The sequence below is a fragment of the Meriones unguiculatus genome, chromosome 1 (genome assembly GCF_030254825.1).
Source record: "Meriones unguiculatus strain TT.TT164.6M chromosome 1, Bangor_MerUng_6.1, whole genome shotgun sequence".
Taxonomy (NCBI): domain Eukaryota; kingdom Metazoa; phylum Chordata; class Mammalia; order Rodentia; family Muridae; genus Meriones; species Meriones unguiculatus.
Window position 1 is genome coordinate 37,462,608 of NC_083349.1, and position 63,927 is coordinate 37,526,534.

Below are 63,927 nucleotides of genomic sequence, written 5' to 3' on the forward strand. Positions count from 1 at the left end.
ACAAACTTTACCATGATTGCTTATTTCTTTTTCTTTCCCTTTCTCCTCATACCAACAATATCTGACACTGCCAAGATTGTCAACTATTTCTGTGCTACCAAGATCCTTTTACTCACTAAAACAGTACTTAACAACTGGTTGCCCTGTCACCACCTGTCCCTTTGTTTACCAGAGTGGGTTAACAGCTGGATAGTGACTTACATGGAAGACAATAGTCAGCTCACAGAAGCACACCTCAGGAAGAGCCTGCTGCCTGGAACATATTGGTAACAGAGGAAAACACCAGTGCAACTGTCCCACAACCTAGTCTCTCCTCAACACTGCAAACATTTTCACTGAAAGAAGAGAAACAAGCCAAATTAAAATAACAACAACAATAAAACTGAAGCAACAATCTTACCCTAGATAGGCAGATCCCAATTCAAAGTCAACAAAAAGTACTAAGACATTTTTCCCTCAAAAAATTATCAGTCACATAATAATGCCCCTAACAAAACATCTTAGATGAAATGAGATCAAAGAATTCAAAAGAAGGGTTGTAAATATTGTCAAAATTTCTGCTATACTCAGAGCTCAATGCCATGTCAGCCATGATCACAGACTCTTGTACCTGCAATAGATAGGAACCAATACAGAGATTCACAGCCAGACAATAAGCAGAGAGTAAGAGACCTTGGAACACTCAGCCATAAATGGAATGTCTCTATCAAATCTTCCCGTACTCCCAATCAGGGCTTAGGGTACTCTGTGATAGAGAAAAGGGAAAGAGTGTAAGAGTCAGAGGAGATGGAGAATATCAAGGAAACATGGCCCTCTAAATCAGCAGGGTCAATGCACATATGAACTCCAAGAGACTGAGGCAGCATGCACAGGCCCTTCAAAGATCTGTACCGGATGGGTTTCTACAGCTAAAAGAAGTAGACACATACTCCCATCCTTACCCAGAAGCTATCTCCAACTAATAACTGCCTGTAATGAAAATTTAGCATTTTCCAGGGGAGTCTCACCAGGGAAACAAACTACTCTTAAGGGAAATCTCCGTGCCCAGCAGTAAATGGTAACAGATGATGAGCTCGGTTAACATCTTTGTAGGTCCCTTGTCTCAGAATGTTGTGTCAGGTTTTTTGTTTGTTGGTTCGTTTGTGTGTGTGTGTGTGTTTTTTTTTTACATAGTATTTTTATTTTATGTATTTTGGTGATATAGATTATGGCTTCTAGTTTACTGTGATCTCTGAGTGAGCAAATGAGTGGGTCTCTGCATCTATATTTGTTACTTACACTCTTTCTTGGGCTCCTTGCCTTTTGTTTATTTTGTTCCATCTGAATGTGCTAGCTTTTGGTTTATCTTGTTATATTTCATCTTAGTATTATCCTTTAGAAGCCTGTTTGTTTCACAAAGGGAATGAGAACGAGGTTGGATCTGAATGGGAGGGGAGGAGAGAAGTAACTGGGAAGACTAGAGGGAGGAAAGGTGATAATCAGGATCTATTGTGTGAAAAAACATTCAACAAAAATTAATAAATATTGTAAATAACAAAATCATTAATATTTTAGAGACAACATTGCAAAAGGCTGAATGAAATAAAATAGTCAATTTATTATATGATAAAATTAACTAATATGATAGGTATATTGAAGAAAACCCAAAAATATAAGATGATGAAAATGAACAATACAATAGTTCAAATAAAAAGTTCAGTGGAACTCAGGAATTAAAAACAAGGAAATCATGAAATTTGCAGGCAAATGGTGGGAACTGGAGGAGATCATCCTGAGTGAGGTATCCCAGAAGCAAAAAGACACACCTGGTATATATTCACTTATAATTGGATAATAGACATATAATATAGGATAAACATACTAAAATCTGTACACTTAAAGAAGCTAAGCAAGAAGGAGGACCCTGGGTAAGATGTTCGATCCTCATTCAGAAAGGCAAATGGGATAGACATCAGAAGCAAGAGAAAACAGGGAACATGACAGGAACCTACCACAGAGGGCCTCTGAAAGACTCTACCCAGCAGGGTATCAAAGCAGATGCTGAGACTCATAACCAAACTTTGGGCAGAGTGCAGGGAATCTTATGAAAACAGGGGGAGATAGAAAGACCTGAAGGGAACAGGAGCTCCACAAGGAGAGCAACAGAACTAAAAATATCTGGGCACAGGGGTCTTTTCTGAGCCTGATACTCTAACCAAGGACCATTCATGGACATAACCTAGAACCCCTGAACAGATGTAGCCCATGGCAGTTCAGTGTCCAACTGGGTTCCATAGTAATGGGAACAGGGACTGTCTCTGACATGAACTGATTGTCCTGCTCTTTGATCATTTACCTTAAGTGGGGAGCAGCCTTACCAAGCCACAGAGGAAGACAATGCAGCCACTCCTGATGAGACCTGATAGGCTAAGGTCAGATGAAAGGAGAGGAAGACCACCCCTATCAGTGGACTGGGGGAGGGGCATGGGTGGAAAAAGGGGTGTGAGGTTGAGATTGGGAGGGGAAGAGGGAGGGAGATACAGGGGGATACAAAGTGAATAAACTGTAATTAATAAAAATAAAAAATAAAAGAATCTATAGTGATCATAACATTAAATGGAAAAAAAAAACCTCTCACTACAACCATGACCACTTTCAAAAGTACTAATCAACACAATGTTTAAAGTTCTAGCTACCACAATAAAACAAGAGAAGGAAATAAGGGAACACAAGTAAAAAGAAAAGAAAACAAAGCATCCCTTTTCATAGATGATGTGATTTTATACATGAGAATTCCAAATTCTAGCGGGTAACCCTTAGAGCTGATAAACACTTACCAAAATGGCAGGTTACAAAATTTACATTGCTAAATCGGTTATTTTTATATATACCTAACATGGACATACTGAGAAAGATATATGAGAAACAATTCCATTCTCAATCAAGTCAAATCAAATCAAATACACTGCAATAAGCCTACCCAAGTAAATGAAAGACCTGTAGAATGAATTATTTTTAATTTTTTAAATAAAAATCAAGTTTAATTACACTTCATAGGATCATAATTCTCAAAAATGCTTAGGATCATCTGTCTTTTCATACATCTTTGAAAGAATCTCATCATAAAAATTATACTCACTAACAGACATTAATACATAAATAAGTGGAATACACTGTGATTCATATATATACATTATACCTTGATCACGTCCATCCACCTTTCTAATTTCACTCCCCTTTACTCACTGTTATAATTCCCAGTATCTGCCAGCTTTTTTACTCTCTTATTTTTTGAATGAGTAAGTGTGGGCATAAGGTTATTGTGAAATTCAAATTCTGCTTTCTGTAGGTCTTGAAGTGTTTGAAGACCACCTATTTATCTACCATTACATAGTGCATAATCATATCTATCTCTCTATCTGTCTACCTACCTGCCTACCTACCTATATTGTATTAGAGCAACATTGCTTCTTTATGGCTATGTACTATCTGCTTAACTTTGAAAAAATATACAAAAAAAAAATAAGGCTTATTTCAGTAATTAACTAAGCTAGTATCCAGCAAGAAAAGTAATATTATTTATAGGTAACTATTAATTTGCATCTCCAATATTGCTGAACAATTTGCATTCTTTTTTTTTAATTTGATTACCTTTATTTTTTTTAATTTTTCTTTATTAATTACACTTTACTCACTTTGTATCCCCCCGTGGTTCCCTCCCTCCTCCCATCCCAATCCCTCCCTTCCTCCACCCTCTGCCTGCATGCCACTCCCAAAGTCCACTGAGAGGGGAGGTCTTCTTTTCCTTCCTTCTGATCCTAGTCAATTAGGTCTCATCAGGAGTGGCTGCATTGTCTTCTGTGGCTTGGTAATGCTGCTTCCCCCTCAGGGGGAAGAAATTAAAGAGCAAGCCAATCAGTTCATGTCAGAGACAGTCCCTGTTCCTATTACAATGGAACCCACTTGGATACTGAACTGCCATGGGCTACATCTGTGCAGGGGTCTTAGGTTATTTCCATGCATAGTCCTTGGTTGGAGTATCAGTCTCAAGAAAGACCCCTGTGCTCAGATTTTTTTGGTTCTGATGCTCTCCTTATGGAAAAATGGGGTACAGAGCTAAACAGAGAATTCTCTGCAGAGGAATATCGAATGGCAGAGAAACATTTAAAGAAATGCTCAACCTCATTAGCCATCAGAGAAATGCAAATCAAAACGACCCTAAGATTTCACCTTACACCCGTCAGAATAGCTAAGATCAAAAACTCAAGAGACAACACATGCTGAGAGGTTGTGGAGAAAGGAGAACCCTCCTCCACTGCTGGTGGGAATGTGAATTTCTACAAGCACTCTGGAAAGCAATCTGGCACTTTCTCAGACGACTAGAATGAAATCTTTAAAACACTGAAGAAATAATAGAAGACACCAGAAGATAGAGAGAACGCCCATGATTATGGGTTAGTAGGATTAATAGTGTGGAAATGGCCATCTGAGCAAAAGCAATATGCAGATTCAGTGTAATACCCATCAAAATTCCAAGACAATCCTTCATAGAAATTGAAAAATAAATCCTGAAGTTCACAAAGCCAATTACAGAGCAGTAAAACCACTGGAGGAGTCACTATTTGTGACGTCAAGCTCTACCATAATGCCACAGTAGTAAAACAAGCATGGTACTAGCATAAAAAGATATATACATAGACAAACAAAATATATATATATATGTATGTATATGTATAGTTACAAAATTCTAAATCCAATATGCCCGTACACACATAAAAATGCATGTGAGACTCTTCAAACAAAATTAATCAAAAGGGATGGGAAAGGAAACTACATATTCAAAGGGAAAATCTACCAGGATGATATTTTAATTTCTAACAATCTATAACACCTCCAAAAATGGCAACAATGTTTGTAAAACAAACATTAATACAGCTTAAATCATAAATTAACCTTCACACACTGATAGTGCAAGACTTCATTCAATACCCTACTTGTCAGAAACCCCTGCTACTAATATACATACATAGAATATATATACCATATATATGCTAGTTATGGGGTACCCTCTTCAAATTTTTGATCAAAATTTGAAGAGGGTACCCCTAGGAATCCCCAAACAAGACAAGATAAAGCTGTTGCTCTAGTTGCCCACCAGAACACAATGATATGACTTTACTTCTGAAGACAGCACATCCTTCAGTCATGAGAGGCTGAGGAAATCAAGATGGTACTGACTTAGAAGCCTTCTTTCTGCTTTCTAGCTTTTGAAGAAACACGAGGTGCTCTGGGCATCATGTGGGAGAAATGTCATCAACACTCCTATCTAGCTGTGAACTCGTGAGCTATAGCAACAAGCTCAGAGAACAGAGTATCAAACTTCCTCCAAAGACTTACATCTTTGCACATGAATCAGTGCATGCACTGTCCCCTTTGAAGAAGTTTCTTTTTTAGAGAATGATGATTAATGTAAAGATTCACAACTGGCTAACATGCAGAGAATAAATCTCTGTGGAATGCTTAACTATAAATGGGACTTGTATATGAAAATCCCTCTTTCCAAGGCCCAGGAACATCATGGAAGAGGGGTGAAAATATTATAAGGGCAATACATCAGGGAAGACTGCTATAAAACAGTGCCTTCTGACCATGACAGGTTCACTGTACTCATGAGGTCATGGTGGTTGTGGTTAACAAAAACACAACACCTGGACAAGAAAAAGCCAATCCACATTATAACCTAGATACAGGAGGAGCACACAGGCCACCTTCCCAAGAGAGCTATTAGCAGCTGATGGCTTCTGGGGGAAGAAGAGCCAGTTTTCTCCAGCTGATGGCTCCTGATAGATTACAATGGCCCAGTGAGTGGCTACACATTCATATGCCTGTGGGCAGCATTCACTGGATTCAGTGGGCCACAACAAATTTAAAAGTACATGAAATTGGGAGGAGATCTGATCTGGGAGGAATGAGAGAGGAGAGAGGGGTTGATTACCATAACAGTATACTGGAGATATATATATATATATATATATATATATATATATATATAACATTCTCAAAGAATAAATACATGTTTCAAAAATTCAAGCTGAACAAAATCATGTGAGATGGCCTTTATTAAGCTTTGTGTCCTAATTTACAGCTCAGCATTCCACCTGGCAGGTGGGCATGGCATTCTAGAACACAGTTCAAAGTGTTGGAGGGGACAACCTCGGGGAACAGAGCAGCTCACTCTGCAGTTACTATGCAGCGCCACTGATGGACAGAGTTTAAGTAACTACTGGTCCTCTTACCAAATGAATATTCTAGACAAGTTGCTACAGTGGAAAGCACCTGATTATGACAGAGTTACAGAGAGCTTGCACCTAAATATATCCTTTTAATCTAGGATACAAATTGTTGTCAGATTAAGGTACATGTTTTTTGGTTTTTTTTTTCTTTTGCTTTTTTTATCTGGTGACATTAATACTGATGAATCATCTGTGTTAAGCAATCAACAGAAGAAGAGATTATAGTGGCACACCACTGTGCTCGTAACTCTAGGAGATGTGTAGCCATTGCTGGAGATCTTCCCTTCGCTCTGCTGGCTTTTTATGAGTTCTTCTGAGATATCTTCATTGCGACTGTCTTGAGCTCGGTGTATTCATAAAGACCTTCCTCACCCCTAGAGAAGGAAGAAAAAATTGCCAGTCAGCATGACTGTGCACTGCAGTGTAAGTCAAATATAATCCCTGGCAACATGGTACAAGTTTTTTCTTCCTTATCTGACTAGGGACAATGTAAAATATTTACCGAGTACACAGTACATCCTACAATTGCCAGCTGACCATAAGCTTTATGGCCTAACAAAGTCTGCAATGGAGAAAACTATTCTTGTCTTTTATTTTAAATAACTGCGTATGTGGCTCAGTTTCAGAGAAGATGTCTATTGTATGCATCACACTACTTGACCATATGACTATCACGTAAGTCAACCTGATCAGATTTTATCAGGCCATTAGTGAGGAAGGTGCAGTTCACGTTGCACCATATGGTCTCTGAAGGGCACTGGAATAAACCACCAGCTGCACTGGAGCCTGCGTTCACCCATCTGCATTGTCACAGAAGGGTGAGCAGGGAGAAAACACCCAAGATCCACTTTCCTTCAGGGTGGCCTGTTCTTCTGAAGCTGCAGTTAAAACAGGGTGTTTTGATTCCGAGCCAAACAACCATCTAATCTTTGCTGGTGGAATTTGTTGTTGTTGTTTGGATTTTTTGTTTGTTTGTTTGTTTGGTTGGTTGGTTGGTTAGTTGGTTGGTTGGGTAGGGGGGGTTGTTTTGTCTTGTTTTTGCTTGATTGTTCTGGTTTTGGAGGTCTTTTTTATTTTATTTTTTTCGTATTTACTTTTAAAAAGAAAAGAAACTAAAGATTGGCCTGACTGAGGCTTTTCAGATTTTAGCAGATATTGGTTTTCACTATTATTCAACAACCAAACCTTGGGCAGAGTGCAGGGAATCATACAAAAGAAGGGGTAGTTAGTAAGATCTGGAGAGGACAGGAGCTCCACAAGGACCAAATATATCTGGGCACAGGAGTCCTTTCTGAGACTGATTCTCCAACCAAGGATTATGTATTGATATAACCTAGAACCCCTGCTCAGACCTAGCCCATGGCAGCCCAGTATCCAAGTGGGTACCCTAGTAAGGGGAACAGGGACTATCTCTGACATGAACTCAGTGGCTGGCTCTTTGACCTCCCCCCACACACACTGAGGGAGGAGCAGCTTTGCTAGGCCACAGAAGAGGACATTGCAGCCAGTCCTGATGAAACCTGATAAGCTAGGGTCAAATGGAAGGGGAGGAGGACCTCCCCTATCAGTGGACTTAGAGAGGGGCAGGAAGGAGATAAGGGAGGGAGAATGGGAGGGAGCTATAGCTTGGATATAAAGTAAGTAAACTGTAATTAATATAAAAATTTAAAAAATCCATAATACACTTAGAAATTATTCAAGACAACCTCAAGAGACTAAAAGACGAGTGGAGTCTCTCTGTGGGTACCATGGTAACTTATTAGGCTTTTACCTGAAGCCAGTTTTGGAGATTATGACTTGTTTCCACCCAGTGGATGATATAACAAAGAAGGATTTCACTTAGCTAGCTTTTGCATGGTTTGGATTAGATCAAATCACACATATAAAGGACTCTTCTCAGAATCAATCTATAAACGCATATGCTTGCAAAACATCTGGATTTTGATACTTCTCTGCCAAGCCGCCTCCTGATTCAGTTGGGTATATAAAAGATGTCTTATTCTTCTAAGCAATCAATAATCCCTTTATATTGATTGTTTTGTGTATAATTTGAATTTCTTAAAATACTTCTTGAAAATCTCAACAGCAAGTTTTTCACCATAACTAGAGGGTCTGAGAAAGTTTTCTAAAGCCCATTAAAACGTAGTGTTTTAATAAATAGTTCATGTCAAAGAGGCAGACAAATTAGCACAAAATTTTTACCAAGCTGTTTTCCATTGTATTTAGGGTTACTAAGGTACTGGAAACTCTCAGGAAATAAGCCTACATGAAGGTTCAGGGAAATGTTTGCTAAAATGACTTGACAAATACAATCAAGAAGATAAAAATTAATGTGAGTTCACTAAAAGAGACTCTTTGGGAACCCTGCTTCCAATTTTGTTAATTCTATTTTTCTGTCTTTGAGAATAATCATATGCTAACTTTTGGAGGGAGTCATTAGAGAGACCACCACAGTTATTCTCTGTAGACATTTTGCAGAAAATGCCTTATTTAGCAGATGCACCTTAGGTAGACTTTACCAAAAGCATATAAGTTTGAGGTATGGAAACCTTCATTTATTTAAGAGGTATATTTGAATACCTAGAGTGTTTCAATATTAATTTACATGCATCTCAAGATTATGTGTGCCCCTTTGCCTACTTTCTGAAAATGTTTCCCAAATAGCTTTTATCTCCACATACCATGGGCAATCCTTAGCAGTCAACAACTTATTTACCAAAATAGGGTATATAGCATGGCCCTTTATGGGTTGTAGGAGCTTAGTAAAATATTTTCCATCTACTATTGCTTTTCTGCACTTAGGGATTGCTTTCAAAATTTAAAACACTATTTGGTACTATAAATGGAGTTTACATGGTAATAAAAATGGATCAGTTTCCTGGGAGTGGAAATCCTTTTCACAAAATTATGTATGTATTGTAATATGAAGTTTAACTTACATTTCTCGCCCATTTCCAGACATCTTGAATCCACCGAAGGGGCATTGGATAGTGAGAGACAAATAGCAGTTCACCCTACAACAGAGAAGAGAAGGTTACTATAGGTAACAATTAACTCATGCCATGGTTTCTAAATTGGAAGTTTAAATATTCAGAGATCTCCTTAAGAACTCCTTTGTTTCAGTCTAATATGATCACTGAGATAAAAAGCAATGCTGTGATTTACAATGCAGAAAGCATCCACTTGTATTACCTAGAAATAAAAGATCCAACTATAAGCATGAATAGTTAATTTTTTTTAAAAAGGTTAGTTTGAATCATTACAGAGAGAAGAAGCAATGTACCACAGAAGGAAGTGTCTGAGGCTGGCACTGAAGGGCTTTCTTTAAAGCTCTCTATGCAGGAAATTTTGTGATGATTTTGAAGTTCATACACTGAGCTGTGCAAAATCAACTCTTTTGGTAATTATAATGTGTCAGTGCTTTGTTTGTTTCATTCATTGATCAATACAAGGTTTAAACAGAAGTGATGGAGGGAACTGGGCCTAATGAATCAGTCTGCTAATCAGCTTTTAGAAACACTTTGAAGATGTTTCTACAGAAAAGTACAGTATAAATAGTGAACAGAATTAAAGAGAATCTCAGAAGTAGATCAAGGTAATGGAAGAGTGGTGACTGGAGTAATTCTGCAGGCCATAAACAATCATTTTAATGCTGATTGTGGACAGGATAATGTTTTATGTTTTATAGGGCTGCTGTTAACCTCTGCAGGTGATTTCTAAAAACACATGGTGCACTATAAATTTTTAGGAAATGCAAAATATGAGTATGTGTGAGTTGGTAACACTAAATTTACTAGTACTTTTATCGTAGGGAGTAGTCTGTTGATCATTAGTTGCACTAACTATATGAGAATTTAATTTAATTCCTTTAAGAGATTTGAGGAAAAATACCACTATGGGGAAAAAAAAAAACAAAACAGGATTTTGAGCTCTGGCGCTTAATGCTAATTGGTATTCAAACATTAAACAGTAGTTTTAAAAGGTTCATTGAATAAAAGATCTTATGCCCAGGGTAGATCACAGAGACATATTATGATTGAGAGGTTTGAGTCATAAGCTCATTCCTCATTTAGCTGTTTATATACATTTTTCATGAGCATACACATGCAGGGAAAAAGCAGAGGCTAGAGGTGAAGGTCGAGTTTTTTGGGGGATTTTGTCGCTTCGTTGTTTTCTCTCCACCTTACCTTTTGACACCCTATCTCCCTCTGAGCCTGAAGCTCACCAATCTAGTTAAGTTGCCTGGCCAATAAACTCCAGGGATATGTCTTCCTCTGGCCACAGGGACAGACTCATAAGCACAAGCCACCATATCTGGCTATTGCGCAGAAACTAGAATGGAACTCGGCTTCTTCTGCTGGCATAGCAAGTGCTTTCCTTGCTGACCCATCACCTCAGCCCACATTATATGTACTGAAGTTCTTAGATGATACAGCCTGAGAATTCTGTCTCTGAAATGCAGGGACCACAAGCATCTCAGCTTGGGGTTTTTTTTCAGACTATGGACTATTCACATAGATTTCACTGGTTGAAAAGTCCATATTTGAAAACACAAAATTTGAAATGCTCTAAAATACAAACATTTTTAACAATGTGCTGGCATATTTCAGAGCATTTTGGATCTGGCATTTTAGGGTCAAGGTGGCTATACTCACTCGTACTAACATGGAAAAGCTGAAAAGGTTTTTGTAGAAAGCGTTAAAAGTCTACCTCCTATCATGATCCTGATAAGTTACTTAATCTGAGCAAGCTCCTGACTTTTAATCACAGATAAGGCTTGGGTTAAGAAATCATAGTTGTCAAGTAAGATAAATGATGAATGTAAGAAATACAATGTAACTCTGAGCCAATCAATAGTTGCTAACTGATGACTCTGACTTTGATAAGAGAAAAAGATTTTTCAAGTTATCAAGAGGGTCAAGAACTGCCTGGTTGTGTCTCTTAGGATGTTTTTCTGAGCCTAATTTTCCTTCACTGTGCTAGGAGAGAGAATGAAAAAGAGCTTGTGCTGTTGCCAGGACAGAGGAAAGGGAAGCTTGATGAGAAAGAAGCTGCTGAGGGGAAGTCTATGGAATGGAGCTGCCTGGGAAAAGCAGCACATTGAGAGGCACAGCCTGAGAGTTTGTATTAAAGTTAAATTACAAAAATCAAAGAACAGACTAAATCAAATGCTAGAGAAAAAGCTGGAGACATGGCTTAGCGTTAACGGTACCTGTTGCTCTGATGGAAGACTGGAGTTTGTTCCCAGTCTTGTTGTTTAAAACTGTCTGTGATACCAAGTCAGGCAAATCTGATGCCTCTTCTGGCTTCTGCACGCACCAGAAACTCATATGGTGCATAGGCACACATGCAAGCAATGTAGCCATATACATGAATTCAATTTTTATAAAGAATTGAATAGCACCATGTCTATTCCAGGTTTACGGCTACTGTGGGTCACAGAGTGAGTTCAAAGCCAGATTGAGCAAATAAGTGTGTTCTTCTCTTATGTTAAAAAGCACTAGCAGTGTATCAAAGCAGATGCTGAGACTCATAGCCAAACTTTGGGCAGAGTGCAGGGAATCATGAAAGAAGAGGTAGTTAGTAAGACTGGGAGAGGACAGGAGCTCCACAAGGAGAGCAACAGAACCAAAATATCTGGGCTCAGGGGTATTTTATGAGACTGATACTCCAACCAAGGTCCATTCATGGATATAACCTAGAACCCCTGCTCAGATGTAGCCCATGGCAGCTCAGTGTCCAAGTGGGTACCCTAGTAAAGGGAAGAAGGGGTGTCTCTGACATGAACTCAGCGGCTGGCTCTTTGACCACCCCCTCACCCCACTCCCCCAATGGAGGAGCAGCCTTGCCAGGACACAGAGGAGGACATTGCAGCCAGTCCTGATGAGACCTGATAAGCTAGGGTTGGATGGAAGGGGAGGTAGACCTCCATTATAGGTGGACTTGGAGAGGGGCATGGGAGGAGATGAGGGAGGGAAGGGTTGAGAGGGAATAAGGGAGTGGGCTACAGCTGGGATGCAAAGCGAATAAAATGTAATTAATGTAAAAAATAAAAATTTAATTTAAAAAAAGCAGAAAGCAGACTAGAAAAAAGCTCATGTGCTCAGCTGATGTAAAATCTTAGGTTTGATTTCAAATATGTCAAATTGATAATAGCATAAATCATTTCTATAAGGTATACATTGTCTAATATAAAGTTGACTACAACAATTTTTTCTTTCATCGCACATATTTTATAGAAGAGTGCCAAGTTCCCTGAAATTATCTAATAATACATATATTGAATATGGTCAATATTCTCAATAAATAACTTGAAAAGCTAGATGAGGATAATTTGTTCTTTTTTTATTTATTTACAGAAACTACTTCTCTAACTGGTCAGAAATTTTCTATGAAAATTCAAGTCTGGAGGAGGTCAAGACACCCTACCCATGTGGCCTCTAAAGGAAGGGTACCCCTCCCTTCTGTGTCACTTACCACACAAACCCTGCCTGCAGAGCAGAAGACACAGTGATGGCTCTATCCAGGTCTTTCGTGAAGACTCCTGCTGCTAGGCCGTACGTAGTATTGTTTGCTCTCTTGATCACATCATCTATGGACTTAAACTTCATGATTTGTTGCACTGGTCCAAATATCTACTCAAGAATGGCACAAAAATATGTCAAACAGCATGAACACTATATATGCCTTAAATACACTGCATATGCTTGTCTAGAACCATTCTATATTAGCTAAGGTTCTGTCTGTCATCTAAGACCTACATGTCAGAACCAAAACAGATGGTCATGGCCATTGATTGTGGGAACAGGTTGTATTCATGTGTGACATTCTATGTGAAGCAGATGTCAATTGCAATAGGAGTGTTTGTTCTTACATGCTGTGACAAATCTGCCCAAAATGTAAGGACTGAATATCAGGCACCAAATGGTTTCCCAGTTTCTAGTCTATTTGAGTGGTATAGGGCAGTTAGTGGTCACTCCCTGTAGGCTGGGAGCAGATCCTGAGGTTCTAAAGTCCATTATGAATAACAGGGAAGCATAACATCATGAACATTGTAAGTGAGAAGCAGGTGCAGCAGGACAGCGGTGGGTTTGCTCAGAGTCCCGTCAACTTAGCTGAGACAGTGTAGGCTCCAGACTCCTATTATGAAGCAGCAAATGATATATTCTAGTGAGAATTTTGGAGGAGCACAATAAATGTTACCTTGAGTAGAGATTGTTTTCTACTTTATTATCCTTCCCACCCATTTGAATCAAGGTCTACAAGAAAAATACCTCTAATCAAAGAAGAATTGGCCAATAATTGCAGAAATTCAGATGCAGTTGAGGAGCAGGTTGATACAGACAACCTAAGTATGTGTTGGATGATCCACATATGTATGTATGATTTTTTTTGTTTTCTTTACAGTTATTTCCTCTTCTTGCAAAGCTGACTATTCCCTGTTTCTCTTTCTTTGTTGATATTATGGAAGTAAAGAAAATAACCTCTCAGATCCTCTATCATATCCAGAACATGAGTATGAATTCATTGAATGTGGAAATTATAATTCTTTGTAATTGAGTATCTGTATCTTCTTATTGTGGAGTATCACATAACACTTTCATTGTCCAAGGCCAATGAAAATATCGCTGCATATAATATAAGCTCTAAGACTCATGAGTATATCACTTGCCATTTTAATCATAAACTAGTTCCTCTTAGTTACACATTGACTATCTGGTTACTATCTTTATTGCTATTACTTAGACTGTGCTCCTCAAGACTCACCCTCACTTCCCTTACAAGGCCAGTCCACTCTGTGAGGATATGTTGACTTTTTAACGTCACCTAAAGAAGCTAAGCATCTTACTCTGGGTAAGATGCTCAATCCTCATTCAGAAAGGCAAAGGGGATGGACATCAGAAGAGGGAGAAAACACGGAACAGGACAGGAGACTACCACAAAGGGCCTTTGAAAGACTCCACCCAGCAGGGTATCAAAGCAGATGCTGAGACTCATAGCCAAACTTTGCGCAGAGAGCAGGGAATCTTCTGAAAGAAGGGGGAGACAGAAAGACCTAGAGAGGACAGGAGCTCCACAAGGAGAGCAACAGAACCAAAATATATGGACACAGGGGTCTTTTCTGAGACTGATACTCCAACCAAGGACCATTCAGGGATATAACCTAGAACCCCTGCACAGATGTAGCCCATGGCAGCTCAGTGTCCAAGTGGGTGCCCTAATGAGGAGAACAGGGGCTGTCTCTGACATGAACTGATTGTCCTGCTCTTTGATCACCTCCTCCTGAGGGGGGAGCAGCCTTACCCAGCCACAGAGGAAGACAATGCAGTCACTGCTAATGAGACCTTACAGACTAGGACCTCCCCTATCAGTGGACTAGGGGAGGGGCATGGGTACAGAGGAGGGAGGGAGGTTAGGATTGGGAGGGGAAGAGAGAGGGATTACGACTACAAAGTGAATAAACAGTAATTAATAAAAATAAAATAGATCTTAAAAATAATTTATCATCAATCATTTCAGTCTGTTTGTCAGAAACTTTTTGCAGGTCACTTGGAATGCTTACTATTTAATTTTGATCACCAATAACTTAAGACTTTATCATCAGGTGCTTCCTGGGCGTATCGGAAAAGGAGCTGAGGATTTTAGAGCGACACACAGCTTGCACACAGAGAGAACATGGCAAGCACAGAAACAGAACCATGTGGAAACATTACCTCCTCTTTGGCAATGCGCATCTCATCAGTGACATTGGAGAAGACCGTAGGCTGGACAAAGAAGCCCTTGTTCCCCCAGCGTCCTCCACCACACTCCAGTTTGGCTCCTTCTTTCTTCCCACTCTCGATGAGATTAAGTATTTTATCATGTTGTTCCTTGTCAATCTAGTTGAAAAGAAGCCACAGGGAAAAGAGTGACAATGAAGATAACATGTAAATGAAAGCTTCAAAATGCCAGGATATTCATATTAAATTAATTATTTAAAACAGGTGACAGGCATTCATTTCATTTTTTCAGTATGCTTTCTTTCTCATGAATGTTCCGAAAAGAAACCTTTAAAGTATGTGAGTTTAGCATTACAGTTAGGTAAAAATAGAAATTGGTGACATAAGGATATATGAAGCTTTCATACAAATATTTTTTATTCACTTTGCAAAAATATAATTGTTAATGATTAACACATTGGGGTCTGGAATTTTAGTCCTGAATGAAAAAAAAAAAAGATTAAAATGAGAAAGAGGACTTTGATTTAGATCCAGTGAGTTCATCACTTGCGAAGGAGATGCTCTTGACTCTCAGAGGCCTCTCTTCTTCAGAGGCAGAGTCTGTGCATCCCTAAGTCATGCATGACCTGGCATCCCTTGTTCACCATATTCAACCATAGTTCAGCACAGAAGGTTGCATCCCAGCTGCTAACATGTTCTGCTTCAACTATGTCTAAGCACATGGCAGTTGGCATAAATGGGAAACATTTTAACTAATATTTTCACATAACAAAGGGTGAAAGAAGGTCAGAATTCTGTTTGATAATGTCTGAATAACCGAAATCTCTCCACACTGCATTGGAATGTGGGCTCTTCCTGTTCCTTCAGCTCTCATATAAGGGGGTCAATGATTATCTCTTAGATATCATATAATTGTTGAAAACAGCATATCTAAGGTGTGACTGGGGGAACACTGAATACAAAACAAAACAAAACAAACAAAAAAGCAGAGATTAAAGCACTAAAAAGAGGGTCAGGTTTTTGCCTATTCAACGTGTCTCTTGTCCTGACTTAAAAATGGTATTATTTATATTCTTGGACTCTGCCGATCTCCTCAGTCTTTTGAGCACCAGAAGAGATCCCATGGCTTTCTTAATGCACTTAACTCTGATTCAACATGGAGATAGAGTAAATGCTAGCCACAATCAGTTTTAATTTTAGAAACAGTATGTGATACAATGTTACTATAAAATCTCTTGTGCACATCACTCGAAGAGATATTTCCCAAAGAAAGGCTCTTCATTTCCAGCCTATAATGCAATTCTAGTGGTTGGCTTAAAAATTCTAGGGTCATTGGTATTACTATATATCAGTTAATATAACAGGACTAAGTGGCATTGTGTGGTTTATAAGGTTTCAGATTGACTAGTGATAAGCTTGGCTTTCTTTATCAATTTCTGGCCCTCTTCAATAATTTTTGTTTGTATCAGAGCTATTTATTGTTTCATGGACCACTTTAGAAAATTCTATAAGTCATGATATTGCTGTAATGTTATCAAAATATATCATTTAATTCTTTGAATATGAAATTTTTCTGATTCCTTAGATTTGATGTTTTGAAAATCAGATAAATCCAAGAAACACAAGCATATCTGTGAAAAGCATATATTTAGCAAACATGGTCCAACAAGAGCATTAAGAATAGATATTAAAATACATTAATTCATTAATTCAATTGAAACAACTATAATATAACCTCTACACTGTAGTGTGAGGAACATTATGAATTTTAAGGCAGAAATTTTATAATAGCCATAGAATCAGGATATCTTCTGTGAGAGTGTCTTCTATATATGACAGAGAAGCTGCACCCATGAAATCTCAAAAAAATGTGTTTAACCAACAAAACCAAGAATTCTAGGCCTAGGGGTTTTTTTTGTTTGGTTGGTTTTTGTTTTTTTTTTTTTTTTTTTTCCTAGTAAGGGGAACAGGAGCTGTCTCTGACATGAACTGAGTGGCTGGCTCTTTGATCACCTCCCCCTGAGGGGGAGCAGCCTGACCAGACCACAGAGGAAGACTGTGAAAGACAGTCCTGACAGGGTAGGATAAAATTGAATGGGAGGATGTCCTCCACTATCAGTGGACTGGAGAAATGGCATGGGCTGAGATGAGGGAGGTAGGGAGAGTGAGATTGGGAGAGGATGAGGGTAGGGCTACAGCCGGGATACGAAGTGAATAAATTGTAATAATAAAAAATTATATTTAAAAATGTGTTCACCTAAATAAGACCTACACCATGATAAAAGCAGTTGACAAGCCAACATTGTTGGAAATAAAATTCACAAGACCCTACCACCAGGGGAAGAACTACAGGAAATTAATAGCTGATGACAGAGGAATCATTTTTGCCAGAGAGGAATCACTGATAGATTATCCAGTCTCAAGCAGTAAACCCTCAGCACATATACATAAGGACCATACCAAATTACACTCAGCAGGCTATATTTTACATAATATGTAGACATATGTGCAACAATAATCCACAATAAAGATTCTATTAACATATGAGAAGTGGGGGAGGGAGACAAAAAAGAAGAAGAAGGTGAGAAGAAATTCAAGAATGAATGAGGTACAGTGTATCATATTTAATGTGAAATAATGATGCTCTAAGGTCAATGTCCAGTCCTTAGAGCACAGCTTTCAGGAGCAGCTATACGGAAATTGGGGACATTAAGCAGCTCCTGCCTGTGAGGTTTTCCTGTTCACTGTGGGTTGTACATCAGCATCCCTTCTTCTTCCCACAAGATATATGTGGACCCACCCACCCCACCTTGCTATAACAACTTAACCTGTCTTCAGATAAGGCCAGTGTCCTGTTTTGAAAGGTGGGGTATGCATTGGGTTTAATATCACTGTTTTAGAGCATGATCCAGAGGGAAGAGTGAACCCAGAACCAAAGGTCTAAAATCTTGAACAACAGATCATAACAAAGATTGAATAAAAGCTGTGGAAGAGGAAAAAGGTGACCTTTGGGTGACATAGACAAAGACATTTATAGTTACAGTAGATCTAACTACACAGAAAGATACCTAACCTCTCGGGGAATACCTAGCTTTTCATAAACAAAAGGAATAGTTTGTGAGAAGCCCAGAAACCAAGATCTTCAAGAACAGTTATGACCTAATTACATCAGAAAGGCTCAGAATCCTGCAGAGGATTCAGGAATGGTGGCTGAAGTGAAGGACTGATTGTGAGGGAGAACTGGCAGATCCGTATACAACTTTCAAACTAAAAATTGTCTGTAGAAATTAAAAGTTTTGCCAATTGAAGAATGCACAAAAATTAACAGCATTTTAAATTGTACTTCTTTTGGTGTGTATATGTGTGTGTAGTGTACATGTGGGTTGGCATGTATGTGAGTGCAAGTGGGAACAAAGGCATATGTGTGCACCTGCGTGTAGAAGAAGTGCATAAAGGTGCGTGCGTTTACATGTATTTTCATGTGTGTGGAGGTCAATGGCTTTCAATTTCACCAATGGATGCAGTCTCTGTCATTGAACTCATAGATCCAGTCTAATTAGCCAGCTCATTCTCTTGCCCATGGGGATTACAGGTGGGTCCCTACACACATCCAGCTTTTATGTGGGTGTTCGTTCATGATTCTGGTCCTCATGGCTGTATGACAAATGTTTTATGTCTGGATCCATCTCCCCAGCCCTTTCTTCTGTACTTAATTCCCACATGGCGTCTAGAATGTTTCTGAATTTTTTTTTTTAATGACCAATTAAAAACAGGATGATGTCTTTGCTATTGGAAGTCAGACTCTTTAAATCATCAGTTGAAGATATCAGCTAAGAACGAGCTAAGCTTACTCAATCAAAATTAGGCATACAATGATTGGTTTTCCTTCTGAAGTGCTTGCCTCTTCTCATCTTTACTCACCTGAGGGCCTTGACTTATCCCCGAGTCCAGAGGATTTCCAAGAATGTACTTCTTAGCTCTCTCAACACTCCTTCTCACAAACTCATCATAAATTGACTCCTCAACGAAAAGCCTGGACGCTGCAACACAAATCTGACCCTGGTGGAAGAACACCCCTTGGTGTGCAAACTCAACAGCGCTATCCACTGCAAAGGAAACATTCACAGGAGAGAAGAAATATTTTCTAAAGAAAAACGTACACATATATTTTTCAGATAAAATATAGTCATAGAAAAAAAGTGATAAATCATTTGATCATATGTAGACTCAATATATTCCACCACTGAGAAGTCAGATAATAAATTAGACTTGTTGACCCTTTATTTACCATAGAAATAATAGCAACAAAGGGAATCTGAAAAGACAGTGTCTGCTATGACTTCTGAAGAATGTAGATTTTATAATAAGATTAAATCTCGTTGCAAATAATTCCATAATTACTTCCATTTTTTTTAGTTCTTCAGGTTTTAACTAGGTGACAATAGAAATCTGAACTACCTATATTCTTTAATACTTTCATAACATTATTGAATATTTTGGTCAATAAAAAAGTTGTCCTTCTGAAAACGAAACTCAAATAAACAAAACTCACTACATCAGAACAATTCATCCTCCCAGCCTTACTCTAGAAAAAATATTTCCAAAATCTAACTGAAGCCTAAAAAATAAAAGCATACAAACTCGTCACTTAGTTTAAATGGTTCAATGTGCCTAGATTTTTGTCTTATGATTTTGTTGATTCTAAACAAAAGAAGTGTTTTTAATGTATGTGTCAAGTTTATAAATGAGGACTACATGGTTCATGGCTGTAGAAACTGTGTGTGTATCTGTGAGCTAACTGTAGGTATTGAAAGTAGAGTGGGGAGAATTTACAGAATAACAAACTAGGATTTTGGTAACCAAGCAGTAAACAATATCTCTAGTAAAGGTTACAACAGTGAATTCCATGTACAGCAAGTTCCGAGACATAGAACTATCAAAACACATCGTAGATTCTACATGTAGTCCATATATACAACCTCAAATTGACATTGGGAAGTAGCAATCTATTCCAACCCAGGACAAAATCTTATCTGTGTATAATTTACCTATATTATGGAACAATTTAAAAGCTTTCCAGAGTCACCATGTACTCTAGTTAATTCCTTTCACCCTGAAGCAAAGTCACTTGTCAGACTCCAGGTGACTGTGCGACATTATCAGGCATCAGGAGGAGGAAGGTGAGATGGTAACAAAGGGCTTGAACTCACAGTCAGCATCTGCAAACACAATGCAAGGGCTCTTTCCCCCAAGCTCCAGAGTGACCCTCTTCAGATTGCTTTTTCCTGCAGCTTCTTTGATTAATTTGCCAACCTGAAATCAAACATCAAAAAGGAGAAGGCTTAGTGTGTTCTCGTGTAAATAGGCTCATTTAATACTCTCCATTGATAGGACATTTGTGGTACCATTCAATATCATTTGGAAAAACCATTTAATAGTGTTGTTCAAGATACTGGCACCTTCAGGTGTAAAAGCCTCCATCATCAAGCCTGCAAAGGCAAGATAAATCAGAAAATGTTCATGGGCTGGAGAGCAGACATCACAATTGTGAGAGCTGACCTCATGTGTGAGCAGACAAGGTTTTTGCTTCTTTGTTTGTTTGTTTGTTTGTTTTTTGTTTTCATTTTCATCAGAACTTCCTCTCTTATTTGACCAGGGATCCTCGACAACGCCTGAGGTGTTATTATCCCCTCCCTCTAGAGAGCTTCAGAAATCTCTGTCCAGCCAAACTAGCATTCTCTTCAGCCTGGACTACTTAGGATTGGTCCTTTATTGGGGGTCAGCTCTTAGCACAGACCTTCCTTAAGCCCTTCTCTGATGACCTAGACAGACATGATTCTTTTTCTTCGGTCTCCTGAAGAAGCACGTGAAGATGTACCCAAGTCAGCCTAAAATGGTGTTGTGTATATTTGTATAAGCCTCCCAAATACACAGTCACTGCCTATTTCATTATTTATAACAGTAGGCAGTTCACTGTTAATCTTGCCTCACCCACCCTCCCTCTACCTACACTACTGCTCTCCCCCTTCTCAAATACATGCTGCTTTGCACAAAGGATACAGAAAAAAAAAAAAAAGGAAAGGAAGAAAAAAAAAAGAATGGTTTTGAGCTCTGTGTTTTTACCACACTTAGCTGGAATTCCAGCATTCTCTTTTCTTCTTTAATCCTAGTTATTGCTTTGGAGAAAAATCTTTTTGTTGTTTTATTTTATTTATTTTGTTATTTTGTTTTATTATTTTTTATCTTTTTCTTTTTAAATAAATAATTTACTTAACTTTATTTTATGTGCATTGGTGTGAGGGTGTCAGATCACCTGGAACTGGGGGTACAGACAGTTGTGAGCTGCCATGTGGGTGCTGGGAGTTGAACCTGGGTCCTTAGGAAGAACTGAAAGTGCTCTTAACCACTGAACCATCTCTCCAGGCCCTTTTGATCCTTTTCTGTCTAGAGTAATATCTATGATCCTTTTTGGTTTTGACTCATGAATCCTCTTTTAATTATTATTGATTCTTCATTATATATTTTGAGAACACAATAAGCTAAAATGGTCTTTACCTGCTTTTTCAAGGAAAACCATTGCAATTTTTTATTGTCTGTCTGGCTTTCTTTTCCTACTCCACATGCTGGAATGTTATAAAAGGTTTCTGTTTCATCAGAACAGTAAGGTAATATTTAGGTCTATGTGGAGACTGAATTGCTATTAGGCATTAGACAATAAAACATTAATTTGCTAAGATTTTTCCATTTTTAAATATTTGTGAATAAATTAACTCTAAAATTGGATCAATAGAAATAACTAAGTAGTAGACATGCTTAGGGAAACCATGCCTGAAATTTAAACTTATACACAATTGTTTTTTCACACTCCCTACCCCCCCCCGCTGTCTAGACTTCTTCCAGTCCTTCCTTTTTACATGATTGCCTTTCTTTTCCTTCTTCTTTTGTCTTTTCTTTCATTTTTATGAGAGTATCTTCTTATGCAGCTTAGTCTGCCCTTAAACGTAGGATCCTCCAGCTCCCACCTCTCATCTGCTTGGAGTTCTTGTGGATTCCACTATGTCCAACTGCTATAACATATTTCTTATGACCAATTTAACTTAACGCAATTAAGAATTTTATCTTTTCTCAATAAAAAAAATTTCTGTATCTTTTTTTCACTTTTTTTTAAAATATAGGTTTACTCTAGAAATTCATCTATCATAGCTAGCTGGCTAAGATAACTTTTATCTTGGGGAATGGAAAATATCAGAATAAACCTTCTAAAAAGTACAAATAATAAAATAACTTATGTGGAAACTGGTTAGAAACATGAGTAAGAAAGGATTATTGGTGTTATTATTATTTCAATTGAAGTACACATGCAGATGGCTAATGAGACGTAGATTTGAGTTTTCCCAGAAAACAAGAAAATGATCTTTAGCCTATGATTTCATCTCCTTACACAGAAAAAGTAAAGTGTTGCAAGTTTTCTTAAGGGACTTTCAATAAATACAAAACAGAACTTTTAAGTCTGTAGTGGGGAAATGTTTTCATTATATTGTTGTATTGCTGCATAGGGCAAGAGTTGCCTTCACCAACACCAAAGAGAAGCTGTCTTATACAGTGTGGTTGGAGGTCTATTTTAAATGCATGCAAATGACACCAAAGCTTTGTTAGAATGGGTCTCGTTGTTAGGATGATTATAAGTTATCACTACCTCTTACATGTTTGCCAGCGTCTCTAAGCTAACAAGTCAACCTGACACTTAAGGCAACAAACAGAAAATTAGGGTCCCATTTGAGTTTGGGTCAGACTAGGGGTATTTTTGTTCACTGTGGTTTCTAAAATTCATGCTGCTAATGTTTTATTTTTTAGTGCTAATTCACAAGCAGTTTTACATCTTTCTGTGGATAACGCTGAACAAGAAAGTCTTTGAGACGAACCAGGCAAAGGGAGACGGGCTAGCTAAGTGGCAAGGACATTCACATCCATGATTACATATCTCAGACAATGAGAACACAGATGGAAAGACTTTTAATTCCTGACTGCTTCAGACCTAAAGATAAGGCATCAGGGCAGTGCAGTGCAGGAGCATTGGGAGTCAAGGAAGAGGAGCTTATGCCAAAGCTGAGGGAAGTGAAGATAAATGACAAATCAGGAGGTGAAAGGGCACAGTGACACACCTCCTAAGTTAATGTGAGAAAGTAAAAGAGTGGGAGGAGGAAGCAGGAACTGGGAGCATTTCACAAACACATCATGAGGCCATTACTGCTTCCTCAGAAGGGTGAGAAATGTCTCATTTTGCCAGCTCTCGCTTTTATTATGTGACACTGAGTAAAGTAGATACCACAGTTCCTGTGCTTGTCAAGTAAAGAGCTTCAAATTGGGGGAAAGAGCCTTCTGCTTTCTGAGATAGATCCCTCCTTTTTGAACCCAGAAGTTGCCTAGTCTTTTAATTTCATTGTTTCTTAATGGAAGGTAAATGGGCATAGGAATAGCATTACAGGAATGACAAAATGGCCCAGAGCTGAGGACAAGTGAAGACAATAGCACAACAAAGCTGCTGCCAGGATCAAGAAACACCAGCCTCTAGCAGAAAACTTGGAGAAGTGACCCTGGGCTCAGAATTGCTCACAGCACCTGTGTTACAGAGGGTGTGGGATTCCAGGCTTCTTTGGGCTTACCTGTTCCATCTACTGTGTTATCAACCTTCCCTACTACATCACCGTCACTAACGTTATCAGCAGAGCTTGGCTACCCTCTCATATTTTTTTTTCAAAGGAAATCATGAATGTGTGGTTGGTTTTACCTATCTCGGAGATTTACATTATACACTTTTTCTACAGTCTATAAAAAAAATGTGCACATGCACACACACATCTGAAAAAGTGAAAAAAAAAACAATGCCTTGTTATTTCAATTCTCTATGATGTTTTAAATTAACTTCAATGTAACCAACTGAAATTATAAGAAAATTAACTTATCCTCAGCCCACTATGTAGAACGTTCTTTTTCCTCAGTTTTAAACGTAGTTAAAACTGAAATTATTCCTAAAAACTCTGAATGAGTTCCATGTTTGAATAAGTTTTTCTTCTCTTGGTCCCTTGAATAAAACTGTGTAAGTACCTGGTCACGTCTCCATCCTACCTATTGCTTGTGTTGGCAGCTTATACTTTGATTTATGCACACTCATCTTTCATCCCATGCCAATGATGAATGCAGAAATCTTTTCAGTTGAACAGCTTAATAATATTACCAGCAAGAAGGTTGACTCAAGCATGCCTTTGCTTGAAACAGCATAATGTCTACATAGTCTTTTGTTTGTAAGAGAAACTCATGCAATCCCCAGAATTATATGTTCTACTCCACTTCTAGTCCATTCTCTCCTGTTTGTGGCTAGTTCCTGTTCTTCGCCTTTCTATCTCTTCATGGTGAAGCCAGGCACACTGAGAACTGAGACTTGGCCAGTAGGAACAAGGAAAGAAGCAGAATTTGTTTCCATCTCAGGGTATGTTGGGTAGACAGTCTGAAAAAAGGAGCTAACTACTTAATTTTCTTAATCTGGAGGCAATAATTGCATTGATTCATACAAATCACCATTTTGTGATTTTTACTTTCTATTGTAAACTTTGCTAATCATCTGACAGCCTCAAAGGCTATATTTCTCCTAAGAGATGATAGGGATTATACTAAAAATTATTTACTATAATCTTCCTGAATAGGTATTTTATTTTATCCAAAATTTATTCACTTACACTTCATAAACATATTTGGAGTCTAGAATAAGTAACAAAGCATTGAAGCAACTTTTTAAAAGAATGTGTTGGCTGAGAAGGCTGCAGAGAGCACGCATCTGCATCTTAGAGATGACACATTCAGAAAATGGTCCTACCTCTGTTGATCCTGTGAAGGACACTTTGTCGATGTCCATGTGCGAGGAAATGGCTGCCCCTGCAGTTGGCCCATAACCAGGGACAATGTTCACCACGCCAGGAGGAAACCCTGCCTACAAGTTGAAAAGTAAGCAGTTAACATATTAAGAATTTAATTCATAAATGACCTAAGTGAAAGATCCAGGCTGTTTCATTATGCTCTCCTCTGGAGCAATTTTTTTTTTCAAAACAAAAATAAAAAGCTCATCTAAGTGTATTTGTTATTTATTCATTAGTGTTTTTAATTTCTCATCCATATGAAAATACCTCCTCCAAAGGTCATAATTCTGAGGGACAATATGTTCTAGGGACATGTCTGTCATTACTGGCATATTAGTTGCTCCTTATTTGCTATGATAAAACATTGGCCAAAACAAAATGGTGAAGGAAAGCCTTTATTTGACTTATAGGTTATAGTCAATCATTGAGGGAAACCAAGGTAGGAACCTGGAGTCAGGAACTTCGTAAAGCAAACGCCATGCAGAAATGTTACACTCTGCTTTAACTTCTCTAGCTAGCTCAGCTTCCTAGGAAAGCTCACCTGCCTAGGAAATAGTACTGTCCACAGTAGGCTGGGCCTTACTACAATAGTCAGTCAAGAAAATGCCCCAACATGGTCACAGGCCAATCTGATAAAGACATTTCTCAACTGAGGTATGTTCTTCTTAGATGGATCAAGTTGACAACAAAATTGTTACAACTGAACATCACTCTAATGATGTCAAATTTTATAAAAGGAAATCAAATTGGTAGGATATAGGAGTGTATGTTAAATTACCTATACAGAAAATTAGAGTTTATTGTCACCACCAGTAAAATTAGGAATATATTGCGTAGTAACCTCCAACCTTTAAAGATATTTAAACTAAAATAACTTTAAAAAAGTTTACAGAAGCAACCAGGCCAGTCATAAGCTAGATGGTGGAGATATAGCTCAACATTTCAGCATTTGAAGGAAGGTGGTATTTTCTTGTGCACTTAAGTTCATGAGTTTTGAACAACGTAAGTGACAGTTTACAAGGTGACTGGCTATAAGCTTCTTATTTGTGTGGAGATACATTTGTGCTTACTGACAGAAGTCTCATCCTGGTCAGGCTCCTGACCTGGCAGGAGCCATGTATGAACAGTGAAGCTCATAGCCCATGTGAATGAGGCCTGTAAGATAAACCGGGGACCCTGAATTAACCTGCATGTTTAGACTTGGGAAACAAACTTACCTCTTTTATCAAAGATGCCATGTGAAGAGCAGTGAGAGGAGTTTGCTCTGCTGGTTTGACCACCACCGTGTTCCCACAGCTAAGGGCAGGCGCTATCTTCCAAGTGAACACAAGCAAGGGACCATTCCACTAGAAATCAAAATTGAACAATGGAGTCTTTGCATCACTCAAAACCACATTTCTTAATAATGCCTGCCATTCTGATCACAGCTGAACAATACTTTAGAAGTTATAATTTTCTAGTTTCTTTTACTTAAGTTCATAAAAGAAACTAGTAAATTATTAAAAAGCTCAAAACCAACCATATAGGAGAAGGGAACAGGAAAGAGTTACCAAATGTAATCAAGGCCTGTGGTTTTCATTCTTAAATCAAGGAAATATAAGAAAAATGCTACTGCATGGTTTCAAATATAGTGAAGAATATCAGAAGTTACTTGTGTTTTAGAAGTGTGAAAGACTCTTCCTATTTCTCCCTAGAGAGCACTTAATTGTGTTTTATCTAATATTATAATTTAGAAAAAAATCATAACCAGGAGATTTTGTGTGAATTTGCGCTAGAGAATGATCCCAGAGCTTTAAACATGTTGAGTGTGTTTTCCAAACCACTGACCTAGGCTCAGCCCAGGATAAACAATTTTGTTAAAAGCAAAGGAAGTTCATATCCAGGGGGTGAGTGCTTGAATTAGGATCTTTGCAAAACCACTGGCCAGCTGTGAGAAGTCAGATAGACAACTACTTTTCTACTTATGCATTTATCACCAATGAGTGATGAAAACAAACTCTCTACTTTAGATGGATGTCCTCGGAACAAATCCATAAATCCATTCTGAGCTAGAGCATTTACATGCCTGCCTAGCACATGTGAGGACAAGGTTTAGACAGCCATAACAACAGAACAAAACAAGGGAAATTAATGTTTAGACTTATTCAATGCTACTCACTGGCAGAGTAAGATAGAAGTGTTTAAGTGTTTTTAAGCCTTTGAAGTAATGAAAACCAACAAATACACTGATACGTTCAGTCTCATTAAACAAGAGTCACTGTCATTTCAAAAACCTCAGGACACTTCCTATGTTGTAATTTAGCCTTTTAAATTATGCCAGCTATATCTGGCCATTGTCTTGTGTGTTTAATTTAGAGGAAATCTGGTTCCATGCAGAACATGACTTTCTGACAGAAAAAAATTGAGTACCCCACCCTGCTTATCTAAAGGTACAATGCCCAGGCCACACACTTTTCCCATTGTCACAGAGATGATTACTTCCACTTAAATCAAAAGACATTTCTAGGATTTGTACAATCTTGCTGCTGCTGCTGTGCCTGGTGAGAAATCTCAAGAGCCTCCAGAAGTCTCAAGAAGAGAAGTGCTGGAGTGACAAGCCCTGCTGTGTCACACTGAAATGGAGTCACAGCACAGATGAGCCCTTATAAACCTTTGTCATGTACTTCTAAAGCATAGCTCATGGAAGCTGAGCAGAGCACGATTTCAAAAATGACCCATGCAGTCAACACTTAGGGTTCAAAGGCTATAGCAATACATCAAAGGACTTCTGGACCAGCTAGCACATAGTCAAGAAGCTCAGTTACAGGACAATGAGCTTCAGGCAGTCATGCTTGTTGAGATTACTTCACACACAGGCATCACATCAGCTTCCCTTGTGTGGGATATTCATCACCAGATCACTGGAATTAGATCTTTATTTCCTCCATTGAGAGTAACGATGGAGAACTTACAGGGATGATCTGGCCACACACCCCAATAGGTTCACGTCTTGTGTAAGTGAAAATGTTTCCATCTGGAAAATAGAGCGACATATCACTCATTAAAGGCAAATTGGCTGTGCAGGTATGGCAGGGTGATGTGTGGTTGATATGAAAGGAGCAGCACAGTCAGTAGCAAAAGGGAAACAAAAGATCTACAATGTTAATAACATAAACAATTGAGCCCTCAAATGGTAATTTGATTCTAAAGACTGAGGAACATGAAACTAATTGACAAGATGGGGAAAGATCTGATGGGCAGTCAGTGCCATTCCTTGTATTCTAAGATGGCTGCCTTCTACATGACCCTGTTCACAGAGTGAAACAGAAAGGAGTCAGGAGATGAGATCTCCCCCAGGGTAAAGGCTGAGTTCCCGACATCTTAATTTTCCAGAACAAACTTTTAAAGGGTAAATGACTTAAAATAGCAAAGTATCCAGAGAAAGCAGTTGTTTTTTTCTACTGACTAAAATTATTTAGTTTTCTTTTACCTTTCAAACAGACATGTAATGCATGTTAGCCTATGGAGGAAAAAAAATGTTTCTGTAGTGAAACATGGTTCTTTTCCATCTGGGTTCGGCCAGCTCCTGTGCTGAACTTTGATGTGGTTACCATGGGAGTTTTGTTGTTCTGTGTTTTGTTCTGGCTTCTACAGGAGCCTATTGTTACCACAAGTACTTTTCCTACAAGACCTATAGGTACTTTAAACAGCTTCTTCTTCTTTTTTTTTTTTTTTTTCCTAATAGTAGGTTAAGAACCTCAGACCAGCCCGGTTCATGGTACCTCAGCAGTCTCTTATCTTCTTTCTAACTTTCTGCCAACCACCTCTCACACTAAATCTTCCACTCAGGCTGGAAGTGCACAACAGGCCAGAACTAGAATTTAACTATTTGAGTTCCTAAGGTCATTATGGTTCAGATGAGAAACAGTCCTTAGTGCTTCCCAAATCTTATTCTTTTTTCACATGAAATGTTTGCCATATGTTTGTTTTACTGCTTTCATACCTTTACAAAGTAATACTTATATAACATTTCCATGCAAAGATTCTTTTGGGGTTGTTACTTTTAATTTTTTATTGATTCTTCCTGAATTTCACTTAATGCACCTCAACCCCACTCATTTCTTAGTCCTTCTCTTCTGCCCTCTACCCTTTTAACCCCCTTCTCTAAAAGAAAATTTTTAAAATAAATTTTAGAAAATTCTCCATGGAAGTTTTTGTGTGTTACAATAAGCACCTTTGTCCAAAAAGCTTACTTGCAAGCATTCAAGTATGAGTGACTTGTCTGATTTGAGGCCTCTGACTTCTGCACCAACAACAACACTAGACCCTCACCATGACTCCTTGTAGGGAGAATTTTTGGTTTCTTTAAGAAGTCAGAAATATTATGTTAATATGCTTTTGTTTTAACTCCATGTGTGGAATATGGGGCTGCTTCAGATATACCAAAACAGCTAACTATGATTTGTTTCATGCTCTCTCAGGGGTGTAATTTTCCCAGCTGAAGATAGCTTATGTTTGGAATTCTGGGGATTCTGGAGAGGGCATTTAAATTCCAGAGCCACAAGAGAGGTATGATTGCTGTTTGTTCCTGTTTGCTGGTTGCTGGCTGGAGATATCCTGGCAAAGAGGAAAATCAAATTTGGCCCAAGGAATGTGACTTCTCTAATCATCAGGAAGTAGTCTAATGTCCTCTTTCCCCTCTAACCTTTTTTCTCTACTACCTAGTGTTGCTGGATTGGAAGAAATAGAGATGGTGTAAGAGGGTAGAAAGAAGAATCCAGTAAAGTGGCCAAAAGTCCAGCTACAGTGGTACCCAAGTGTAGAGTTAAGCAGATTGGGAAATCTGGTTAAAATGCCTTGAAAGAAACAGCAGGAGACAAATGGATGGATATTCTGCTTCAGGACCTCAGAAAAAGTTTTACTGTGGCAGCTACTGTAACACCCTCAAAAACAAACAAACAAACAAACAAAAAAAAAACCCTTGCTCTTTGCTCCCAGAGGGGGTTTTCTGGTTTTTTGTTTTTTGTTTTTTGTTTTTCTTTTTCTTCTATATTCATTCTCAAAAAAGATTGGAAGAATGGCTGAGCAATTGGAAAAACTTGTGAGTGGAAAGGAGGAACCTGAGAAACAAAAAATGGATGAAATAGGAAAACCAAAATGGTCACTCTATTCTCTCATTTTTGAAAGCTCTACAACTGGAAAGATTCCAGGTAGAGGTGGAAGCACTTAGGAACTGAATAGCACTGGAAAAGGAAAAACAAAAGGAACCATACCTGATGACTGAAAAAAAGAACAGGAGCTTTCCTGCAGGGTGAAAGAGGGAAACAAACCAGGCTAGAAGGCATATCAACGCCCTGCCCAGAGCTACACATTTTCAGTTCAAGTTCTTGCATCCCCTGGACTGGGTGAGTATCTGGGTGTGTAGCCAGGAGGAGAACGAGGCTGTGCAGGGTGACAGAGTTGAAGAAAAACAACCCATTTCAAAAGAAAGGGTTAACCTTGAGCCAACTGTGTTGCTGGAGGAGGGGTGGCCTGGGATTACAAAATCCCCATTGGTTTTCCCAATAATTGTATAGCATATGCCTGCTAAGGCTGTAGACTATGATTCTGATGGGATAGCTTGAAGTCCTATATAAATGATAGATCTGAGGCGTTTCAAGGAGGCAATGATTTCATATTAAATGCACTCGCCTTATGTAAAACAAATATTAAGTAACTGGGCTACCCAAAATATAATTATCCCCAAGTTAGAATGGCCTGGTAATAGCTGTGCTACAAGCCAGTCAGCAATGGTTAATGTGGTGGAGGGAGAAAGCTGCAAATATTGAACATCAAAACAGAACAAGGGGAATGAATATTTTCAAAGATGAGTTGCTTGGTTAAGAGTAATATTCTAATTTACAAGAACAGCTTCAATTTGATAATGCTGTGTATAGAACAATGATGCATAGTGGCCTTAACAGCTTGGGATAAAGTTGAGGAGACCAGGAAAAAGGCTGCCTCATTTATCAAGATTGTACAAGGCTCTAGGGACCTTCACAGATATCTTGCAAAGATTGGTGTCAGATGTGGCCAAAGCCATTTCAGACCCTTATGAGAGACCAATGTTTATAGAGGTCTTGGCCCTTGAGAATGTGAATGCCAATTGTAAAAGAGTTATCAGACTATTAAGGGTGTGAGCAGCACTAATGGATGAGCAGACAAGAGACATGACCAATATTGGTTCTCATGAGTATCGTGTGACTATCATAGAACAAGTTAATACTAAAGGTCTCGGATATAAAAATTCTTGGTACATCAATTGCAAAAAAACATGTGGTCGTGTACAAGGAAATTGTGACCAAGTCACTAAAAGCCTCAGATCTCAAAATGCCTGGCGTGTTAACCATGAGAAATGTGGAATATTCCACGAGAGAAGGGAACAAGCCATTTCTAGCAGCAACAGGATTTTGAAAAGAGGGCCTAGACTTCCCACGTTTTCAGATGTTGTGGGAAGGGATACCATTGGAGCCATGAGTGAAGGTCCAAGAGGAATATCCAAGACAACTTCTTGCCATGGGAAATGAAATAGGGAGCCTAGCAGCTCAAGGCCTCACAGCAAAACACAAGCAGTTTCAGACAGGAGCACCCGAGAGTTACCAGGTTTTAAAATGTCACTATGGGAATGAAGCTCAAATAATTTCAGCAGCCAGTTTTGAAAAGATTAGACATTCAGACATCTCACTCAAATTAGTAGTTGCATCTGTGATAATGTCCTTACTTTTGTAGTGTCTAAACTAATCACATGTTGGCTCTTAACAGAACTCCAGCATCAGAACTGTATCAAAAAGATGAGAAAAGTAACTATTTACCTAATTGAATGATAATTATCTGGGAGAATTTGAAGGTATTCAGTTCTGCAATAATGGACTTTCCTTAACCAACATGCAGGTAGTTTCTTAAATGTACTTACCGCTTGGAATTGTTTGGCCATGGATCTTGTCAGCCCAGCCTGCATAGTACTTTAATGCTTTTATACTGACATCTACATCCAGTAGGTATGCATGAGCAAAGATTTTCCCAGCATTCATTGACTCCATTGTCTGGGGAAAAAAGAATGATATCAAAATACAAACTTTCAACAATAAAAATTATATCAAGAATGTACAGCGAATGTTCTTTGTGCTTATGTACTAGAAAGATTTGGAAATATAAAGAATCTTAAACCTTAAATCTTAAACCTTAATGCTTCTTTAAGAGCAACTTAAGAAAGAATCAAATGACTTGTTTGTGGTCACATAACAAGATCCCAGGAGAGATCATAAGATTCTGATTGCCTGACACTGGTGCTCTTTCTGCCAGATTCCAAGCATCTTCTGGCTAAGCAGTGTCTACAAACTGGTCTCCTAAGTACATAGCTGTTAAAATGATTCTTAGTCTCCTTGGCCCACCAGAGCTCTAACTGCACTTGATATCTGACTATCACAACAATTTAGTATTGGCAACTATTTACAATGCCACAATCAAAATCATATCCGTCTCATATACAAGCAGTCTGTTCATACAACTGTAATCACTGCATCTTGCATCAGGGATCTGCCATCATAGAGTCTTCAACTATGGGAGAGAGCCAACCCCGGACACTATTAACAATACTCTGCTATGTTTACAGACAGGAGTCTAACATCTTCTGATCTATCCGTATCTTCTTTTCCCTCCACCTCTCCCCTTTTGCATACTATAAAGGATGCTTTCAAATCATACATTTCACTGACCGTCAATAACAGGGCAAGATGCACAGGTTTGACATTGTGCACTGCCCTAAAACTAAATCAAATGTCACTTTATAAGTCTGTCCCCTCCCTGTGGCTCTCATGCTGACAGAGGAAGTTAACACTTCTCACTACAATTAAGACAGTGAAAAGAGCAAAGCTTTGGGAAATGCCAGTTTCTTCCAATAGAACATTTCAGTTGTTTAATCTATTACGGAGCTATGAACTCTAGTTGTTGCATGTTTTGAACAATGCAGAGAATCCTTAAAAAAATGATTTTTAAAGACTTGCTGACTTGCTGATATTTTTAATAAAATGAAGGTTTATTGTCACTAAAGCCAATAAAATTTATTCTGAATTGTAACCTTTGCTTTCAACTGGCTTTACTAAAATTCAAAGCTAAAAAAACTAGAAAAATATTCTCACCATCCATATTCTATACTGCCTTATCTAACCCTTGAGAGTACACAAGAGCTTTAATGAGTAGAGTAAAACCGGGTTCTGGACCCTGAGAGGTTCTAGAGAAAAGCAGGAGGACTGGCCAGTGGGAGCAGCGCTCGTGGGAGCATTCCCATGATTCCCACTGGTTAATACTCACAGCCAGCAGTAGACGATCTCTTTCCATTAAGTCAGCCAGCTTGTTCAGCAGGCGCCCCCTCTCTGAAGCATCCATAGTGCGCCATGGGGAGCCAATCTGGAAGGCCTGTCGTGCAGCCTTCACGGCTTTGTCAACATCTGCCTGGAAATCAATAAATTCAATTCATTATGTTCGAAATACTACATGGACAAGCACAATATCACAACTTCATCAACTAGAACATAGCCCTCAAAAACAGAAATTAGATCTCCATTAGCCCAAAACCTAGAGAATTTCACACACTACTCGACAGTATATTGGAATGGTTTTTCTTGAACAATTTTTTAGAATAAGCTCCATATTATTATCAAACAGTTAACTTCCTAGAATTTGGGCAGAGTGCAGGGAATCTTATGAAAGAAGTGGGGAGATAGAAAGACATGGAGTGAACAGGAGCTCCACAAGGGGCGCAACAGAACCAAAATATCTGGGCACAGGGGTCTTTTCTGAGACTGATTCTCCAAACAAGGACCATGAATGGAGATAACCTAGAACCCCTGCACAGAAGTAGCCCAAGGCAGCTCAGTATTCAAGAGGGTTCCCCAATAATAAGACCAGGGACCATCTCTGACATAAAATCATGTACTGGTTCTTTGATCACCTCCACCTGAGAGGGGAGCAGCCTTACCAGTCCACAGAGGAAAACAAAGAAGCCAATCCTGATGAGACCTGATAGACTATGGTCAGATGGAAGAGGAGGACCTCCTCTATCATTGGACTGGGGGAGGGGCATAGGAGAAGAAGAGAAAGGGAGGATGGTTTTGAGAGAGATGGAGGAGGGGGCTACATCTGGGATACAAAGTGAATAAATTGTAATTAATAAAAAATTAAAAAGAAAAATGCTATGTTTTACAACCATTCATGAGTCCTCTGTTGAGAATTATGTTTAGCTTTGTATCTTATTTTTTAATTGGATTATTTGGTTTGTTAATGTTTAATTTCTTGAGCTCTTTATATATTCTGGATATTAACCCTTTTCAGATGTAGGATTGGTGAAGATTTTTCACAATCTATAGCCTGCCATTTTGTTCTACTGATAGTGTCCTTCGCTTTACAGAAGCTTTTTTGTTTCAATGGTTGAGAAGCACTTTAAGAAATGTTCAATATCCTTAGTCATCAGGGAAATGTAAATTAAAATGACTCTGGGATTCCATTTTACACCTGTCAGAATGTCCAAGATCAAAAACTCAAGAGAAAACTTGTGCTGGTGAGGATGTGAAGAAAGGTGAATGCTTCTCCATTGCTGGTGTGAGTACAAGCTTGTATAACCACTTTGAAAATCAATCTGGCAATTTCTCAGAAAACTGAAAATAGCCATATCTCAAGACCCAGCAATACCACTCCTGGGCATACACCCGAAAGATGTTTCCCATAACAACAAGGACATGCTCAACTATGTTCATAGCAGCTTTATATGTAAAAGCTAGAAACTGGAAAGAACCCAATTGTCCCTCAGCCAAAAAATGGATAAAGAAACTGTGATATATTTACATAATGGAATACTACTCAGCTATTAAAAACAAGGAAATCATGAAATTTACAGGCAAATGGATGGAACTAGAAAAGCTCATCCTGAGTGAGGTAACACAAACCCAGAAAGACGTACATACTATATACATGCTAATAAGTGGCTTTTAGTCATGCAGTGCAGGATAGACATACTACAGTGCCCAGACCCTAAGAAGATAAGTCTGGTGGACATCCTATGCTTCAAGTTGTCTCAGTAGAGCTTAAGGAGCGGGGAATATCTCTGACATAGACTATGTTGCCTGCTTTTTTATCACTTCCCCCTAATTAGACTTCCCTATAAGGCCACAGGGGAGGAAGATAAACTCAGTCCACATAGGAATACATGAGCTGGGGTGTCTGAAGAATAGGAAAAAGGGAATACTGAAGGGAAGGTGGAACTGGGAGAAGAGGAAGGAGGAGCCTATGACCAAGATGTGAATTGAATTAATTAATTAAAAATGCTTTTATCACCAACGCATTTTTCCTTTAGTTTATGCCTTTAGATTTCCTAAGCCATCTCCCTTCCAAACTTTTTCATGATCACTTTACTTCCCTGTAGATTCCTATTCAGACCACCTCTCGTCTCCTCGAGTATACCTGCTGAAAGCACCATTGCTCCTTCCTTTACTATTGCATGTGTTTTATTCTTCATCAGGTCAACATGTATGAAAATACTTTATGTAGCATATATGTAAAGACTATTCTAAAACTTTTTATCTATGGAGCCAAATAAATCAAATCCAAATCATGGAGCCCTATAAATCCAAATGATCAACATGACAGTACTCTTCATATTTTTTTAAATACACCTTGAGAATATTGTGTTTTTTAAATCATACAGCTTAAGGCAGTATGACAAAGTCGGTGGATATTTCTGCTCAGTGTCCTATCATTGTCTTTTGCTTAATAAGAGATCTCTTAAGTCTCTTAATCTCTCCAAAAGGTGGAGAGAAAAATGGCTTTGAGACAAGTAGCCACACCTGTAGAAAAACAAAAACCAAACCAAACCAAACCAACAAAAACTCTGCCTACAGAAAGCTGTTATAAATAGTTTGTTCCTCTGGTTTTGTCATTTGGGCCATGGCTCTCCATTCCTCAAACCAGATATTCAGTCTTGCAGAGCTAGAAATAAACTAAAGGTAGTGAATTTTTAATTTAAAATAAATGGATTTTTATTTCTCTTTTTTGATTTTGAGGCATCCAAATATCCATCCACATACGGCATCCTATCAGTTCACTAACTATATGACAGTGGGAGAGAAACATACAACTAGGCACCACACTGTGAAATCAGAAGCACAGACCTCCCTTAGTATCACAGAAGAACTGTTTTCAAATCACTGAAAAATAATCTAAAACCAGGAATGTTAAATTTATGTGGTATTTACATATAACCCAGAGGCATCCTTTTGATAACTGCACTTCTGATACTGAATACTAATGCTGGGTAAAGAAAAGATGAACTGTACTGTTTTGAGAATAATGGCCAAAATTGCACACTCAGTATGTGCACAGCTGTGATGGATTCCTTCATATCAACTATGTCAGCAGTTACACCTTTCATATCCCAAGTTTGAAGTCATCAAAGGAGAATCTATGGATGCAGATGGCCACTCTATTCTAAACTGAAATATGTTGTGCCACGACTTGTTTGTGGCATTTTTTATTATCTTTAAAATCTCGGGAAGCCGTTCCTGTCTCACATTTTCTATGTGGCAGACATGTTAAATGATCACAAGATGGAGCCAAGTGTGGTCCTAGAGGACAATCCAACATGGAAATGATTACAGCGTCTTTGTCCATCCCAGCATATCCTTTCATCTTTCCTGTCCTCCCCTACGTAGGCCTTTACTGTTGTACCATAAAGAGCCCCCAGTCATTCTCTTCACTTCCCATTATCTCTGGAAGTATTCCAGGTTAATATTCATGTAATTTGCCTTATCATGTTCCCTTACATGTTTGCAACTGCTGGCTTCATCCACAATTCTAAGGGCAAAGCTCTCTGGTTTTCAAGGTCCACCATAATCTGACTTGACTTCACCTGTGCAGACTTCCTGTTTACCTTTCTCCTGCTTTAGCTCAGACATCCCTTTGCACCTTTGCTCCTAAAATTCTCCTTGAATAGACAATGTTCTATCAGCATGCCTCTATACTTTCAAAATCTTACACACATTCAAAACCTGGCTCAGTGTAACAGTCTACATGAATAGTCATCAGATACTGATCTCAATGGCAGATTATAACCAAGAGCCATTTAAGATCCAAGAAGGAAGACAAGTTCCTCTTTTGTTTAATTATTCCAGAAAAGGATACAGATACAGGAACACGGTGGTAAAACAGGCTCTTGCTTGTCATAGACTGTATCTCTAATAATTTCCTTAGAGAAATCATTTGTCCAGCCAACCAGTCAAACAGACTGGCACTGTGGCCTGACTTAAAGCTTGGCTGGCTATAAATTAGTCTCTTTGATCAGTTCTATGGGAGGGCGGTTGTCACTGAGCACAGAGCAGATCAGTGCTCATTGGTAAGGTTGCTGAGGTGGTCACAAGCTTTCCCTTCTGCACTTTAGGATGAAGGTAAACATCACTGACTGCCTAGCAAAGTCAACCTACCTCATGAGGTTTCTATTGAACCCAGGCAGAGAACTTCATTTTCCTGTTGAGCACAATCCCATTCTCAAAGTAAGATGTCCCCTAGAAGCTAAGTATTCAAGGCTTCAAATTTTTATTTTTCATTGCAATTTATTCACTTTGTATCCCAGCTGTAGCCCCCTCCCTCACTCCCTTCCAATCCTACCCTCTATCCCTTTTCTCCTCCCATGCCCCTTACCCAGTCCACTGGAAGGGGAGATCCTTCTCCACCTCCATATGACCCTAGCCTATCAGGTCTCATCAGGACTGGCTGCATTGTCTTCTTCTGTGGCTTGGTGAGGCTGCCTCCCCTCAGGTGATGGTGATCAAAGAGCCAGCCACTGAGTTCACTTCAGAGACAGTCCCTATTCTCCTTACTAGGGAACTCACTTGGAGACTGAGCTGCCATGGGCTATATCTGTGTAGGAGTTCTAGTTTATCTCCTTGAAGTCCAAAGGCTTCAATTTTTAAGCATCAAGACTGACTTTTTGTTAACTGGTTCATACAGATTCATAGTCTTCTTAAGTGTCGTTTTCATTTACATGGAGAAGGCATGAGCAGCTGACAGGTTCAGTTCATACACCGTAAGTATATTACTATTTTAAAACTCGATGCCCCATATTAAATGCTAATGTTAATCCTAAAGAGAAAAGCTAAGTTATTTAATAGTTCATGCTTCATTATGCTACCGTAGCCTCAGATTGCTGCGGTTTTGGATGCCACCTCCTATTCTCAGTTCCCAGATTGTATTAGAAATGCTAACATCGGATCTGTAACGTGAGTAAGTGCTTTTTTTCTCTTGATTTTAGTTTCTCTAAATTCTTGTGTATTGTGGATATTTATTATCTACCAGATGTATAGATGACAATTTCTTGTGACAAGGACAACAGGTCATTTACACAATTGCTTGAGCAATCATATTTTCATTAAACTTGCCATGGGTTTTGAGCTCAGCATGGTGAGAAACAAAGACTCCTGTAGTAAAATAGACCTGTGTTGGTTAAAAATCTTACCTTGTCCCCTTCTTCCACATGGCAGATGACCTCCTCATTTGCAGGGTTGAGGACGGGAAATGTCTTGCCACTCACTGAGGCGTGCCATTCATTGTTTATGAAGATCTGCGGTGATGCAGCAAAGATATATAAAAAGCATTTAAATATAGAGTAGGTTTGAGAGTTATATAAGCTAGAATTGAGGTATTAAATGTTGCCTAAATGTGTGTCTTCTTCTGTCTCAAAAATGCTCATGTTTGTGACATTTAACATCAAAAGAATCACAGAGGCTAGACAATTGTGAATTCAGTTGTGTCACTAGGACATAGTACCTATTAGGAGAGGCACCTTTTTAGATCATTTGAAAGAGTGAATTTCAGTATCTGCACCTCACACTTGGGTTTCATTATAACTATTTCATATGCATTTGACTCAACTCTGTCTGTATAAAAGAAACCTTAGCCCTATAATAGCGCCCCTGTAAGAAAGTTCAAAGACACCATGTGTGTCTTTCTGCTTCTGGGTTACCTCACTCAGGATCATCTTTTCTAGTTCTGTCCTTTAGCTTGCAAATTTCATGATTTCCTCGTTTTTAATTGCTGAGTAGTATTCCATTGTGTAAATGTACCACAATTTCTGTATCCATTCCTCAGTTAAGGGACATCTGGGTTGTTTCCAGATTCTGGCTATTACAAAATAAAGCTGCTATGAACATTGTTGAGCAAATGTCTTTGTTGTATACTTGAGCATATGTTGGATATATGCCTAGGGTATACTCACTTGCAAGTGGATATTAGACGTAAAATGTAGGATAAACATACTAAAATCTGTATACCTAAAGAAGCTAAGCAAGAAGGAGGACCCTAGGGGAGTCGCTCAATCTTCATTCAGGAAGGCAAATGGGATAGACTTCAGAAGCAAGAGAAAACAGAGAACAGGACAGGAGCCTACCACAGAAGACCTCTAAAAGACTCTACCCATCAGAATATCAAAGCAGATGCTGCGACTCATAGCCAAACTTTGGGCAGAGCACAGGGAATCTTATGAAAGCAGGGGGAGACAGAAAGACCTGGAGGGGACAGGAGCTCCACAAGGAGAGAAACAGAACCAAGAAATCTGAGCACAGGGGTTGTTGCAGAGACCAATACTCCAACCAAGGACCATGCATGGAGATAACCTAGAACCCTGCTCAGATGTAGCCCATGGCAGCTCAGTGTCCAAGTGGGTGCCCGAGTGAGGAGAACAGTGGCAGGCTCTTTGATCGCCTCCCCCTGAGGGGGGTAGCAGCCTCACTAGGCCACAGATGAAGACAGTGCAGCCAGTCCTGATGAGACCTGATAGGCCAGGGTCATATGGAATCGGGGAGGACATCCCCTACCAGTGGACTGGGGGAGGGGCAAGAGAGGAGAAGAGGGTTGGAGGGTGGGATTGGGAGGAGGTGAGGGAAAGGGCTACAGCTAGGCTACAAAGTGAATAAATTGTAATAAATAAAAAGTTAATAAATAAATTTAATAAAGTTCAAAGAAACACAACCATTTATTCCCTGTGTGCACAAAAATGTTATTAGCCAGTGAATCATTTTGAACATGGAAAGTTCACTTTTGTATTTTCTTTTTTCTCTCTCTCTCTTTCTTTCCCTTAGAATCTATACACCTGTCTTTTCTTTTTTATTCAGTATTTTTAATTAAATTTTTATTTTTTAATATTAGTTAAAGTTTATTAACTTTGTGTCCCAGCTGTAGCCCACTCCTTCATTCCCTCCCAATCTCACCCTCCCTCCCTCACCTCCTCCCTTCCCCTTTCCAAGTCCACTGATAGGGGAGGTCCTCTTCCCCTTCCATCAGACCCTAGCTGATCAGGTATCTTCAGGACTGGCAGCAATGTCCACCTCTGTAATGTCCACCTCTGTAGCCTAGCAAGGCTGCTCCTCCCTTGGGAGGAGAGGGTCCAAAGAGCCAGCCATTGAGTTCATGTCAGAAACTGTCCCTGTTCCCTTTACTAGGGAACACACTTGGATACTGAGATACCTGTATTTTCTTTAAAAAAAAAATAGTTCTTAAACTCTAACTTTTATTTCATCTAGCCCATCAAAGAAGAAATGAACTAGACAATGAGTCCTAAAAAGACTATGCATAGATGGCTTTTTTGTTTGTTTGTTTGTTTGTTTGTTTGTTTGGAAAAAAACCACTCTGAAGGTTAAGATTAAACAACTCTCTGACTGCCGTTGTTTTTCTCTATCTTTCTGTTATCAGTCTGCTTGTTTGTTCCTTTTCCGGTGCATCAGACACTGTTAGAGTAGAAAAACAAAACAAATTTTGGTTGAAACAACAGACTCTCCAGCTTGAGTGGAGACTTGACATCACAGTTGGACTGGTTCCATCTCTTTGACAAAGGACCACCCCTAGGAAGCTGGGCTTACCTTAAGCCAAACTAAAGAAATAAGTGGGCGCTCAGCTCCCACCGCTTTGGCGGTGGGTGTTGTGGGCCCAAGCTGCAGCTTGTAATTTGCAATAAAAAGACCCTCATGTGTTTTGCAATGGAGTTGACTCCTGTAGATCCTTTGTGGGCTCTCCAACCTGGTATAAGAGGAGCGTTTCCTCAAGAACATTGGCTGGGGAACAGACCAGGGAATTGGTGGATTCGGAGAGGAGCCAGGAATTAAATCTCAACTAATGAACCTTATTCGGTCCGTGAGAACTGTGATGAGAGTGCCATTGATAATAGTAAACTCAGTTACTATTGTATTGCTTTTGTTATTTGGCTGAGCATCGTTGGGAAGTTATCGACTCAAAGGAAAAGATACCCTCTCAAAAGTCACTATTTCCGTTGTGACTGGAATATTCATGTTTCAACAGGCTCATCTTGCAGTTGAAAAAAAATGTAAAGTCAACAAAAAAAACAGATTTTCTATTTTATCTGATTTTTTTTTTAAAGTTGCTCTTATAGTTTCAGTACAGAAGGGGATCAGCTCATTAGAGGCAGGAATACTCCAGGATTGGAACAAACTTGCTTCATTTAAAATTGGTCAAGGTTGTTAATGCACAGGACTGCTGCCTCTGTTCCATTAGATGCTGCTCTGTCTCACAACTCAGGGATGGGCTTTTCTCCAAAGTTTTGGAATTCCTTCCCATTTAGATATGACCTGAGAGTAATTAACTTCCTATGTAAATTTAAAGAGTTTCTTAAAGTAACAATTACATTTAATTGGCAAATTGGTAATTTTGGCAATTTATTTTGAGCTCTTTGGTTTACTAGACTACATTGTCTCTGCTTTAAAGAAATTTATAAATAACTATATGGGGCAATACCCTGATTTCAGGGAAAATTCTGGTTCCATAAACCAATTGTTAACTGTGGTTTTGCTTTAAGTTTTTCTTATGCTGTTTATTAATTGACCTGAACCATGAGGCCAGACTATTTACATATTTTCATTGGTAGAAAGTCTTCCCTTTTTATAACGATTTGTTTGATAAAAATAAGTATAACTACTAGTTGGCAAAAATGAGCCCATACAATCACAAAGTAAGCTGCTCAAGCGGACCATTTATTGGGAAGCATTTGCCTCTCCCAGGTCAGACATCCATTTCTTGGTGGAGTAGCATGGTACAACTATGATTCTTAGTTGCTCATTCTGTCAGTAGACCATTTATGCTAGATAACTGTCTTTTTGTTGTTGTTGTTGTTGTTTTGGTTTGTTTTGATCTCTTTTGTTAATGTCTTGGGCCAACTATGTGAGGTTCTTTGCTCATCCTCTAAAACTATTGTACAGTTTCATATAGGAAGATTTAAGCTTGAGCAAATACCATGTGAAATGTTTCAGGTACAATAATTTAAAGGGCTTAGGTGGAATCTTGCTGTATAGGAAAACTTTTATAAATAAAGTTGACTTTCCACCTCAAAAAAAAAAAAAGAAAGAAAGGAGTGAATTCCTCCTTCAGTGAAACCCCACCCCTAACACAGAAGTTTGAACCAGGTTTGTAGGGTGGTAAATTTGATCACTTTTCTGAATTATTCAGACAAGAATAACTTTCCCTTATCTTCTTTCTATCTCTTTTTCTGAGCATGCTTTTCTTAACAGTTTGGTCTTTCCTCCCAACATTTTGGACTTTGTAATTCCTTCCCTAAAATCTTCCCTGCCTTCCACGTGGCTCCATGTTGGCCATATGTTCTAATTCCATGTCAGCTTGAATGTCATGTGTGGCTCCCTACACCCCCATTCTCCTTCCCTGGGCAGCTGCTGAGGTTCTAGAGCTGGCCTTCCCTGGGGTCTTCCTTCTAAGTGCAATCAACTTCATTTTATTTTATTCTTAAAGTATTTCACTAATGAGACTGAGAACCCCAAGAGATGACCCAAATGTCCCTGGTTTCAATATCAATATGTTCCTTGCTATAATAAAGAAAAAAAGTAATACAATAAGAAAAAAATAATACAGAAATTGAGACACACAGGCAAAGCAATTTCACAAATATTTTGAACTCCTGCCCTTTGTACTTTGCAACCAGGAGCTAGTTAACAGCTATTGTTTCAACCACTTTTTTTTTTTCAATGCAGTTTATTCAGGAACCTTGAACAATCCTCGGACCCTGGGGAAAGCCAGCCCACTTTAAATAGCCTCTGGGTAGCCAACCCAGGCGTGCCACGTGGGCAATGCAGATAGGTCCACATACATGGAAGCAAGCCAGATCCTCAGCCTTAGCCAAATGTGGAATTGTTCGTGACAGAGAGCACTCACCATCGGGAAGGTGGAAGGCGGAAACCAGCTCCATCTTTAAGGCACAGCATTCTGCAGCTCTCTACAGTTCCCCCTTTTTGTTTTAGACGCATCAGGCAAGAGTAGAGGTCTGATCTCTGATATTAGAAATAAATTGGGACTTTGTACCGATGTTCATTTAGGTGTCATCCACCCAAAGAGCATCAGACCATTTTCTCAGAGGCAGGACCTGGGGCATCAACCCACATGCAACCAGACATGCTCTTCTCTGGGTCCAAAGAGGCTGACCCTGAGTGCAGTGCTTAGCCTCGCATCCTGAGCATAACATTTTAGCTTTTTATGGTAGCCAGCCATGCTTGGGGAGAATGTCCTGCTTCAATGGCTATAAAGGCCTGAATGATCATGGCTGCATCACACTGTTGTGAGACTCTAATCTTGCATATATATCACAGGCAAACCAAGGAGACCAACACCGAAGGCCTGCTAACGCTCCCATGCCCACCCATTCCTTCAGATGATTCATGGCTTCAGCAATCCATGATGATAATCCTGTGGCTAGTCCTGCATCCACTCTGGTAGAATTTACTGTGACAATGGCCACTCTCAGCTGCTCCATCGTAGTAATGTGAAGAGGGACTGCCTCTGACATAATCGGATTGGCCTGCTCTTGGATCACCTCCCTCTGGGGGGGAGCAGCCTTACCAGGCCATAGTAGAGGACAATGCAGCCACTTTTGATGTGAACTGACAGACTAAGATCAGAAAGGAGAGGAGAACCTCCCCTATTAGTGGACTTGGGGAGTGGCATGCAAGCAGAGGGAGGAGGGAGGGTGGGACTGGGAGGGGAGGAAGGAGGGGCTTATGGGGGGATGAAGAATGAATAAAGTGTAATTGATGAAAAATTTTAAAAAAGGGGGAAAATAATTTAAGAACCTTAAATGACTTTCAAAAGTGGAGGAAAACATGGAGTTAGTCAATTGGCATGGAGCACGTCTCGCCCCTGGGGGCAATGGTCTCCTGAACCTACTCAGACCTCGGACACCACCACTGCTAGTTCTAGAACTGACGCAGGATGTTCCAACGAGGGGGTTAAGGCTTCTCATAATATTTCCTATAAGCCCACACCTGTTTGTCTATATCCCCCATTTTTATTCATTATTAGCCAGATAGAGCCAAGTAATTGTGGTAATGATACTTGCTTTTTTGCCCAATGCTGGAATGCTAGTAAATTTAGGTATGCCCTGGTTACTCGCATGCCTCACTGGGTGCCTGTGCCCGTTGATGCCCCTCAAGCTATGACTTTCTTCAGACAGAAAAGGGATCTTGGAACTACAGCCACCATTGTTACTACCATCTCATTGGCGGCTGTTGGAGCTACCACCGGGGCATTAGCCATGAGTCATACTGGGCAGACTGCTCAGACCCTGAATAATCATTTAGCCAATTTTATTCATGCCTTAGTTGTACATAAAGGAATTAATGCTCAACTAAAAGGAAGCTTGATGCTGTTCAATCAGAGGATTGACCTCGTGCAGGAGCAAATTGATACCCTATGGCAAATCGCCCAACTTGGCTGTCAATGAAAATATGCTGGACTTTGAGTCACTAGCATATAACATGAGAATTTTTCCTGTGCTGCAAATCTGTCTAAACAATTGTCGAGCTATATTTTAGGTAATTGGACTGTTTCAACCACTTTTAAGAGTGAAAATATACTATAATTCTCCAGTGGGACACAGTAAAAGGAACAATCACAGGCATTCAGAAAGCTCTCCGTTAAGATTTAATTGTATACACAACTGGTGTCCTCCCAAGTGTAAAAATGCTGTAACCAGTACATCAAATGACATGATGCTTACTAAATAGAGAGGACTGATATAGAAGACACACAGAAAATCAAAATTCAGTGAGTGGCATTGCTTATTATTAACTAGTGAAGTACCTGAACACCAAACAAATGCATTGTTTGGCTCTTAAATACTTCAATCCGTCACCCTCCCTAGCCTATTTTATCCAATGTCTTTGCAGAGAAGAGGTTTCAATCTGAAAACATCTATCTTTATTAAGGGATTACTGGTCCTGTGCTTGCACATGGGACTTTAAGGAATACCTAATATTTCTAATACTTTTACTTTGTTCTTCATTAATAAGTGCTAAATAAAACAATTTGGAGGAAAGATATTTCACTTTAAAATGTCTCTAAGTTATATGCATACACTCACATTCACACAAAGTCTCAGCAAAATTCATAAATGAAAAATTAACTAAAAGGGAGAAGCATACTGACACCAAAAAACAAACAAACAAACAAACAAAAAACCGCATACAAACCAAACTATTCTTACTGATTAAAATGCAAGTGTATGCAGTGTTGACAGTTCCAATCATCTGGAAACCCTGTGAATGTAGACATTTTTACATTAATTTCTTTCAAATTAGGAAGACAGAAGGAAGGAGGTTGGTGTTGGTGGTGTGGCAGCTTTGAGCTGTTGTAAGGCGTGGGCAAACTATACTTTCCCATTCTCATCTGTCAATGCCTAAATTGAAAAGCATTTCCCCTCCAGTAAAGCCTGGTGACAGCCTGCCTCAGGCACTTCTAGCTGCTTGTTGGCCATGGACAACGCTCATTCCTTTCTGTGGACTCTGCCCCAAGGAAAGAGCCCATAAGCCAGACAGCTAACTCACTTCAGGTGCTCAAAAAAATGTAAAAGACGTCAGTGATTCAAAGCCACCTACAGTTGTTCAAAGCAAAAATAAATACATGAGAGAGGGCATCAGGCTCTTCTCATTAACTTTAATCCTCTTGGTTTTCATCCTTTAATTCAGAAGTCAACATGGCTGCCCCCAAGGTTGTCCAGTTAGTTTCATACATTGTTTTCTGCATCATACCATAACACAGCTAACTGTAAGTTACTTCCTAAGAATTTGCATGGGGGCATGTGTGATATTTATGTCTTAAGTTTGGAATCCTAGGATCTCTGACAAAAGTAGGCATGTAACTATTTGGTAGGTGAAATCAAGACAGTCCCCCAGGACAGCCTCAGCCTGATCATTTGCTCGCTCTCCCTGGCTGCAGATTTAGAAGCCTGGGTCAGGCTCCTACTCTTATGTCAATAAATATTTATCAGATAATGGTGAAATGTATATTCCAACTACAACAAAAACCTTGCCTGGTTGTTGTTCTCATCTGTCAATGCCTAAATTGAAAAGCATTTTCCCTCCAGTAAAGCCTGGTGAAGGCCTGCCTCAGGCACTTCTAGCTGCACCACCGACACCAACCAGAAATAAACAAGCACAGTTTACATCTTGAAATAAGAAAAATAACTCTAGTCTGAGAGTTTGGCCAAAAGCCTCTATTCAAATGTTCAGAGTTAAGTCCTCCAACCTTAACACTATGCCATCAAACATATGGTCATATAATTATGGTTCAGTGAGCTACTTCATGAAAAGGTGAGAGAGAGAGAGAGACAGACACAGAGAGACAGAGATATAGAAAGACAGAGAAAGAAACAGAGACAGAAAGACAGCAAGAGAGCTTTTTCCACATGCCTGGCTCCTACTAAGTTCCTCTGTTTGTCTCCCTTGCCCTAAATTCCCACTGCACAGAATAATTAGTACAGCTCATTGTGGTTCACTGCACTCTGGCACAAGAACCTTTCCCTCTCCCTTGGACATATGTCAAGAGACAAACTTATGAGAAGTTTTCTGGTATGGTTTAGAATTCACCCCTGAATTGGGCCACCGGTTTTGCAAGAATTTTGTCTTCCTGTTTGCAAAGAGCTCTTCCAGAGGCTCAATCAGCCTGTGCTTTCACCAGGCCCCCAGGGAAAACCCTGCTTACAAGTGACTTACCTTGGTATGTTGAATCTTCAAGTTGGCCAGCGGGGCAGGGACTTGAGGCTGTGCAGGGGAGGACATGGCTGGTTTGGGTCCTGGAACACAGGTGACACAGGCTCAGCAGTTTGGTTCTGATAGAGCACTTGCTCCTTTTATTTGCTTGCACTAAGGGTCATTTGCATATTGGGATATGATTGGATGGGCAGAGTCAGGGCAGGGCAAAAAGGGCAGTATTCCCTTGTAACACCTAGGGCTGGGAGCCTTTGCTTTTAAATGTGAATCCTTAAGGAACCTGCACCTCAGCCCTGAAGTCCCATCTGGAGACTGTTCACTATTTACAGATGAATTAATTTACCAAGTCAAACCTGTGCTAAGGCTGTGTGTGTAGCTGCTCTGGAACTCAAAACCAGTTACAATTTTCTGCTTTTCAAAACTTTTTATATTACCATGTAACTTTCCCTTCTCTGATAGCCTGGGAAACAGGGAATCTGTGAAATGAAAAAGAAAAGGCTCTTGTCCTCAGTAGGAGCCAGGGGTAGAAGACCGTGAATCTTCCAGTTAAAACCTCCAGAATACACATGTGTGCCTTCGAGCAGGTTGCTGATGGGGAGAAAGGACCCTTCTCTAGACTCTGGTTTTGGTCACCTTTTAAAAATTCAGCCAATCAGATCTATTTCCAGTCTGGGTAAGCAGACTAAGGGTCAAATTGAGTCCCCAAATTGTCTTTGTTTTTTTCAGTGGCAACAGAAAATTGTGCAGGACTTTTCAGTCAGGGTTCACGGTCACTCACAGACCCATAAAGAGCATTATGCCAAGGTCATGTGTGGAAACTCTTTTAAAGCGAAAGTAATGTCGGGTTTTGGGAGAGTTCTTCACTTGTCAATCATTACTCTAGGGTAGCAGTTCTCAACATGTGGGTTGCAACTCCCTTGGGGCTGCAGATCAGATATTTATATTATGATTCTTAACATTAGCAAAATTACAGTCATGAAGTAGCAGTGAAATAATTTCATGGTTGGATGTCACCTTAACATGAGGAACTATATTAAAGTGTCACAGAATAGGGAGGGTTGAGAACCAATGATTTCCACTGTAGTCTAGGGCCTACAGTCTAGGCAGTGTAAAAAGAAAGACTGTAAATAACATTCCCTAAGGGTTTAAATTCTGAATGTTTTGAGCTGGGAACTTTGTAAAGGACAATTTTCAACTGCAGCATTTTCATTTTGAATACAGTGTTTCTCTGTGTTGAAGCTCCAGCACAAGATATGGAAGGAACAAGATTACATTCTTTGGATGCTCTGCTTATTAAGAACTAGCAATAACTTCTTTGTACTGAAATCGCCACCTCCCCTGCATGGGGACTTAGCTAAGGGAAGGCACGGGGACTAGGGGAATCTGTTTCTCTTTCCACCTTGATCTGAGCTTCTCACTTTGTAAACACAGAAAAGAACACTGTTTATGATCACAGACCATAAAGTATAAGGCTGAAATCTCATTTCAGTCAAAGCACCCCAGTTTGTCATTCCTCTTTTCCAGCCATACCTTGATATCCATAAGATGATCCCCACATAGGCTCAGTCTCAGCTTGGGGTCCCCCAGTGTGTAGTTACACACGTGGAAATTATCATTAACCTTTTACTCATCCTAGCAGGGATGTTCTTAAGAAACAGATGGGAAACGTTTTCATTTTCCTGGGACATATCGATTCTGTTGCAACTTTGTGTATGCTGATTAAATGGAATAATAGCCAACAGATGAATGAATGAGTGGTTGTGTTTTTAAAACGATTATATTTAAAAAAAAATAGGGGACATGTCAGGTCTGGAGAACAGATCACTCCTCTAGATTCTCACGTAGTGCGTCTTATGGGTCCTTGAGTACCCTGTACCTCTGACTTGAATTATTTTCACAAAACTTCTGTTCTTCCAATCCATATTTCATTTTATCCATTTATCTATCTATCTATTTTTATCTTTATTTATCGCTTGGGAAGCTTGTTTACTCTTTCACAAATGCCCTTTGCTTTAAATCCCACATTGCTCAACAACTGTTACATAACACACAAAGTGGTGCCCAGGCCACTGCAGAGAAGGCTGCATTTTGCAGAGTCACAGTTATATGTGGATTCAGAACTTGTTTGTTTGACATCTAAGAAGCAAAACTTCAAGTTGCAAAACATTCTTGGAATCTTACTCTCTGAATGGACACATCATTCATTGTATTTCAGTGGGTAATCATGTAAATATGCACCCCTTAAACCAAGCATCACTGCATCTAACTTAAGGAAAGTTTAGAGACAGTTACCACACTTGTCTGATTACTTTTCTGCAAGTATTTGTTAAGCAGTGTGTGTGCTCCAGTCACTCCCAAACTTTTGCTTCTTTTGTTCAGCTGTTTTTCTCTGCTCAGTACCTGCCAAGCTATGATAGCTATTTCAGAGGTAATTATTGCCAAGCCTAGAACTTACTTTGTACAAAAGCCCCCCCCCCCCCCCGGGATGGTTACAAAAGCCAAAACTTTCTTTTTGTTCTTCCCCTTTAAAAGGAAAAAAATAAGGCTCTGGTATAATAAGCATTTCTCAGCCTGTGGGGGTCACAGCTCCTTGGGGGTTGCATATCAGATATTCTCCTTATGAGATATTTCCTTTTTGGTTCATAATAGTCGCAAAATTACATTTATTAAGTAGCAACAAGGTAATTTTATGGTTGAGAGTCACCACAACATGAGGGGTCATGCCATTAGGAAGGTTAAGAACCACTGAGTAAAATGATGAGAATCAAGTAAGCCCTCCTCAAAACTAGACCCAGAACTACATAATTTCAATTGATGTCAGAGCTGCTACTTCATTTTACATAGGATCCTAGGCAAAGAATATTTAACCATTTTCTTCTCAGTTATAAGCCAAATTGTATACATACACACACACACACATACACACACACACACACACAATGAGATTATATTTAAACTATGACTTCCAACTCCTGTCAAAGATATATGTATACCAAGAAATGAACAGACCACTATGTCTGCTATTACTGAAACCAGAACATTAGGCAACACAACTAGGCAAGCTCCATTCAAGAAACAGTTTCTGATGAGATCAAAGTTCTTTCTTATACAGATACTTGAACCTTCTACTAAGATAAATAATAGAAATTAAAGTTAGATTAGATAACAAAACATAACCAAGTACTGGAATGAGTTCTTCTGCAATGGGTCAAATATTTGCCTCCTCTCAAAGGGTGTGTGCTGATATCATGACATAAAATGTGAAGGTGAGAGAAGTTGGGTCTTTAGAATGAAAGTGGGTCATGGATGGGAAGCTTTTGTGAGATGCCAGAAAAGCCTCTTCCTTCCTTCCTTCCTTCCTTCCTTCCTTCCTTCCTTCCTTCCTTCCTTCCTTTCTTTTCTTATTTATTTTTCTTCCTTCCTCATTGATTTCTGTGTTTTCTTCTCTCCTTCTATGCTGACACCATGGATTGAACCCAGAGCCTCAGTCAATTCCAAAATTCTAAAAGTCTAGGGTATCGGACGGGTCTGATGCTCTTTGGGTGGATGACACCCAAACGAACATCGGTACAAAGTCCCAATTTATTTCTAATATCAGAGATCAGACCTCTACTCTTGCCTGATGCATCTAAAACAAAAAGGGGGAACTGTAGAGAGCTGCAGAATGCTGTGCCTTAAAGATGGAGCTGGTTTCCGCCTTCCACCTTCCCGATGGTGAGTGCTCTCTGTCACGAACAATTCCACATTTGGCTAAGGCTGAGGATCTGGCTTGCTTCCATGTATGTGGACCTATCTGCATTGCCCACGTGGCACGCCTGGGTTGGCTACCCAGAGGCTATTTAAGCTGTGGGCTGGTTTTCCCCAGGGTCCGAGGATTGCTCAAGGTTTCTGAATAAACTGCATTGAAAAAAAAAAAAAAAAAAAAGTCTAGCTATGTCACCAGTTTCTACTACCAATGTCTTCAATGTGAAGATTCATGGAAAAGTCAGGAGTCTGCTGCCAAGAAACGAGTTTTCACACAACCTAATCATGTTAGAACTCTGATGTTTGGCTTTTAACCTCCAGACTTTTTAGAAATAAGTATCTCTTCTTTAAAAGATATCCAGACTCCGGAATTTTGTTGTAGTTTCATAAATTTACTATGATGACTTCTTTAAACATTGTCTGACTTTAGAATCCTGGATGGTTTGTGAAACTCAAAATCTTGCTCTGATTTATGCCATACTCCTTGAAACACTGCTTCTTTCAGTATGGTTGAGTCAGCCTCATGGTAAATACCGTTTTACGTTTCTCATTTTATCATCAGCTACCATATCATACTTATGCCTATTTAGGGTTTAGACTTAAATACTTTGTACAAAGTAGACCTTGGATGTACTTCATTTTCAATTGGAAGCAAAAAAAGCATACATAGAATTAAATGTATGCATTTGTGGTCTAATTTCTGTTCACCTATTATTCTCTATTTAACCACTTTTTTTTTTTCTTTTTTAATTCTGGCATCCTTGCCAGAACAAAGGAAGAGGATGCAGGCAGTACTGAAGAGACTTGATGGTTTGGATTCAGTTGACATGGGAGGAGGGCTCCCCCTTTCTGAGGACTAGGAGAGAGGGATGGGGGCAAAAGGGAGGGAGTGTGGGACCTGGAGGAGATGAGGGAGGGGGACTACAATTAGGATGTAAAAATTGATAAATTAATAAAAAATAAGAATTCTCCTCCCCTTTTGCACTCCCAACTTAAACCACATTAGTACAGTCCTTTGAGTGAGGTCAGGCTTGGCACTGTGCCCCAGTGGAGAGTGCTGAGTCAGAACTGAGATGTCAAAGCCTCATGAACCTCCATTGCTATGCTCCTCCTGGCATGTTAATCTCTCTTCCCATGGGCCAGAATAAGCTGGGCCACTTCTGTGGTCTTAAATCTCAGAGTCCATGAGCCAAAACAAATTTTTCAATCAAATACTTGGTTACAGTGCTGAAAAAAACAACTAATACAATGCTAATTCTGATGTCTTAAAATGATGCATGATCAAAATTAATGGGACTTACCTTTGTTACATTGTATTTATTTGACACAGGTTGAGTGATGGTTTCAAAGCTATCCCTGTAATGTGAATGCTATATAGTAAAAGAAAATTTTCAAATGTGAGTCATCATTTTGAGATGATATTTCTAATTATTCATAAAACGCCCCTGTCTTAGTTACTTTTCTAGCACAATCAAGACAACTTAAAGAATGAAGTGTTCATTGTGCTTCAGGGGGTTGAATCCATTATCATAATGATAGGGAGCATGGTAACAGGCAGGCAGATTGTTGGAGCAGTAACTGAGATCTGACAGCTTATGTATTGAGACGAAAATAGTGAGGTGGATAAAACAGATAGGGGGAAGGGAGAAAGAAAGAGAGAAAGAGAAATGGGAATGGCATGGGCTTTCGAAACCTCAGTGTCCACCCCCCAGTGACATACCTCCGCTAAGAGGCCACACTTACTAATCCTTCTAAAACAGTTCTACCAACGATGGACCAACTATTCAGATATATAAGCCTAGGTGGGCCATTCTTACTTGAAACACCATAGTCCCAAATGCGACTGCAAAGGTTTTGATATAAGAGAAATAGATATGTAATCATAACAAAGGCAAAATGACCAATGAAAGGAAATGCTTCACTTCTGGCTTGAAGTTGGTTGAAGGATCCAGAGTAAAAGACAGGATGGGTCAGAAGCAGAAAAGGTAATGTAGAAAAGGTAAGGGTGTGGTTTCTTCTCTAGAATCTCTGGAGGGAACAAATGCTGTTCACTATTTTACTATCTTCCCCTGAACATGATTTGAGATCTCTGGGTTCCAAAATCTCTGGTTATAACACTTTTACAACCCCGGTATAATCAAAACTGCAAGAGACTACATCTGTGTTACTTTTTGAATAAGTTTATAATAGCCCATAGGAAAAGTTCAGAGATACACAAAGCCACCTTTTGTCATTGATGATGACGTGAATCATTCTTCATATCATTTAAGTTAATGAACTGGACTTTCAGAAACAACAAGAAAATCCTCATGTTAAATACTCTATAGGACAGACAGAAAAATTAAATGTTCATGATTATGGAGAGTTCCCTTGTTCCAGAACTAGAGCCAAATTCTCTTCAGCAATTTGCTTTTTGAGGAAACTAAATCCATGTTTCTGAGCTATGGTCACTCATATTTCACCCAAGAATAATCTGTCCCTTATTTCCTTTGATGTGAGAGGTTTTTTTTAGTTGACAGTTTTGATAACTTAACACAATGTACCTCATATTTAAGAGTTGTCTAGACCCAGTTACCAGAATAAGCCATTTGTACACAGCCAAGCACATTGTCTTCTTGGGTGGTGTTGTGCAGATAACTCATCTCTGGGGCCTAGTCTTTCCTTTGGTTTGGTAGAGAGAGGATTCGTTTATCCTGAGCTAGTTGGATATAATTTCATTTTTACACACAGTGTTAATTTTTAACTGAATAATCCAATAATCAAAGTAATTGCCAAAGCAAAGTTTGCTCTCAGAGGGTCAAATCAGCCTAGTGGGTTAAGAACAGCATTTTGAAAAATAAAATACAGTAGCTTATAATATGTACCTATGGGCTACATGAACAGTAGGTCAATACCATTTCATCAACTTTTCTTCAAATATACTTTTATGATAAAATGATATGTGGGATTTGTTGTTATAGGTATATGTTGTATTAAAATTCACATTAAATGTAGACCTTATACTTTATCTAAATAAGGATTTGTTGGAAATAAAGTTACCGGATCAAAGATTTTGCTTGTGGGTTGTTGTTCCCCTTTCCACTAGTCCTGCCTGGCTAAGAGATGTTCACTTCACTTTTCATGTCTCCCCTTATATGAGGCTCATGACAAGTGGAAGAGGGGCAGGATGTTTCCAGCATGGACTCTATTGTCTGCTTTTGGATCACTTCCTCCTGGCAGGGATGTCTTTCCTGGCCTCAGAGGATGAAGATACGCTCAGTCCTGTTGTGACTTGATGTGCTGGGAAATGGGGAGTGGAATCTCCTTTTTTTGGAGGGAAAAGGAGAGTAGAATGGGAAAGGAGAGAAAAGGGGAAGGTAGGAGGAGAGGAGAGAAGAGCCACCCTTGGAATATAAAGTAAATAAATTAAAATTAAAAAAAAGAAATGGAGGAAAGAAAGGAATAAGGTTACTAGAAGTTATGACCTCTGTAGATTAAATGTCAGTTTTATTAGCATCCCAAAAGAGAATTTAGAAGACAAATCCCATGTTGCATTTAGTGCAGCAAACTTCTAAGGAGGGATGTCAGAGTTCTGTGATAAGCACTGTGTTCCTGAACGTTCATATGTATTGCAGTCATGCACCAGGTGCAAAATGATCTGTTAGGTCTACAAATATCACAGTGAAAGCATTTGTTGGGAAGAGTTCTCATCAATGTATGATCAAGTGTGATCTTGGAGGATCAGTCCCAGCTTCAGAATCATAAGCTTCTTTCAGACCTTTTCTCTACCCAGTTCATGGTGATGCTGGAGGCCATCAGCATTTGCAGATATATTTCACAGGTTGCTCTGTGGTCTCATGTCTGAACCTATTGTGAGCCAACCCAGGCTGTTTTTCCAAAGACCTTTCAAAGGAATAAATAGTTATCCTTGATTTAGATACTATTGATTTGAAAAATGGGTGAATGGTCAACTTGGTTATTTCTAGAGATTACAAATTAAACTAACCATGTTGCCTTAAAGATTACATCAAAATAGTCAATGATTAATCTAAGAATTACCCTTTCAGCCTTTTTAAAAGGTGAGTTGTTCATATACTGTTCAAGGGGCACCAAAGTACATCTGATTAATGTTTGCATACACTGCTGAAAAGTTTTCCTAATTACCGACACTGTTAAGCACAGGAGGATAATAACCCAGAGTGCATTCTTTTGAGGTAAGTGGCTGCAATAAGTGGCCAGAATCCAAAAGAGTTCCTAAAGTCTCTGATATCTTCAAACTCTTGTGAAAGTTCCTTTTAACATAAAGTTACTGATTTTCAAATATTGTTTTTTTAATTCTGTACCTTGATTGAATATCTCTCTCTCTCTCTCTCTCTCTCTCTCTCTCTGTGTGTGTGTGTATGTGTGTGTGTGTGTCCCTTCAGTGTGTTTGTCTCTGTGTGTATGTGAAATCTTTACGTTTTGAAACTTGCAAAATTATGTCACCCATAAATAGGAATCATTTGACTTTTGCTTTTTATTTAAAATTCTTCATTTATTTCTCTTGCTAGCACTCTGAATAGGAGTCCATGACACAGAATGAAGGTAGTGCGAGTGAACATCCTGTCTTGTGTCTTCATCTAAAGGACAGATTTCATATCTCCCATTCATTCTGATGCTGACTGAGTTTGATGTGTTGAGGAACCTTTTAATGTGCTTAATTTGTTGATATGTCTGATCATAAAAGGATGTGAATGTCCTATGCATGTGTATTTACCTTTGTCACTGGAAGGTCCCATGGTGTTCATAACCACTGAAAGTTTGAGTCATGCTCAGCTGTGTACAAGCCAAATTTCTCTTTAGTTCACCCAGATAATGGTTTTGGCAATGCCTCTTCTTCGATTACCTCCAGGCCACCTTGTCTTAGTTACTTTTTCACTACTGTGACTAAACACCAGGAGCAAAAGCCACTCATGGAGAAAAAGGGGTTTAATTCATCTTACAACATTAACGTCACACTCTGTCACTGAACAACTCAGATCAGGAGCTAAAGACAGAAACCTGGAGGCAAGAACTGAAGCAGAAATGGTAGAGGGATGCCCTGTAGCAAGAAAGCTCAGACTGCTTTCTTACACAACTCAGTCCACTTTCCCAATGGTGGTACTGCTCCCTGTGGGGTAGACCCACCTACACCACCTACACCAACCAAATAAAATGCCCCAGAGACCTGCCTACAAGCCAATCTGAAGGATGCCTTTTCTCACTTGAGGTTCCTCTTCCAAGCTAACTCTACCTTTCTTTGTGTGTATGTGTGTATTATACCAAGATATTTTTATAATTATTATCAATTATTCAATTTCCATCTTGGCTGTGGCTCCCTCCCTCATATCCTCCCAATCCCATGCTACTTCCCTCTTTTCCTTCTATGCCCCTCACCTAGTCCACTGATAGGGGAGGGCCTCCTCCCCTTCCCACTGACCCTAGCCTATCAGGTCTCATCAAGACTAATTGCATTGTCTTCCTCTGTGGCCTGATAAGGCTGTTCCCCTCTCAAGGGAAGGTGATCAAAGAACCAGCCACTGAATTTATGCAGAGAAAGTCCCTAATGTTCTTACTATGGACCTCGCTTGGAGGCTGAGTGTATGGGCTACATCTGAGCTGGAGTTTTAGGTCCTCTCCATATATTGTCCTTGGTTGGGGTATTAAAAAATGGGGCACAGAGCTAAACATAGAATTCTCAATAGATAAATATTGAATGGCAGAGAAACACTTAAAGAAATGTTCATCAGGGACCTCAGGGCTCAGTTTTTTTACTCTGTTGCTCTCCTTTTGCAGCTCCTGTCCCCTCCAGGTCTTTCTATCTCCCCCTTCTTTCACAAAATTCCATACATTCTGCCCAAAGTCTGGCTATGAACTCAGCATCTGCTTCCATACCTCAATCAGTAGAGTCTTTCAGAGGCCCTCTGTAGTAGGCTCCTGTCTGGTTCCTTGTCTTCTCCTGCTTCCAGTGTCTATCACATTGTCCTTCTAAATGAGAATTGAACATCTTCCCTAAGGTCTTCCTTGTTGTTTAGCTTCTTTAGGACTATAGATTTTAGTATGTTTATCCTATATTATATGTCTAATAACCACTTTGAGTGAATTTATACCATATGTGACTTTCTGTTTCTAGATTACCTCACTCAAGATTATTTTTTCTAGTTCCTACAATTTGCCTGCAAATTTTGTGATTTCCTTGTTTTTAATTGCTGAATAATATTCCATTATGTAAATCACCACAATTTCTGTATCCATTACTCCACTGAGGGACATCTAGGTTGTTTCCAGATTATGGTTATCATGAACAGAGCTGCTACTAACATGGCTGAGCAAATGTCCTTGTTGTATAGTTGAGTATATTTTGGATATATGCCTATGAGTGGATAGCTGGACCGTGATGTACCACTATTCCTAATTTTATGAGAAAGTGCCATATTGATTTCCAAAGTGGTTGTACAAGTTTACATTCCCACCAGCAATAGAGGAGGGTTCTCCTTTTTCCACACCTCTCCAGGATGTGTTGTCACTTGAGTTTTTAATCTTAGCCATTCTGATGGGTATAAGGTGAAATCTCATTTGTTTTGATTTGCATCTCCCTGATGACAAAAGATGGTGAAAATTTAAGTGTTTCTCTGCCATTCGATATTCCTCTTTTGAGAATTCTCTGTTCAGCTCTGTACCCCATTATTTAATTGGATTACTTGCTTTTTTGGTGTTTAACTTCTTAAGATTGTTATATAATCTGGATATTAGTCCTCTGTCAGATATAGGGTTGGTGAAGAACTTTCCCAATCTGTAGGCCATCATTTTGTTCTGATGATGGTGTCCTTTACTTTACAGAAGCTTTTCAGTTTCATAAGGTCCCATTTATTGATTATGGATCTTAGAGCCTGTGCTGTTCAGAAAGTTGTCTCCTATGCCAATGAGTTCAAGGATCTTCCACACTTTTTCTTCTAACAGGTTTAGTGTGTCTGGTTTTATGTTGAGGTCTTTGATCCACTTAGATTTTAGTTTTGAGTAGGGTGATAAATATGGATCTATTTTCATTTTTCTACATGTAGACATCCAGTTAGTCCAGAACCATTTGTTGAAGATGCTGTCTTTTATCTTTTGGCTTCTTTGCCAAAAAACCAAGGTGTATGTGTTTATTTCTGGGGATTCTATTTCATTCCATTGATCCATCATTCTTTTTCCATGCCAATACCATGCAGTTTTTATTACTATTGCTCTGTAGTACAGCCTGAGATCAGGGATAGAGTTACCTCCAGACGATCTGCTATTCTTTAGGATTGTTTTAGCAATTCTGTGTTTTTTGATTTTCCATATAAAATTGAGAATTGTTCTCTCAAGTTCTGTAAAGAATTGTGTTGGTATTTTGATAGGAAATGCATTGAATCTGTAGATTGCTTTTGGTAAAATGGCCATTTTCACTATGTTAATCCTACCAACCCATGAGCACGGGAGATCTGTCCATCTTCTGATATCTTCATCAATTTCTTTTTTCAGAGACTTGAAGGTTTTTTTGTTTGTTTGTTTGTGTTTTTTTTTTTTCAAACAGGTCTTTCACTTGCTTGGTGAGAGTCACATCAAAGTACTTTATTTTATTAGTGGCTGTTGTGAAGGGTGTAGTTTCTCTAATTTCATTCTCAGCCCATTTGTCTTTCTTATACAGGAGGGCTACTGATTTTTTGTGTTATCCAGCCACTTTGCTGAAGGTGTTTATCAACTGAAGGAGTTCTATGGTTGAATTTTTGGAGTCGCTCATGTATACTATCATGTCATCTGCAAATGGTGATACTTTGAATTCTGCCTTTCCAATTTGTGCCTCCTTGATCTCCTTTATTTGTCTTATTGCTCTAGCTAAGACTTCAGGTAATATGCTAAAGAGATAGGGAGAAAGTGGGCAGCCTTGTCTTATCCCTGATTTCAGTGGGATTGGTTTAATGTTCTCTCTGTTTAGTTTGATGTTGGCTATTGGCTATCAGCTTGCTGTAATATTGTCTTTACTATGTTTAGGTATGTGCCTTGGATCTGTAATCTCACCAAGACTTTAAACATGAATGGGTATTGGATTTTGTCAAATAGTTTTTTGGCATCTAAGGACATGATCATGTGTTGTTGTTTTTTCTCCTTCAGTTTGTTTATATGGTGGATTACATTGATGGATTTCAATGTAATATTGAACCACCCCTGCATGCCTGGGATGAAGCCTACTTCTTAGGTCATTGTGGATGATATATTTTATGTGCTCTTGGATTCGCTTTGCAAGTATTTTATTGAGTGTTTTTGCATCAATGTTCATAAGAGATAGATCTGAAGTTCTCTTTTTTGTTGTTGGGTCTTTGAGTGGTTTAGGGATCACGGTGACTGTGGCTTCATAGAATGAGTTTGATAATGTTCCTTCTGTTTCTATTTTGTGGAATAGTTTGAAAAGAATTGGAGTTAGCTCTTCTTTGAAGGTCTGGTAGAATTCTGCACTGAAACCATCTGGCCTTGGGCTTTTTTTGGAAGGGAAACTTTTGAAGACTGCTTCTATTTCCTTGGTGGATATAGGACTATTTAATCTATTTACCTGATCTTGATTTAATTTAGGTCAATGGAATCTATCAAGAAAATTGTCCATTTCCTTTAAATCTTCAAATTTTGTGGCATATAGGCTTTAGTAGTAAGACCTAATGATTGTTTGGATTTCCTCAGTGTCTGTCATTATGTCCCCATTTTCATTTCTGATTTTGCTGATTTGGACAGTTTCTTTCTGTCTTTTAGTTAGTTTGGCTAAAGGTTTGTCTATCTTGTTGATTTTCTCAAAGAACCAGCTCTTGATTTCATTGATTCTTTAAATTGTTTTCTTTGTTTCTAATTCATTGAATTCAGCTCTGAGATTATTTCCAATTGTCTACACCTCTTGGGTGTGTCTGCTTCTTCCCCCCCCCCCCCCCCGTAGTGCTTTTGGGTGTGCTGTTAAGTTGCTTGTATGAGATGTCTCAAACTTCTTTCTAGTGCTATGACCTTTCCTCTTAGCATTGCTTTCATTGTGTCCCATAAGTTTGGGTAGGTTGTGCCTTCAGTTTCATTGAATTTTAGGAAGTCTCCAATTTCTTTTTATTTCTTCCTTGATCCAGCTGTTGTTGATTATAGATTTGTTTGGTTTCCATGCATGTGTAGGCTTTTTGTTATTTATATTGTTGTTGAGGTCTAGTTTTAGGCCATGGTAGTCTCATAGGATACAAGGGATTATTTTAATCTTCTTGTATCTGTTGAGGCTTGCTTTGTGTTCAACGATATGGTCAATTTCGGAGAAGGTTCCATGGGGTGCTGAGAAGAAGGTATACTCTTTTTTGAGTTTGAGTGAAAAGTTCTGTAGACATCTATTTGATTTAGGTCCATTTGATTTAGGATCTCTGTAAGTGTCTTTATTTCCCTATTTAGCTTCTATCTAGATGATCTGTCCCTTGCTGAGAGTGGAGGGTTGAAGTCTTCCACTATTAAGGTGTTGAGATCGATGTGTGATTTGAGTTTTTATAATGATTCATTTACGAATGTAGGTGCTCTTATAATTGGGACATAGATGTTCAGGATTGTTATGTCCTCATGGTAGATTTTTCCTTTGGTGAGAATGAAGTGTCCCTCATCTTTTTTGGTTAATATTGGTTAAAACTCTATTTTATTAGATATTATGATAGCTACTCCAGCTTGTTTTCTAGGTACATTTGCTTGAAAAACATTTTTCCAGCCCTTTACTTTGAAGCAGTGTCTGTCATTGTTGCAATGGTGTGTTTCTAGGATGCAGCAGAATGTTGGATCCTGTTTCTGCACCCATCTGTTAGTCTGTGTCTTTTTATTGGAGAATTGAGTCCATGTTGATAGATAATAGAGGCCAACGAATGTTAGTTCCTTTTATTTTGGAGTTGGTGGTGATGGTGTGTTTATGTGCTTTTTTTTTTCCTTTGATTTCTTGTGAGGTTATCTATGTTCTGTGTTTTCTTGGGTGCAGTTGATTTCATTAAATTGAAGTTTTCTTTCTAGCATCTTTTGTATGCTGGGTTGTTGTATAGATATTAAGTTTAGTTTCATCATGGAATATTTTGTTTTCACCATCTATATTGATTGAAAGTTTTGTTCTGAATATAGTCTGCTTTGACATCTGTGTTCTCTTAGAGTCTGCATGACATCTGTCCAAGCCCTTCTGGCTTTCATAGTTTCTGTTGAGAAGTCTGCTATGATATGTTACTTGGCCTTTTTCCCTTGCTGCTCTTAATATTTTTTTGTTACGTAGATTTAGCGTTTTGACTATTATGTGACATGAGGAATTTCTTTTCTGGTCTAGTCTATTTTGGTGTTCTGTAGGCCTCGCCTCTTGTATGTTTATTGATATTGCTCTAAGCTGGGAAATTTTTCTTCTATGATTTTCTTGAAAATATTTTCTGGACCTTGGAGCCTGGAATCTTCTTTATTGTTTATTCCTATTATCCTTAGATTTTTGTCTTTTCATGGCATCCTTGATTTCTTGGATTTTTTGGGTTTGGGACTTTTCTGATTTTATTTTTTCTTTGAGAGATATATCAATTTCTGCAATTGTATCTTTATCGCCTGAGAGTCTTCCATCTCTTGTATTCTGTTGGTGATGCTTACTTTGTGGTTCCTGATATTTTACCTAAGTTTTCCAGCTCCAGGGTTTTCTCTGTTTGTGTCTTCTTTATTGATTTTAATTCTGTTTTCATGTCTTGCACCATTTCCTTCATCTGTTTGAATATGGATTCCCGTCTTACCATGATGGCATCTATTTCTTTTTATTAATTTCCTCTTTATGTGTCTCTATTTTTGTGGCTATATTTGCCTGTATTTCTTCGAGAGTTCTGTTCATTTCCTCTTTGTGCACCTCTAATAACTCGATAAGCATAGCTTTAAAATAATTTTCCTGTGTTTTCAATGAATTAAAATACCCACTGATTTTGGGGGTTGCTCATGAAGCCATGATGTCCTTATTTTTGCTGGATATGTTCTTACACCTGCCTCTATTTATCTGATGGTGGGTGGGCTTTGATGTTTGTTCCTGGAGCCTGTACTGCTTCCTGGGCTGTCTGTCTCTGGTGTCTAGAATATTCTTCAGGAAGATGAGAGAGGTCCACTGGTTTGAGAGTGTATGTTGGTGTTTCAGATGCGGCTAAGGGAAGGAAGGTCGCAGGCACAAGTGTGCAAGTACAGGAGTGTGCGTGGAGGTGTGCCTGCCTGGAAGGGTTACATGAGGGGTGAGAAGCACAAGTACAGGTTGTGGTCCAAGCATAGGCTTGTCTTGGTATTGTGCTCCAGGCACTCAGATCTATCTGGTCTGAGCCATCTTGGCTCCAGGAATTGTTTAGCTGGACTCTACTGGAAGACCGACAGAACAAGGACTTCAATGTTGAGAACACTGTCCCAGAGATCCTTACATTGCCCACAGCGGGGGTGTGGGTGAGAAAGATCTGATGTCTGTCTGCTAGTTTAGAGGGACCCTGGATCTGAGGCTCTATATGCACTCACTGACAGGAACCTGGATCCAATCTGTCCCAGCTCATGGGCTGTCCCCTTTAGCCCAGGAAGCCTCAAAGTTGATGCTCTAGCTTCAGCTTTCCATTCACTCACGAGTTTTGGAGTTTCAGATCTTTTGCCCTTCAGAAATGGTGCACAGTGGTAGCCACCATCTTGGAGTCCTCCTAACTCTACCTTTTGTAACACTGAGAAAAAACAAAAACAAAAACAAAAGTGAATGACCCAGGGACTATCTCTGACATGAACTGAGTGGCTGGTTCTTCGATCACCTCCCCCTGAGGGGGGAGAAGCCTTACCAAGCCACAGAGGAAAACAATGCCACCAGTCCTGATGAGACCTGATAGGCTAGGGTCAGATGGAAGGGGAGGAGGACCTCCCATATCAGACTTGGAGAGAGGCATGGGAGGAGATGAGGGATGGAAGAATGAGATTGGGAGGGAATGAGAGAGGGGACCACAGCTGGGATACAAAGTGAATAAGCTGTAATTAATATAAAAAATAAAAATTTAAATTTAAAAAAAAAGTGAATGACCAGTGAGAAGAACACTCGTAAAAATCTCAGCCTCTGGCTTCCACATCGTATTCTGCCTCTGTTCCCCACAAATTTCTGCATGCTCAAGAGGAGATAGACCCTTCATGTCAGCTGGTACTGACTCGAGCCTGGTGTGAGCAGTTTGATGAAGCTGTCACTGGCTTGGCTTCTCTCTGGAGAAAATACTACCTAGTCATGCTCCTCCTTTTTCCTCAACCCTTTCTAAGAACAAAGCCATGTGACAGGGGGTTGGGGGAAGGAATAGTCAATAGCATCTGTCTTTCCCTATCTATCTATCTATCTATCTTGCACATACCTGTGTGTGTGTGTGTGTGTGTGTGTGTGTGTGTGTGTGTGTGCCTCTCTGTCTGTGGCTGTTTTTCTGAGTATGGTCATGTGGAGGGCAAAAGGCAATGTTGAGCATCTTCTTATACTGCTCTACACATCATTTACTAGAAAAGATCACTCACTGATCCTAATGATCACCTGATGGATAGATTGGAAAGCTAGTGAGCAAGCTTCAGTGATCAGCTTGTTTCCCTTTCTCCCTTCCCCCAGCAGGCACAACAGTTACAGATGTATACCACCATGCCTGGCTTTGTATCTGCAATTCAGGTCCTTAATGTATCCACTGAGCCATCTCCTTAGCCCAGCCCCCCTTAAAAAAACAAAGCAAGCAAGCAAGAAAATAAACAAATTCACTTCTGTCTTTGGCCAGGTCACACAGATGCAGCTTCTAATCCACCATTTTTCTTGAAAATCTTTTATTGAGTTATAAAAGTTAAATGATCCATTTTTGTGACAAATTATATTTGTTAAAGTAGCATTTTTACATGCTTTTGCCATTTAAAAGCTGAAATTTGTTTACAAATTTTGATCTTGCTGCAAAAAAAAAAAATAGAAATCGTCACTTTTCTAGTAATAATTCCCTTCTCTCCTTTCTTTCTCCCAAGTCAAAATGGCCATGAATTCAATGAAGGAGTTCAAACAGTTTCTTTCTCCTTAATTGTCTCAAAGGATTTGTATAGAATGATTTTTATAGACGTGTTATGGTTTGGGTCTGGAATGTTTCTGAAACATACGAGTATTAAATATTAGTCTCCAGCCACTGTTGAGAGTGGTGGACGATTCACATTGGTCCTAATAGGAGTACCCATTTTACAG

General features: G+C 39.2%; 1 protein-coding gene across 1 annotated transcript; it reads right to left on the bottom strand.

The window, feature by feature from the left end:
• Positions 1 to 6,080: 6,080 nt before the first annotated feature.
• Positions 6,081 to 47,122, bottom strand: LOC110539717 (aldehyde dehydrogenase, cytosolic 1). Its single transcript, XM_060387353.1, has 13 exons — positions 46,965 to 47,122; positions 38,423 to 38,527; positions 33,232 to 33,372; positions 31,835 to 31,964; positions 27,855 to 27,916; positions 26,121 to 26,249; positions 24,864 to 24,977; positions 20,203 to 20,305; positions 18,914 to 19,098; positions 14,987 to 15,151; positions 12,750 to 12,907; positions 9,212 to 9,286; positions 6,081 to 6,646 (listed from the first exon to the last, which is right to left on the bottom strand). Exons 1-13 carry the CDS (start codon positions 47,028 to 47,030, stop codon positions 6,574 to 6,576), a joined length of 1,506 nt encoding a protein of 501 aa, XP_060243336.1. The 5' UTR covers positions 47,031 to 47,122; the 3' UTR covers positions 6,081 to 6,573.
• Between the last annotated feature and the right edge of the window lie 16,805 nt (positions 47,123 to 63,927).

Excerpts from the sequence above, each read along its gene's own strand:
- LOC110539717 (XM_060387353.1), bottom strand. The coding sequence starts at position 47,030 with ATGTCCTCCCCTGCACAGCCTCAAGTCCCTGCCCCGCTGGCCAACTTG. Across the intron at positions 27,917-31,834 it reads TGGCCAAACAATTCCAAGCG|ATGGAAACATTTTCACTTAC; the intron begins GTAAGTACATTT and ends TCTATTTTCCAG. Across the intron at positions 20,306-24,863 it reads CCTTCACAGGATCAACAGAG|GTTGGCAAATTAATCAAAGA; the intron begins GTAGGACCATTT and ends GTTTGATTTCAG.